The following is a 70,836-nucleotide window of genomic DNA, read 5'->3' on the forward strand; positions in this document are numbered from 1 at the left end:
ACTTTCAGGGAATAGAAGGGTTGTCCATGTGGCTGGGAGGGCGTGAGGATGGAAGAGGTAAGGAGATGAGAATGGAGACAGAGCCGGCAGATCCCATTAGGACCTTGGGCTGGGCCGGGCAGACTGGACTTCATTTTAAGGGCTACTGGATACTGCTGGTGGGTTTTAAGTGAGTTGAGATGTGAAGTGGGTCCTCTGGTCACTTGTGGAGAACAACTCAGGGGTAGGAGGTGGGGTTTGAGCGAGCAGTGTGTTCCCAGCTAGGAGGCTCCTGTATGGTCCAGGCGAGAGGACAAGGTGGGCCCTGGCCAGGCCGGGGATAAGAAGCTTGAGGGACAGCCTGGAGGCAGTGCTGACAACTTGCTGATGGAGGAGCTGGGGCCTCGGGGGAAGCTGACTCCCAGCCTCTGGCTTCAGGAACTGGCTTGGTTTGCATATCAGGGAGGGGAAAGGGACAGAAAGAAGAAATGTAAGCTCTGAGCTGCCTGCGAGGCATCTGGGGAGTGCGGAGGTGTGGCTGGGCCCATAGACCCAGGGGGAGAGCTTTCCCGAGGGAGTTTCAGTGGCATCTTTCAGAGCATCAGGTTCTAACGCCCCGCCGGGAGGAAGCGCCCTGCAGACGCAGCCTGGATGGCTTTGCAGAAGCCACAGGCCCCGGAGGAAGTGAGCCGCTTGCCCCTGCCTCCCGGGCGGCCCCTGCCGACCTAGGGCACCGGAACTGGCTTTGCTTTGAAACCCGGGGACCACTCGCGCTTGAGCTCCGTGGCCTTCATTTCCCTGCATGGAGGAAGCAGCCAGGTGAGTCCTCGGTTCTGAGCCTGAGCTCAAACACACAGAGAGGGAGGCTCTGGGAGGCCTTGTGGAAACGAGGCCAGGAGAACCCGGTCTTAGCCGAGGTCCCACAGGGACGATGCCGGGCGAAGCACACCCTGCGCCCAGCTGGACCCCCTGCCTCCCAGGCTTGCAGGCTGCCGCTCCCCCAGCCCAGAGGCCTGGGCAGACAGAAGGGCGCCCTCCCAGCTCTCGTGTAGCCAGGGAAAGTTTCCTTCTCCAGCCTGTCATCTCCCCTAACTTTCAGCCAAGGAGACCAGCCACCCCAAGTCTTCCGATGAAGAAAGAGAGGCCCAGGTCTGGGAAGGGACAGCCCCTGGGGCTGCTGATGGCTGGAGGCAGCTCCCAGCTCTGTGGACACTTGCTGCCTTTGGCGCCCATCAGGTTCAGCCCCTCCCGGTAAAGAAGCGTCAGGAACAGAGAGGGGAGGTTGTTTGCCCCAAGTCACATGGGAGGAGGAGCCCACCTGGAACCCAATCTCCTAACCTCCCCCCCTCCCCCAGGCCTAGTTCCCGCCTCTCCTCTGGCCCTGTCCTTTGAACAGAACCCCCTCCAAAAGGAGGCTTGGGAATACGGGGGGATGGAGTCAGCCCAGTGACTTGCCCTCCACACCCCCAAGATTTAGGGCAGGACGGAGCCGCAGACAGTGCCCCGGAGTCCCCATGCTGGCTGCCTGTGTCACAGCGTGACTACCGTCTTGTGAGTGCCTCCATCTCACGGCAGCTCTGGGCCCTGCTACTCCAGCCAGGCCTCCCCGGGCCAGAGCTGACCGCCAGCTTCTGTTGCAGGAGGCCCCCCCGCCCCAAATGTCTTGTTTGGGGCTGAAAGCGCTGCAGGAGGCCCAGGGGCCAGAGCGGAAGTTGGGGGGGCAGGGCCACACCAGGCAGGAGAGGAAGTGAGTCCAGGGGAGCAGGAAGGAGGCTCTGACTCTGCCGGGCACCCTCCCCTGCAGCGAGGATGAGGAGGGCCAGCTCTGAAAACTCTGGCCCTTCCCGCTGAGCGGAGCGACCCCTGAGCTCCCTCGACAGGCCAGGATGATAAGCCCCACTGTGGAAAAGCTCGCTTAGAACTTGAGCCAGGCAGGACCAGCCCACACCCCTGAGAGCCCAGCCTGCACCCCAGTCCCACGTCCACTCACTCAGAGGCTGGGGGGCTGCTCTGTGCCCCCTGGCTCAGGCTCAGGGCCCAGAGAGGACAGGCCTGTCCCCCACCCCTGCCCCGGTAGGAGCTCCTGGTCTGCAGACATCACCCATCAACGTGATCACCGCCACACTGCTGCCCCGCCCCTCCAGCAGATTTGCCCCCTGAGGTCAGCCAGAGGGTTTTCTGGATCCAAGAAGCTCTGAGCAGTGGGTTACCCCCTTGGCGCTACTGCCTGGGGTGGGGGTAGGTGGGTGGAGATTCCTGTGTGTTGTCGGAGGGGCCGTGGGCTGGCCGCTCCGCACCTGACCGAGGAGGACCCCAGCTCCCCACCAAGCATGTGCACAGGCTCTGGCCTCAGCCGCCGCCTGTCTCTGCAGGGCGTCCGGCAAGCACTCGCTCCTAGCGGCCCTCTCAGCAGGCACCCTTTCCCCTTGCCCAGGCAGCCCGGTGACTTGTCCACCCGCCCAGCCAGCTCCCACCCTCTCCCCGTGCCTCCTGGTGTCTAGAGGAAATAGCAGACCTCGAGTCTAGAGTGACTCGGAGGGTGATGTCCTTGGTTCCCTGCCTCCCCAGGGCCGGCAAGGCAGCGATGGAACCGGAGTCCCTCTACAACTTGCTGCAACTCCCTGGGAAGGTGGACCCACCGGCCGAGGAAGAACTCTTACAAGGTGCCGGCCGGGTGGGGCGGAGGGGCAGGGCTGGCATCCTGAGAACCCCCCGGGCCAATTCAGGCCCTGCCTTGGCTGCCAGGTGGTCCGCTGAACACCCAGTTCTGTCCAGCCCCTGCCTCTGCCTTCTGCTATTTATACTTGACTCCCCTGCTTCTGGAACCTTCCACCGAGTTATCCCCAGGTCCCGCATAACCGCACTTCTCCAGGTTAGCGGGGACAGTGGTGAGGATGCTGACTGCTCTGTGGTCCCGTCTGTGCGGGGGCTGAGCTGAGCTCGTCTTAAATGCAGCATCTCACCTGTTACTCTGAAGAGTGATAGTCACGGGCGCTCTCACCTCCTTATTTACGGACGAGGAAGCAAGCACAGGGGGTGACATGGCAGAGCCGCAAGCCCGGTGCCGCGGGGCTGACTTCAGTAACTGTCTGGTGTTCTCGGTTTATAAGTGGTTTCAGGTTGTGAAGCATCAGGAGGAAAATTGCTGTTAGGGTGGCAGGGCTTCGTGATTTGGAAAAGTGTTTATTTTTGGTTTTATAGTTGGTCTGGAGATACAATTCTGGCAGGCAGAGCTGGAACATGGTGAGATTCAGAGTGGCAGGAAGGACGCTCCAGGAAGGGGCCACGGCCATTCAGGCACCGCCACCCCCGCCCCACCCCTGCCACCAGGCATTTGCCCGGAGGCTGTCCTCCTGTGAGGATCACACGGGCCGGGTGGGACTCAGAGCCCTTCAGCGTGTCTGGAAGACTCCAGCCGGGCTACGTGAACACAGAGGCAATGCGTCTTGTGGATATGGGCGGAGCCAGCCCCGGGGTGACTGAGTTTCTCCCACATCCACTGGAACTTGATGATCTCCGGGGTCCGCCTGGGCCCTGCCATCTGTGGGTTCTGTGGTTCTTCAGCTTAGGGGAGATGCTGACCCAGGTCTTGGGGCTCAGTGGACAAGCCAGGTGCCCTCAATGCCCTGCCCACACCGGGGAGCCTGGCAGTCATGGTTGAACGCTGCCTCGGCCCCTAGGAACCCGGGGACCTGGGCTTAACTGGTCTGTGACCCCTTCTTATGTACGTGGAAAGAGGGTCAGATAAAATGCAGGATGTCCAGTTAAATGTGAATTTCAGATAGACAAGAAATAGTTTTCGAGTTTACGTACGTTCTCCAAATTTGAATATTGTGGTGTCTGAAGATGGGCTGGTGTTCACGAGAGAAGTGAGGGGAAGAGTGTTCTGGGGGAGGCAGGAACCACTTGGTTGAAGGAAGGGGGTGCAGAGGACGAGGCATGTCTGGGAAACCCAGGTGTCTGGGGATGTTTGGTGGTCAGGGCGTGTGTGTGTGTGTGTGTGATGGCATGTGTACATATGTGTGACTATCTACGTGCGTGTGTGAATGCACTTGTGTGTCTGTGTGTCTGAGTGCCCTATGCACATGTGTGTGCCTGTGCGTGTGTGTGTGTGTGTGAAGTGGCAGGACCAGTCTCCCCTCTTGGTCAAGACGCTGGCTCCAGGGCTGACCTGCAGGCCCCCATCCATGTGTCATGCTCCCCTATTTCCAGGAGAGAAGAGGAAGTACCTTCCCCCCACTTCCCGGAATAACCCCAAATTTGAAGAATTGCAAAAGGTGCGGCAACCTTCTCTGACCATCTTTGTCTGGAGGAGTCTTTTTACCTTCCTGGGGTGGGGACCATGGGCCACCCCCTCCCCAACCTCAAGCTGGTGGGTGGTGACCCGCAGGCTCCCGGGAGACCTGCTGAGTGGCTGCATGAAGGGATCCTTGTTGAGCACCGACGGTGTGCCTTTCTGTGCGTGATGCCAGCAAGGCTCCTGGTGGTTGAGAGGGAGCTCACCTGTGTCCCAGGGAGCGGAGCCTCAGAGGAGTGACCTGACCCGTGGGGGACACGCGGTGGCCAGTGACGACGGAGCCGGGGTTGGACCCAGGCCACAGACCCCAGCTCTCGCGCTCCTTCTCTGGCTCAGCTGTCTGGGGGAGTGGACAGCTGACCAAGCGGGTGGGAACACACAGGCACCACCCAGTTCTTCTTGGCTGTAAGCTGCGCACAGAGAAGGGGCTTCCCTTTTCCTCTGTGGTATTTCTCTAGCCTCCGTGGGGTGTTTCTGTTACCTCCTCCAGGGAGACCTCCTGACCTGCACCACCTCTGACCGCCCCCCAGAGGATTTCAAAACCCCTGTATTATCAAAACCTTATGCAGGACAAAAAAAAACCCCGAAGTGCTCAGGTCCACCGGAGCCCAGAGCAGGCCCCTAACAGCCGGGGAGATCAGAGCAGGCTTCCCAGAAGAGGTGATGTTTGACCTGGCCTTGAGGGACGAGTAGGAGTTGACTGGTGGGAGGAGGGCAGAGCTGAGCCTGAGAGGCCGAGTGGGGAGTGGCCCCCTATCAGCTGTCCCTCGGGGCTGCAGGTGCTGATGGACTGGATCAACGCCGAGCTCCTCCCGGAGCACATCGTGGTGCGCAGCCTGGAGGAGGACATTTTCGACGGGCTCATCCTGCACCACCTTTTCCGTAAGTCTCTGCTTTCAGCCCCAGGAAGTCCTAGGAGGCAGAGTGGGCCAGCCTGGGGCTCGCTTGGTGCCCTCCACAGAGCCCTTGGCAGACGGCTGCAGGACAGGCCTGTTGGCCACAGCTCCCTGAGGTCTTGTGTTAACCCTCAACACAGCTGTTCTGTGGTCATCCCCACTTTACAGATGAGGAAACTGAGCTCCAAAAGGCCTGGTAGCTTGTCCAAGGTCTCACCATGAAGAGAGCACTGTGGGGGGCGGGGGGAGGAGCCAGGGGTCTTGGCTTTAACCACTAGACCACACTGCCCTGAAGGGAGGAGGACTGCGGGTCACTGTGTGGGAGGCTCAGGGGGTGGGGCACAGGGTCTTGGTCAAGTTGGAGTGGGCCGGGGGCGTCTCCAGAGAGCGGGGTTTGCCCAGCCACGCAACGCGCATGCCCCGTGACTGCCTGGAGGAAGTAGACTGGCTGTGGGTCCCCTGGCAGGAGCCCCATCTGTCTGCCCTCCCCCAGCCTTTCCCACCCTTTCCCTCCATTCCACCCCTCTCTCTCTGGTCCTCAGAGAAGCTGAGCGGACTCAAGCTGGACGTGGAGGAGATCGCCTTGACCGTGGCCAGCCAGAGGCGCAAGCTCACAGCCGTCCTGGAGTCTGTGGACCAAAGCCTGCAGGTGGAAGAGCCACAGGCCAAGTGGAGCATGGAGAGTGCGTGGGGCTGGTGTGGAGGGTGCTGCGAGCGGGCAGGCAAGGAGGCAGAATTACAGCACCCTTACCCGGGCAGGGGCGGGGCTGCCTCGAAGCCCAGCGCGAGGATGATAAAGGCAGCCTTCTCCATAAGGCTGCTGTGGCTGCCCAACCCCCAAGCACCACACACGCGTTCAACTGCCTTGTTGGATGGGTGCTAACTGCCTGCTTCGTTAGCTTATCTAACTTACATCTGCAGTGCCTGCTTGTAAGAAACGAGTGTGCAAAGTCCCACCCAGTTAGCCACTTGGTAGGATTTCCTGCCATTCCAGCCCCTACATCCTGCCCGTTTTCCAGATGAGAAACTGAGGCTGGAAGGAGTTGAAATAGCCTCTTCAAGGTTGGGTGGTGAGGTGGTCAGTTCAGTTCAGTCACTCAGTCGTGTCCGACTCTTTGTGACCCCGTGGACTGTAGCACGCCAGGCCACCCTGTCCATCACCAACTCCCGGAATTCACTCAAACCCATGTCCATCGAGTCGGTGATGCCATGCAACCATCTCATCCTCTGTCGTCCCCTTCTCCTCCTGCCTTTAATCTTTGCATCAGGGTCTTTTCAAATGAGTCAGTTCTTTGCATCAGGTGGTCAACGTATTAAAGTTTCAGCTTCAGCATGAGTCCTTCCAATAAATATTCAGGACTGATTTTCTTTAGGATGGACTGGTTGGATCTCCTTGTTCAAGGGACTCTCAAGAGTCTTCTCCGACACCACAGCTCAAAAGCTTCAATTCTTCAGTGCTCAGTTTCCTTATGGTCCAACTCGCACATCCATACATGACTACTGGAAAAACCATAGCCTTGACTAGATGGCCTGTTGTTGGCAAAGTAATGTCTCTGCTTTTGAATAGGCTGTCTAGGTTGGTCATAACTTTTCTTCCAAGAAGCAAGCATCTTTTAATTTCATGACTGAAGTCACCATCTGCAGTGATTTTGGAGCCCCCCAAAATAAAGTCAGCCACTGTTTCCACTGTTTCCCCATCTATTTGCCATGAAGTGATGGGACCAGATGCCATGATCTTAGTTTTCTGAATGTTGAGTTTTAAGCCAACTTTTTCACTCTCCTCTTTCACTTTCATCAAGAAGCTCTTTAGTTCTTCACTTTCTGCCATAAGGGTGGTGTCATCTGCATATCTGAGGTTATTGATATTTCTCCCAGCAATCTTGATTCCAGCTTGTGCTTCATCCAGCCCAGCGCTTCTCATGGTGTACTCTGCATATAAGTTAAATAAGCAGGGAGACAATATACAGCCGTGACGTACTCCTTTCCCGATTTGGAGCCAGTCTGTTGTTCCATGTCCGGTTCTAACTGTTGCTTCCTGACCTGCATATAGGTTTCTCAAGAGGCAGGTCAGGTGGTCTGGGATTCCCATCTCTTTCAGAACTTCCCACAGCTTGTTGTGATCCACACAGTCAGAGGCTTTGGCAGAGTCAGTAAAGCAGAAGTAGGTGTATGAGACAGTATGGAAAGGTGAGGAGGTAACAGTTTTCAAACCCCCTTTTTTTCCTTTTTTTTGGTTTATAACATTGTGTTAATTTCTGCTGTACAGAAAAGTAACTCAGTTATACATATATATATATATATATATATATTCTTTTTAAATGTTCTTTTCCATCATGGTTTATCACAGGACGTTGAATATAGTTCTGTGTCAGACAGTATTTGTTAGGCCCCCGTCACTATTCTCTCCACTGCGTTTCAAGTCTCACATTCAATAACTGATGCTTGTAATGTTGGCCCTGAATCAGGTCATCAGGCCCACCAGGCCCCTCTGCTCATGGGATTCTCCAGGCAAGAATACTGAAGTGAGTTGCCATTCCCTTCTCCAGGGGATCTTCCTGACTCAGGGATCGAACCCAAGTGTCCTGCATGCCAGCTGGATTCTGTACTGTCTTAGTTGCCAGGAAACCCCCTAAACCAGGTCACGTTCCGCCAGGGCCCAGCCGTAGGACATTTAGCTGTTTAAGCAGCGCTGCGGTGAACATCTGTGTGTGAAAGTTCCCTCCACACATGGCTCGTGCCTTTGGGCTATATTTGCAGAAAGGATGACTGGAGCAAAGTGAGACTATTTTTAGGTTCTGAATGTAGATTTCCAGACCTCTGCTCCCCTGACGCCTGGACGCCAAGCTCCTCGGGCTGCAGAGAGTGGTTGTGACAATAAGGAGTCCACTGCGTGGCCCCAGTTTCGGGTGTCCCGGGAGCCCTGACTTTGTGCCCCGCTCTTCTCCCAGGTATCTTCCGCAAGGACCTGCTGGCCACCCTGCATCTCCTCGTGGCCCTGGCCAAGCACTTCCAGCCCGACCTGCCCCTCCCAACCAACGTGCAGGTGGAGGTGATCACCATGGAGGTAAGGGGCAGGCCCCGGAGGACGCCTGCCTGCAGGTCGAGCATCTCGGGGCTGCATCACCACATCTGGACCAGGGGGTGGATGCCGCAGAGGGCGGGGGCTGAACCCAGGTGAGTTCCAGGGAGCCGGGAGAAATACCAGATCCCACGAGGACCGTAGGGGAAGCTGGGCCGGAGCTGTGGGCAGGAGATGCAGAGTCCAGGGCGGGCCACAACCAGGTCTGTGGACTGGCCAGCCCCACTTACTCAGCAGATGACACCTGCCTGGGGTGTCCTGAAGGTCCTGGCTGATGACTACCACATGGGCCGTAAGTGACCATCTGTTCACGGCCCTCTGGAGCGTTCACACCCTGGGCCACCACCACTGCCCTCCCACTGTGACGGCCTCGTCTCCCAATGCATGGGTGTGAGAGGGGCCCCAGGGACCTTTTTGGTTCCAGCATCTACTGAGTGCTCCCTCTCCAGCACGTGTGGACTTATGCTGTAGCTGATGGCCCAGGAGTCTGTGCCTGCCTTCTCTCTCGGACAGACCCTGAGTACCACCAACAGGGCCCCCCGCGCCTGCTCCCTGCTCTCCCCTCCCCCACCTCCTGGGCACCTGGGGAGCAGCCAGCTTCCCTTATCCCAGAAGGCAGAATACACTGAGTCCAGCCAATCTCAGGAGGATTCATTCTGACTTTTCCAAAACCGCTGACGAATTCTATGGCTATATGTAAATTGGAGGTGACTTCATTCCTTCATGCATTCACCTATTCATTCATTCACCCACCCACTCATCCATTCATTCACCCACCCACTCATTCATTAACCTTTCCACTCATCCATTCATTCACCCACTCATCCATTCATTTATCCACTCACCCACCCACTCACTCATCCATTCATTTACCCACCTACTCATCCATTCATTTATCCACTCATCCACCCACCTGCTCATCTATTCATTCATCCACCTACTCATCCATTCATTTATCCACTCACCCACCCACTCATCCATCCACCCTCTCATCCATTCATCATCCACTCACCCATCCACTCATTCATTAACCTTCCCATTCACCCATTAATTCATCCATCCACCCACTCATTTATTCACCCACCCAGTCACTTATTTGTTATCAGGTAAACACATGTCCATTGACGCCCTGTGAGCCAGACACTGAGTGGACTCTGGGGATACCTGGGCACCAAGGCAGACACGGCCCCCCTCTTTGTAGGGCTCAGGGCCCGTGGGAAGGACAGTTAAGCTGGTCCCATAAGGGCTGCCCAGGAGGGAGGCCGCCTTGAGGAGCAGATGCAGCAGGGTGAGCTGGGTCCCTCGGGGCAGCTTTGGGCCCTCCAGTCGCCTCTGGCGGCAGTCATGGGCCCTAGAATTTTCTGTGGCTACTCCATTCCGTCCCCGTTCTCTCTCCTAGCGCACCAAGAGTGGCCTGAAGTCGGAGAAATCGGTGGAGCAGCTCACTGAGGGCGGGTGAGGCGGGGTGGGGGCGCTGGGCTTTCTTGGGGGTGGGCAGCGGGCAGCGGGCCCCGGGGCAGGGGCAGGCCTGCCTGACCTTCCGGGCGGGGCCCTCACTCTGCCAGCCCTACTAAGTGCCGCCTGCCCCTGGAGTCCTGGCCGGCAGGGCCGCCTACACCCACCTGCCCTGCACACGCTCCATGGCAGGGTTGGAAACAGCAGGGTCAGGGCCGTGCACGTGGGCTCTGCAACAAGGCAACCGCGGGGTCCGGGGGTCCGGGGAGAAGGGGGGCTGCTGTTCGGCGCCTCTGAACTGCAGGCCGGGTGAGGCTTTGGAGGGGTCTCAGTGGCGCGGGGCCAGCCGGCCTGTGGCCAGAACTCCCAGCAGCCTGGGTGGTAAAGGAAGCCATGCGTGGACCCTGTGCCTCTCCCGCCAAGCCCTCCAGCACCCCTAGCTGCGTCTCTCTCCAGGGAGACCTGGCCATTTTGCATTCCTGGACTCCCCTGTGGTGGAGATTGTAACTGACCTCAGCCAAGGGTCCCCCTGCCACCCACGGGCTCACACTTTGGGACACCTGCCCAGGTTCCAGGGATAGGAAGGATGGGGGGCTGGCCCTGCAGCAGGCCCCTGGGTTTGGGCTGCAGGTTCCACTCCGTGAATTGTAGAATCTTCACCTGATCCAGGCAGAATGTCTGTCATCCTTGCAAAGCCGCCAGAGCTGCACAGGGGCCCCGCTCCGCCTGCAGGCCCGCATTTCCCCAGACCCTGCCACAGGCCGCTGCCTGGCTTCCCCTTTTCGCCACCCACCCCATCTGGTCCAAAGGTCTTTCTGGGTTGGCCTGAGAGTGGGTTTCTTAACAGGAAATCTGTGGATTCTCCTTTCCTGTCTAACCCTTCCTGCAGGCCTACTGTGTGCAGGGCACTGGGCTGTTTCAGCTCCCTTGACCCATTTAACTCTCAGAGGCCCAGCTGGGCAAGTTCAGTTCTCTTCCACTCGCAGACTGGGCAGCCAGCCCTGCCTGGGCTGAGATCCCAGCTCAGCCTGGTATGAGCCGTGCGTCCTCGTGTGAGTCACTGCCTCTCTCTGAGCTTCTTCATGCCTTTGATAAAGGGGGACCCCCCTTTCCTACTTGTTGGGGCTGTCGTGAGGGTTATAGATGATGCAAGTAAAGGAACCTTCCCCTCTTTTGTGCCCCCAGCCTTGAGGTCCTTTCGGGTCTACGGCTCCTGGGTGTCCACTGGGGCCAGGCTAGGGGGATGGGCTAGCTGATGGCACATAATGTCTGTGGCGGAGGTGTGTGGGCCGGGCATGGCCAGGGTGGAGGGAGCAGACGTCTGTTGGCCCCTCCTGCCAGTGGGGCCTAGCACGCCTGCCTTCCCAGTGACACCCCAGGAAGAAGGCCGGTTCCCCTCCCACTCGGTGAAGCTAGATGCCCTCCCCACCATCCGTCTTGACCCGTCTATGCCGAAGCTTTAGGGTCTGAGAACGAGTTCGGGGAACTTAAGAGAGAGGGTGCAGTTAGCGGTGGTCATGGTGGCCACACCCCTCCTCCCTTCGCAGCCCTAAAGCCACCCTTCTCAGCCTCTGCTGAGCTCGGACGCTTCACTGAGAGCCCACCCCTGGCCCTGGGCTTGTGTCCCAGGCGGCACAGGGCTGTGTGCCCCTCCTGGCAGCTGCCTCCGTGCGGAGCCCTGGGCCTTCGTCTCAGGCTGCTTCCCCCATCCCTCTCGGCCCAGCTTCCTGCCAGGGTCACGGTCGGTTGGAGGGACCACCTGGCTCTCCCGGGAGAGCCCAACCTTCCCCGGGCATGGGGGGGTGGTGTTGGGGGGTGGTGAGGCGGGCAGAATCGAGCTTTCAGGGTGTCGGTGGGGAGGGTGTGGGGCACTTCACAACAAAGTCCAGGTGAAACCGCTCCATGACAATGGAGAGGTGGCGAAAGAAGCCAGACGAGGCGGGCGCACGGCTTCACTGCAAACACAAGCAGCCCGAACGGAAACACAGCCAGGCCTCTGAGTGGCAGCGACCTTTGTGGGATGTGATGGGGCGGGGACCAGCTGGGGGTGCTGGAAGGTTCTGACACACAGGGGTGTGGGCAAACATGCGCCGGCTCTCTAGTGAGGATTCGGGCGTTTTCATTGTGTCGTGTAATGCCCCCCCACCGCAACTGAAACAGCCTCCCAGGTGGTGCTAAGAACCTGCCTGCGAGTGCAGGAGACACAGGTTCGATCCCAGGGTCGGGAAGCTCCCCTGGAGGAGGGTGTGGCAACCCACTCCAGTTTTCTTGCCTGGAGAATCCCATGGACAGAGGAGCCTGGGGGGCTACAGTCCATGGGGCCGCAAACAGTCAGACACGACTGAAGCGACTTAGCAAGCATAGCACAGCTAAAACAGCAACCGCAAAAACAACACAGTCCAGGCGTTTCCAGGTGTGGGAGCCTCAGGGGGAGGTTTGGACCTCTGCCATTTGCTTCCCACGAGGGCCCTGCCTGCTTTCGGAGCTGCCAGGAAAAGGGATCGCTGCTAGGCCTCGTCACACGAAGACACTACGTCTCTGAAGTTGTTTTTGTTTTTTAACCATGTGTTTGCTCTCTCCCCACCCCCACCCCCTACATTTTTCTCTTTAGCCCAGACAACGACCAGCCATCAAGTGAGTACCTTCCTAATTTAGGGAAATTTTTTTCTGTTGGGTGTGTGCTGAGACAGACATGGCGTTATGGCTGATGATTGGGTGTGCTCGCAGTTCCTTCATGGTCCGCGACATAAGAGACGCAGGTTCGATCTCTGGGTCGGGAAGATCCCCTGGAGGAGGGCATGGCAACCGACTCCAGTATTCAGCTTGAAGAATCCCATGGACAGAGGAGCCCGGCAGGCTACAGTCCATCGGGTTGCAAAGAGTTGGTCACGACTGAAGCAACGTAGCACGCGTGCACATGTATCTCCAGCCCTCTTGTCTTTTTGTCCTCCCTTCTGTCTGTCTGCCCGTGGATTTGGCTGTTCCTTCTCGTGATGCTGCTCATATGGGTAGAGAGATTTTTAATTCCCATCGGTAGTGGCAGCTGTGGAGTTGTTCATCATGTGGGCTCTGGGGCCAGGCAACCTGGGTTCAAACACCAATTCCCCCATTTATTAGCCATGTGAACTTTGGTGAGTGACTGAACTTGTCTGTGCCTCAGGGTCCTCATCTATAAAATGGAGTTAATAATGGTACCCACCTCTTGGCTGGTGGCAGGGGTTAAAAAGTACTTTGTGAACGTGCTTAGCGCAGAGAAAGTGCTTAATAATGGGTGTTCACTACTTAGGCTGCTATTTTTGTGACAGAGCTCTTCACCAATTGACTGATTGACTCAGCTATTCCTTCTTTCATTCATTTATTCCTTAGTCAGTCCGCCTGGCCAGCTGGCGGCTGGTTATCCATCTATTCACCCATCCATTCATCTATCCACCAACCCATCCATTCATCATCCATCCATCCATCTTAATATGATTTTTCCTCCCCGAACCTTCCCCGCTTGGAACAGAGCGGTATAAACAAGGGGTTCTCACCTGCAGAGGAGGCAATATGACCTGTGAGGGGCTTCTGAAAGCAAGGACTGAGAAAGGTTGAGCGGGAGAAGGGAGGTACCAGGAAGGCCGGTCCGGTGAGATGTCTGTGTGTGGGCAGGTGGAGGGGCAGCCCAAGGACCTGGGGTTTCCCAGGGAGCAGTGTTTGCATGAGGCTGGGTCACACAATGAGGGGCAGGGACATGGAGCAGGGCTTCCTAACACCGTGTCTAGAGTGTCCCTTGTGTTCTGGCCTGGGTCATTGGAGTGGCTCCTTCAGGGACACAATTTCACTGACCATAGGCCAAGAGGTCTGGGAGGGCTCAGTGGTATTTCTACCATGTTTGTCGGTTTATGGGGCATTTTAACCTGCATAGTGCGGTCCCCCCCTTCACTAATGAGGGAACTGGGGCATGGAGAGGTGAAGTGACTTGTTCAGAGTCACACGGTGGCTGGCTGCAGAATCAAGAGGTAAATTCTACCCAGTTTGGGTATTCAGTGCCTTGAGGACCGGTCTCCCCAGGGGAGGCGTGTTAGCTGCACATGGCAGGAACGCAGTTGGTGGGAAAAGGACGTTAGTCTGAGGCGTTGGCGCCTCTGAGTCTGGACCAGGGGCCTAAGCTGCTAAGAAGCTCCCGTAGGCCTGACTCAGCTGCTGAGGGTGCTGGCCTTCTGTGCACCATGGGGATTTCAGCCTCTCTGCAAGGGCTGGATGCCCTTATTCTGCCACTCCACAGACGCTGGGGAGGAGACCTCTGGGCCAGGAGTCAGTCTGGGGCTGGCCCCTTTTCAGCCACCCATGGCAGCTCCGTGGACTGCTGGGTGGAGCAGGGAACTACAGGGAGGCGGGGCGAGTTCCCAGGGGATGGGGTGGTGTCCACGCTAGAAACGATGACTGTTTATTTAAGACCTATTGTGTGCCCATCTGGGCTTTCCAAGTGGCGCTAGTGGTAAAGAACCTGCCTGCCAATGCAGAAGACATGAGACATGGGTTTGATCCCTGGATTGGAAGATTTCCTGGAGGAGGGCATGGCCACTCACTCCAGTATTCTTGCCTGGAAAATCCCCATGGACAGAGGAGCCTGGTGGGCTACAGTCCATGGGGTCACAGAGTCGGACACGACTGAGCAACTAACACTTACTTATTTACTTGGGATAAAACTACATCTCTCTCTGGACTGTTTCTTCTGAGAAACTTTGGTGGAAAAGAATTCTCTGTTTGGCACAAAGATAATAGCATCGTAATGAGGTGTTTATTGGATCTGTCTGCAGAGGACGTCTTTGATGAGTTATTTAAGCTGGCTCCAGAGAAGGTGAACGCTGTCAAAGAGGTAGAGAGATCCAACCTCCAAGAGTGCCTCCTGCCGCCTGCCCACCCGCTGCCCGCCTGACCTGGGTCTGGGGGACAGGGTGGGCAAAAGGGGAGGAATCTGGCCTTCACTCTGCAGCTGCTGTGCCGGGTGCCACGCGGTGGGGGGCAGAAGCTTTCTCTGACCCTGAGTGGGAAGGTCGGGAACCTGAGCTGGGGGCCTGGGGCCTCGGTTCTTCCCTGGACAGGCCATCGTGAAGTTTGTCAACCAGGAGCTGGACCGCCTGGGCCTGTCGGTGCAGAATCTAGACACTCAGGTAGGGATGCGGCGGTGGGTTCCGGGGTCGGGAAGGGCCACAGGGTGAGGGTTTGGCAGGGCCCACTGGGAGCCTGGCCTACCCTGTGTGACCCGGGGTGTCACCTCTCAGAAACCTGGGGCCCTCCTCTCCAGTGGGGGTGTTGCATGGAAGCAGCATCGCCAGTCAGGGACAGGACAATGGTCCTGTGAAGTGAGGACCTCAGGGTTTGTCTGTGCTGTTAATCACTTTCATTGCGAAACAACTGCCTTACAGCTCGTTTTTCCCCAAAACTAATCTTGGACCATCCGATACGGTGACTCAAAACACAGGAGGGTTCCCTGTCTAATTGCATTGACTTCCCTGGTGGCGCTACTGGTTAAGAACCTGCCTGCAAGTGCAGGATGTATAAGAGATCTGGGTTCCACCCCTGGGTTGGGAAGATCCCCTGCAGGAGAGTATGGTAGCCCACTCCAGTATTCTTGCCTGGAGAATTCCATGGACAGAGGAGCCTGGAATCGCAGTCGGGCATGACAGGAGAGACTTAGCACGCACACACGTATGCCTGGTGGGGTTGTAGGTGTTGACACAGCCCCGTGTCCGAGGGCTCCCGCGTCTCCTGGTCCACGGTGCTGACGACGCTGAACATTCCCGGGGCAGGAATAGAATCTTGAGCTGTCAGCCTCCTGTGGTGGACTGTGGCCTCCCACCAGAATGCTATGCCCCTGAATTCCCTTAACACAGTGAGGGGCAGAGAAGTCGATGGCCAGCCCAAGCCCTTCAGGGCAGCAGTGGAGCCTGCTGGACCCCGGGGGCATTGACTGGACATGGTGGTGCAGGATTCAGTCCACCTGGCTTCTGTTTACACAACATGGTCTGGGGGGACTGGTGGTGAGGTCACCAAATGGCTAATGGTGAGCTTAGCTGGAGCTGCTGATGTCTCAGACACAGCCGGTCATTAGCCAGTGGGGAACAGGGTTGATAGAGCCCTGTGCCTGGAACTAAATCCGATGAAGCCCTACCCTGCGCCCAGCTCTGAGCAGAGCCCTTCACATCAGCTCATTGACTCCTCCCAATGACCTCCTTAGGTGGGAATGGCTACTATCCCATTTTACAGATAAGCACATTAAGCACAGAGAGGTTAATGAACTTATCCAAGGTCACACAGAGATTAAGTGGTGCTTGTCACTCAGTCGTGTCTGACTCTATGTAACCCCATGGACTGTAGCTCACCAGGCTCCTTGGTCCACAGGATTCTCCAGGCAAGAATACTAGAGTGGGTTGCCATCCCCTTCTCCAACGGATCTTCCCAACCAGGGATCTTCCCAAGCAGGGATCGAACCCGTCTCTTATGTCTCCTGTGTTGGCAGGCGAGTTCTTTACCACTGGCGCCACCTGGGAAGCCCGACTAAATGGTCGACCTGGGACTTGAACCCTGGCTGCTGAGGCCAGAGTTTGTGTGCCATCAGCACCTTGCACGGTGGCCACATGAGAAGCCCGTGTGTGACGTGGTCTGGTGACACAGCAGGGTAGAGGTGGCAGAAGCCAGGTGGGCCCACGTTACCCCTGGGCTTGAGGACGCCTCCTTCACCTTAGCTGTGTGAACTTGGACCTGGATTTCTCTTCTTTTAAAATGGGTACAAGGATCCCACTCTCACAGAACTGTGAGTGATAAGTGAGATGGTGAACATCAGGCGTTTTGTGGATTACCTGGCATTTGGTAAAGAATCCGCCTGCAATGCAGGAGACCTGGGTTCCACCCCTGGGTTGGGAAGATCCCCTGAAGAAGGGATAGGCTCCCCACTCCAGTATTATGGCCTGGAGAATTCCATGGACTGTACAGTCCATGGGGTCACAAAGAGTCGGACGCAACTGAGCGACTTTCACTTCACTGACACACTGTGGACACACAATAAAAATTGTGGTTTTATTGTGTTTTATGCGGGTATGAACAGATGATGTCTTGGGTTTACATTCCACCTGTTTCATCTTTATGTCTCACTTGGTAAAATAAAGGTGTTTGAAGAATAAATGGCACATGTGAGAATATTGCATAAAGGGGGATATTAAAGTCCCTGGTATTTCAGTGGTACATTAGCAGGCAAGATTTGGGGCCAAAATAACAGCATGGAAACAGACCTATTACGAGGCAATTCCATTAAGGACTTCTAGCGGTGACTTACTTCCAATATTCAATCTTGTGTTTTGTGTCTTTGAAGAGATTGAAGAGGATTATATTAGCATATGATGCGCTGATGCCGGGGTGATGGATTTACCTCTGAACGTACAGACAGAACAGACACATACGAACGTAGCAGCCAGCAAAATGAGCCCGGTGTGATGTTCTCTGCCTTTTCCTGATGGAATAGGTTTACACTTAACTCTGTTTTCTCCTGAGCCTCTGTAGCTCATGGAACAGTATGCGGTTTAAAAAATGATTTGAGGCTATTTCACAGAAAATGTAAAAATGGCTCGTCTTATCAAGCATGTGCTGTGTGCTAGGCAGCCAATAACTGCTTTATACCTGCTGCTGTTTACAACAACACCACAAGGTCAAGGATGTCATCCCTATTTCTCAAAAAGGAACCCGAGGCTCAGAGAGGCTGTGTGACCTCTATCGTCACACAGCCTGTAACAGGCAGAGTGGGATCCTCCAGCCGACCCGTCTTCAGTCCCCTCCTTTGCAGTTTGCAGATGGCGTCATCTTACTCTTGCTGATTGGACAGCTGGAAGGCTTCTTCCTGCACTTGAAGGAATTCTATCTCACTCCCAGCTCTCCTGCGGAGATGGTAAGTTTTTGCAAAGATTTTCCTTTCCACCTCTACCTCTGAGTGCTCAGCTCTAGGAAACTGGCATGATCAGTCTGCATTCACTCACTTACAGGTGAAGTAAAGGGTGGAGGAAACTTTGGTTGTCCGGATGTCTGCCCATCCACCCGCCGACCTCACCTGCAGACTCTTACACCTAGCCATTGACTTGCTGGTCCACTCAGCCACCCAGTTCATCTACCCATTTATCCATCCGTGCATTCATCTACCTATCTGTCCATCCACCCACCCAGCCATCCATCCACCTACCCATTCATCTATCATCCATCCGTACATCATCCACCCACCCACCCACCCATCCATCCATCCATCCATCCATCCACTCATCCATCCACCATCCATTCATCTATCATCCATCCATACATTATCCACCCACCCATCCATCCATCCATCTATCTACTCATCCATCCACCATCCATTTATCCATCCACCCATCCATCCATCATCCATCCACCCACCCACTCATCCATCCACCTACCCATTCATCTATCATCCATCCATACATCATCCACCCACCCAACCATCCATCCATCCATCCATCCACTCATCCATCCACCATCCATTCATCCATCCATCATCCGTCCACACATCATCCTTCCACCCAGCCAGCCAGCCAGCCACTCATCCATCCACCTACCCATTCATTTATCATCCATCCGTACATCATCCACCCACCCACCCATCCATCCATCTATCTACTCATCCATCCACCATCCATTTATCCATCCACCCATCCATCCATCATCCATCCACCCACCCACCCACTCATCCATCCATCCATCCATCATCCATCCACCCACCCACTCATCCATCCATCCATCCATCCACCCATCCATCCATCATCCATCCACCCACCCACTCATCCATCCATCCATCCATCCACCCATCCATCCATCATCCATCCACCCACCCACTCATCCATCCATCCATCCATCCACCCATCCATCCATCATCCATCCACCCACCCATTCATCTATCCATCCTTCCATCCAGCCATCATCCACCCATCCATCATCCATCCCCCCATCCATCCATCCATCCACTCATCCATCCATCTACCATCATCCATCCACCCATCCATCTGTCATCCATCCACACGTCATCCATCCATCCATCTATTCATTCATTCATCCATCAATCATCCATACATCCACACATCATCCATCCATCCATCCACTCATCCATCCATCCAGCATCCATTCGTCTACCTGTCCACCCACCCATTCACCCATGCACCTGACCCCTCATTTTCTGAGGTCTTGCTTGGTGTCAGGCCCTATGGCCATAAAGACGATCCAACACAGCTCCTGCTTTCAAGGACCCCTCAGTCTGTAAACACTGTGCTCTCGGTGATATGTGGTCTTCCAGGCTGCAGTGAAATGCATTGGCTCATGGTGGGTGGGCTGGTGGGGAACCTGAATGCAAGAAAATGCGGTTAGTGCGATCTGCAGGAATCGGGAGAGGCCTTGCGAGAGAGATGGCCCCTGAAGTTGGCTGAAGGGCTTGGCTTGCAGAGGTAAACTAGGGAGGGAACCCCCCAGGGGAGGGAATAGCATCCTCAAAGAGTCAGAGGCGGCAGGGGTTCTGGCCTCGTGGCCTTCAGGAGTTCCCACGTGGACCCTGGAGTCTGGGGGAGCTGGTTGGGAGAGAGCTGCATTAGTCCAGGTGGGGATGGGAGGGGGTATATATGCCTGAGGTGGGGAAGGACAATGGCGAGATTGGTGCTGGTGGAAGGGACAGGGCATCGGCCTGACTGCTCCCAGCTTCTGGACCCTCGTGGGGCTCCTCCCTCCCCCAACCCCCAGGCCTGTCATGTGGAGCCTCTGCAGTTCTTCAGCTCCTCAAGCTCTCCCACCTCTGGGCTTTTTCACAGTCTGTTCCCCTGGTGGGAATGTCCTTTCCATGCGGGGACACCTCCCGGTGAAGGGAAGGGATGCTCACAAGTCTCCACAGGAGGAAACCGAGGCCCCTGGGAGCAGGGTTCACTCCAGTCCTGGGCTCTGTGTCCTGGCGGACTTGGCAGAGGGAGACAAAGCCTCTGCTCTGGCCCTCAATCCACCACCAGCTCACAGCTGGCATCTCAGGCTTCTTGGCTAAAATGGGCTCACAGTCCCTGCCCTGCTGGCCTTTGTGCCCAGTCGCTCAAAGTGTCTGACTCTTTGCAACCCCATGGACAACAACAGCCAGCCAGGCTCCTCTGTCCATGGAATTCTCCAGGCAGGAACGCTGGGGTGGGTTGCTGCCCCTCAGACCACACAAATAACAGAAAAGTGTTTGGAGCATCAGGAAGGTGGAAGCATCCAGGGGCCTGTGGTCCCTTGTCCCCTCATCCCGCCCAGGACCCAGGTGGCCCTCTCTGAACTCCGTCCACAGCAGGGTCCCTCTGGCTGGATCAGCGGCAGGCACCCCAGGGCAGGAGGGCAAGAGGGCACCCCATCCTCCCTCTGTAGACAGGGGACAGCAGGCAGGGCTGGGTGCCAGTTCCCAGTGCCAGCCTCGGGGCATTGCTGGGAAAAGGAATGATTTCCGTCCCTTTTGATGTACCTGTGGCCCTGAGATGGCTCAGATCTCAAGGCCTTCCCTGGGGGGTTTGGGGTGGTGGTGGGAGGGGGCCCTGGGCCCTGGGCCCTGACCCAGTTGCCCTGACCTAGTTCCAAGCTTGGTTTCTGCCTGGCTCCCATGTATCAGCAACCCTGTCTGTCCCTGTTTCTGGCTGCAAGCCTGACCCCCTCCCCCGACCAGGGTCCCTGTCGAATGTTGCAGGCCTGCCTCCCGGCCACAGCCTCCCTGCCCGCCTGTGGTCCGCACGCCACCTGGGCCTCTGCCATCTCCAGGTCTTTGCCAGGGTGCCCCCAGCCCTGCCTTCCTCCTGCTTTGCTCTGGCTCCCTTAGCTGGGTGTTGGCTCCGACCACCTTCTCATCCCCTCTGAGCTCCTGGGCACCCTCTAGGCCCCTGAACCACAGCTCTTCTCATGTTCGCAGGGAGTTCTTACCCGAGTCTGGCCTCACCAGGCCCCTTACCCCCGTTTCTCTCTCACTTCATGTTCCTGGGGGGTGGAGTGCAGGGCAGGGTTGTATTTCCATTTTATAGAAGGGAAAACTGAGGCCCTGGAGGCTGTGGGACATGCCCAGGGCTGCCCAGCTGGAACTGGGGCTGACCTCTTGACCCTCAGCCCACGTTCTTCTTTTGGCCATCTTTGTGGGTGTCGTCTCCATCCTCTCAGGAGGCAGGGGTGCTCTTGACTGGAAGAGTGATTTGGGGCTCAGATTCCCCAGAGCTGGGATATTGGCTGAAGAGCAAACAGGCTGGAGCAGTGCAGTGTTTGACGCTGCAGTAGAAACAGTGATCAGCACTTACTGGATTCTCACCCTTCACTGGGCACTGTATTAGTCAGCTACTGCTGTGAAAATGCTGTGTAACAAACAACCCAAATACCCAGTGGCTTAAAACTGCAAACCTTCCTTCTTGTGGGTCTGCAGATTGTCTGGGTTTAGCCACTCTAGGCGTGGCCAGGCTCCACCGCTCACCTGGGATGGGCTGGGTGTCAGGCCATCTAGGCGGGGGTCACAGGGGCAGTTCAGCCCTGAGCCTCCTCCTGGGACCAGCAGTGAGCATGGCATGGTTTTCTCATGGCAGTGGCAGGGGACCCAGAGATGGAGCAGGACACGTAAGGCGCAGGCTCAGAGCTGGGCTGCTGTCACTTCCTTCTCACCCTCTTGGCCAGAGAAGGCCCTGTGGCCTCGGTGCAGAGGCCCTTGCTGTGTGCGCGGCCGAGAGGACACGTGCCTGGGGCCAGGGATGTGCTTGCCCATGGGCAGCAGGAATGACTCACCAATTCCTTTCTGCGTCGGGCCTCTGAACAGGAACCATTCCCATTCCTGTTTCTCTCCAAGGAAACTGGCTTCAGACAGGGCAAGCAAGCCAGTTGGTGTTGAGGTTAGGATGACAACCAGGCTCGTCGTCTACGAAGTGGGAACTACAGCCTCAAGTCCTTCCTGGGGAGCCAGGGTGAGCCCCGGGGGACACGGACTCAGGGTGAGACCAAGAGCGAGGTTCACCCAGAGTTGCAGGGTCAGAGCAAGGCTGAGACTGTGGTGCTGACTTTTATCCAGAAATCAGGGCGCCCATGTGTGATCAGTAAGGGAAGGTTAAGAGGATGGAGCCGGTGGGGTGGGTCACATGCAGCTCCCCATGGAATCAGGGGCTCAGAATTGGGACCCAAAAGAGCACAGGGGTCCCCTGTTTGTCACTCAGAGGTCGGGGCTTCACCAGATGGCAAGGCTGGCAGCCAGTATTTTGCTCACCTCCTAATCCCCAGTTACTTGCTGGGGACAAATGTCCCACCTTCCAAGGCCTCCACGTGCAGCCAGCCTGCTGACTCTACTGATTTCACGTTTTGAAGATGAGCCACATTCTTCAGAGGGAAAAGAAGCAGCCTCTCAGCTCAGGCCCCAAGAATGCACTTTTATGGGCTATATTGTAAGAAGCCTCAGCTGCAGAAATGGGTAACAAAAATGCTGACGAGGTCATTAACTGGAAAGGGTGGAACAACGGCCTTTTCCGGAGGTGGGACACCCGAGGAATTGTTATCTCAGTCTTGTGGCTTCTGGAAATTGAATTTCTCGTTATCAGACCTTCGCTGCCAGCGGTGTCGATGTGAGGTTGCCGTTCGTTGCTGGAAGCGGAGTAGGGTTGGAGGAGCGAGGCAATTGTTGGCTCTGCAGAAATGAAAACACCAGGGCCGGGAACCTTCGGCTTCTTCCGACGTGCAATTACTTGCTCTCTCGAACGATTTGAATGCTCCCTTCTGGGTTGTGACCTTCTCTCAGCTCCGCGGAACATGGTCATTTTCCTTTCATCATCTCAAACTGTGCATGCAAGAAAACTAATGCTTTGGGTAGACCTGGTGGGGTGGAGCTGGAGCCTGGGGCAGCTACTCCTGGTCGGACTGAGTGTCGTCGAGGAGTGTGACCCGTAGAAGCTTGAGTGATCGTTGTCCTAGGGTCGACAGCGGTGATACTCACCACAAATTCTACAAGGGCAGGCAGCGGATCTGGGTTTTGCCCCAGTTGTGTGGCCAGCGCATAGCAGATGATCGGTAAATATTTTTTAGGGACTTCCCTGGAAGATCGGTGGCTCCCAGTGCAGAGGTCCTGGGTTTGATTCCTGGTCAGGGAACTAAGATCTCACATGCTGCAACTAAGAATTTGCCTGCCACAACTAAAGGTCGTACAGGCTGCAACTGAAAGAACCCGCGTGCCGCAACGAAGATCTAAGATCCTGCGTGCCGCAACGAAGACAAATAAATAACGATAAATATTTAAAGTAAGTGAATGAAGTGTTTCTGAGAAACTGGCCCCGTGAGCTGCTCCGTGACAAATGGATCCCCTGGTGAAATCGCTTGGGGAAACATGCATAGTCCCAAAAGCTCAGGATACATTGTAACACATTCAAGGCACTGAGAAGTCCTGCAGCGGAGGGTTTCCAGAGGACTTTATGGGAGCCAACGTTTCCTAAAGCCACTTGGTCCCAGACCCCTTTTCCCTTCTGTCCCCTGGGCCATGCTGTGAGGATGCAGGCTTGGAGGTGAGCGCAAAGGCTGGGCTGAGAGGCGAGAGAGCACAGCCCAGTGTCCTGTCTTCACTGTGATATTTTCCTTCTGTGCATCTTGTGAATGGTGCTCCTGATGAGAATGAAAACAATAGCGACAGTAACAACCCACGTTTTCCAGAATTCTGCAGTCTGGGGGAAGACCTGGGGATAGGGGGACAGGACGGCAGCGGAGGGCTGATTCACTCACTCCGAGGTTTGCTTCCCCCGGTCTGCACCTCCCCGGAGGTGTGACCTGCCTGTTGGGGAACGCTGGCACCTGCGCCAGCCTTGGTCTTCTTCCTGATGGGCTCTAGAGGGGCAGCCCTGCTGGGCTGGCGGCCCAGCTGCCACCACCCTCTCCCTGGCATTTTGGATCCAGCTCTGCTACTCTGTCCATTTTTAAAGAATAATTTATTTGCGTAGGCTGACAGGTCTCAGCGGCAGCATGCAGAATCTTCAGCTGTGTCATGCCCTCTCAGTTGCGGCATGCGGGGTCTAGCTCCCCGATCAGGGATCCACCCCCTGCCCCCTGCATTGAAAGCACGGATTCTTAGCCACTGGGCCACCAGGGAAGCCCCTGCTCTGTCCATCTGATGCTCCTTCAACTCTCCTCCATGGAGAAGGACCCTGCTCACTGGATCCCTGTGGTCCCCACACGGCCTCCGGGGAGCCAGCTGTCGTGGAGGACTCCGCCTCTTGCCTGGGATGCGGCCGGAGTCCTTGGGGTGGGCTGAAGATGCTCCCCCCGCCCCTGTCCTCTATCCTTGGACCAGGACTGTGGCCTGCCCCTCTCCCGCTCTGAGAGAGTCTTTCTCAGGGGCTCCTGGCCTCCCACACAGCCCACTTCTCAGCCCTCGTAGGAGCCGGGGCGGCGGAAACTTGCAGGGAGGCCTCGGCTCTGCCTTCGTTATTCCACCTTCATGTCTGGCCTCATGGTTCCAGTTCTGGGTCCACCATCACATTGGTCCACACGGCAGCTTGGAGAGGCCGCTGGGAGGTGCGCTATTCCCCTGTACGGAGGAGGGGACAAGGCCCAGGCAGGACACGTGCCTTGTCTGACCTGTGACTTGTGACCTGTTGGGAGCTGGTGCACAGATGTCCAACCCAGATCTGCCCAGACCCACCAGGAGGGGACTGGGAGCAGGCTAGGCACCCTCGGATGGGCTTTGCTTACCTGCCGCTCTGCCAGCCGGGCCTCTGGGCCCCTGGCTAGGTTGCCATGGGAACTGCCTGGCCTGGTTGAAGCGGGCTTTGGGACTGGGATGGGCTCCTCAGCCCCAGCTGCTTTGCAGGTGTCAGAGGGAGACAGACCTGACTCCAGCACTTTCTACTGTGAGTTCAGACAGGCCCGTGGCAGCTCTGAGCCTGTCTCCTCATCTACACTTTACCCTCGGAGCTCAGCCGTTTATGAGGGAGTCTCTATTGCGCACAGGTTCCGGGGCTGCATCAGGAAAGACAGGATGCTTCCTTCTCTGGCTAAAGTCCCCTCACGTGGCAGGACTCACTCCCAGGTGTCACCTCCACCAGGAAGCCTTCCCTGATGCCTGGGCTGGGTGCCTTCCTTGGGGACTGCCTTTCCCCCTAGAAGTGGCCTCCTGGCTGCATGATAAATCATCTCGCCAACATCTGATGGGGTCTTGTCATTGTAGCTGCACAATGTCACCCTGGCCCTGGAGCTGCTGAAGGAAGGAGGCCTCCTCAGCTACCCTGTCAACCCTGAAGGTGAGTGCAGGGCTCTCGTGGGCAGGCAGCCTCGTGCCAGGGCCCCTGAGCGGGGCGATGTGTGGGTGCAGCCTCTTGCCTGGTGTTGGCTGAGTTTTCCTATGAGGGGGCCCCGTGCCCACGGCTCCCACCCACCCTAGTGGGGGACGGTCCTAGGGGGAGAAGATGGGGGACCAAGGTCCCTGGGGATGGACTGTCCAGAGAGCTGAGGTCTGGAGGAGGTGCTGCACTGGGGGCCCCCCGAGAGGGTGCCTGGGAGGAGGCAGTGGCAGTGCCCTGTGACGGGTCCTGGGACCCAGGGCTCGCTTGACCAACTGTCCTGGTTTGCCAGGAGTTCTGCCAGGCTTAGCCCTGAGAGTTGGTGTCCCAGGAAACCCCTCGGTCCGGGGCAGGCCTGGACAGATCTGACCTGATCTTTGCCTCCTGGATCTGACTACTGCCCTGCTCTCTCCCGACCCACAGACATCGTGAACAAAGACGCCAAGAGCACGCTGCGAGTCCTCTACAGCCTGTTTCGCAAGCACAAGCTGAAAGAGAGCATGGACGGGGTGCCCCAGAGGTCCCCAAATTAATCCTCACAGCCCCCAGAGCTCCTCGTCACGGCCTGCCTGCCAGGCGCCGCTGGAGGGCCAGGGCCGCGGAGGGTCTCCTCGCGGTGCAGCCAGCCCTGGGCCTCCCACTCTTGCTCTGCGTGTCTGTGGCATGCCCGCCCCTCCCCCGTCTCCTGTTTCCGTCTGTCTGAATATCTTTGAACCCAATTAGGCGTGGTTTCTTTCTGAGCCAACCTCTGATCTCGCCTGGTTTATTTTAACAAATGGATCTCTGGGAGGGGTGTGGGGAGCCTGCCGCTGTCCTGGGAAGGTCCCCCTTAAATATGCACGGATATGAGCTGAGCCCCAATGCAGGCTCCCTCCGCACAGGGCAGGCGAGGGAGGGGTTCAGGAGCTTGTCTGCAGGGCCACCGCCAGGCAGCTGTGAGGGGCCCGGTGGCGCTGACCTTCAGGGGGGCTGAGGGGCTGACCTGGAGTAGGAGGGCCCTCAAGTGTCAGCGCTGACCCGACAGCGAGACCCGCCTGCCACACTCAGCTACTGGTGTCGACCTGCCTCTCACAAGGGGGTGACAGGCCCAGGATCACCCTCCAGAGGCAGGAGCCCCATGTGGCTCCAAAACCAGGCCCGTGCCCCTCGGGAAAGTCAGTTCAGTTACTTACCAGAGGAGCCGAGGCCCAGGCCCACCCCACAGCCACGATGGTGAGTTTCACCTGGAAGTCACAGAGATGTCCTCTTGGCTGGTTAGCAGGTTGAACTGACTCCCTGTCTGTCCCCAGGGAGCTGCCGCGTTGCCCTCTCCAGGGATACTGGGCACTTGCTATCTCTGTTTCTCGAAGCAAAAGTCCCTGTAACAGGATGGAACAGGGGTTCCTGGAGCTGATAGCTGATGGGAACAAACCTGGAGGAGGCTCTGTGAGCAAGAGTGAGGGTCGGTGGGCGAGGTCAGAGGGGCTGGATCCGGCTGGCCCTGGGCCCCTCCCCTGCCCTCCCAGCTCCGAGTCTCTGTAAGGACAGAGCCCACTAGGTCTGAAGTTGTCACTGTTTGATAGCTTTGAATCTGGGGAGGGGCTGGTGGCTCAGACGGTAAAGTGTCCGCCTACAATGTGGGAGACCTGGGTTTGATTCCTGGGTCAGCAAGATCCCCTGGAGAAGGAAATGGCAACCCACTCCAGTACTCTTGCCTGGAACATCCCATGATGGAGGAGCCTGGTAGGCTACAGTCCATGGGGTTGCAAAGAGTCGGACATGACTGAGTGCCTTCACTTTCTTTCTTTGGCTTTGGGGCAGGGGGCCGGCATGGGCCAGGCCCTCTTTGCCCGACCAGTGAGTGGAGCTCGGAGGATGTATGGAGCTCTGTCTGACACCAAGAACACTTGGACCAGGTGTCTGAGTGTGAGATAGTCTCAGGGTAGTCTTACTCTACCCCACCCCATCCATCTGCTCCCCTCCAACTCACAGGTAATTAGGATGAGGCTGGGGCCCCGTGATGGGATTAGTATCCTTAGAAGACAAAGAGAGATCAGACCGGTCTCTGCCGTATGAGGACATAGCAAGAAGGTGGCCGTCTGCAGACTGGGAAGAGGGGCCCTCTCCAGGTACCAAATCACCAGGGACCTCCATCTTGAACTTCCCAGGTGTCGGAACTGTGATAAATAAAAAGTCTGCTTTTTGGTTGTTTTCTTTTTTAATAATTTTTTTTGTTTGGTTAGTTACTTTTGGCTCTTCTGGGTCTTTGTTGCCGTGTGTGGGCTTGCTCTTGCTGTAGTGAGCAGGGGCCACTCTCTCCTTGTGACGTGCAGGCTTCTTGACGCACTGGCATCTCTCATTGTGGAGCACGGGCTCCAGGACATACAGGCTTCAGGAGTAGGTGCATGTGGGCTCGGCAGCTGTGGTTCCTGGGCACAGAAGTTGTGGTTCGGTGCACGGGGCTCGTTGCTCCACGGCATGCGGGATTCTCCCGAGCCAGGGACTGAACCCACGTCTCCTGCGCTGGCAGACAGATTCTTATCCCCTGCACCACCAGGGAAGTCCTAACTGTCTGTTTTTAAAAGCTGCCCAGTCTATGATATTTTATTATAGCACCCAGAGCTGACTAACAGATTCTCAGTACCATTACCCGTCAGAGAAATAAAATTAAAACCACAACGAGATTCCACTACACGCCGCACTGAAAACACTGACAATAGCAAGTGTTGACAAGGATGTAGCGCAATTAGAGTTCTCATATGTTGCTGGTGGGATGCAAAGTGGTACGTTTACTTGAGAGAACAGTTTGGCAGTTTCTTATAAAGTAACACATACACTCACCATACGACCTAGCCATTTCACTGCTAGGTATTTATCCAAGAAAAATGAGAACATATGTCTACACAAAGACTTAGACATGAATAGCAATACTATTCATAAAAACCAAAGACTGGGAAGAACCCGAATGTCCATCGCCAGCAAAAGCATAAAGGAATTAGAGTGTCTCCATATAATGGGCTTCTTCTTAGAGACAGAGAGAGAAGGGTGTTGATACAAAAACAGCCTGGATGCCGTCAACAGCGCTAGGCTAAGGGAATGAAATGGGACGCAAGAGGCTACACATTTATAAGAAATTCTAGAAAAGGCGCAGCCCTGGCGATAGAATGCAGATCAGTGCTTTCCAGGCTGGCAGGAGAGGAATTTGGGGTGATGGGAATGCTCTATGGGGTTGTTGTGCTCACGTGACTGTCCACCTTTTTTCAAACTCATCATGTCGCACACTTAAAATTGGGAAAAGTTCCTTTTTGTACGTTGTTGCTGCTGTTCGGTTGCTAAGTCGTGTCTGACTCTCTGTGACCCCATGGACTGCAGCTCGCCAGGCTTCCCTGTCCTTCACCATCTCCCGGATTTGGCTCAAACTCATGTCCATTGTGTGGACAGTATTCCTCAAAAAACCTACAAAAATAAAATTTTTTTCTAACTTGTTTTCAAGCTGAAAAAGAGTGAGGATGGAGGACGCGGCGGGGAGGCCTGCGGAAGGGAGGGAGCAAAGACCCTGAGGATTTGCGGCAGGAGGGGGGTGGATTTCATGCTTTCTCTCCTTGGAGCCTGGTGAGAAACCAGCTGGTAACCTGGGGCCTCGAGGCATGTGTCTGCTTATGAGTGGGGAAGCCTGAGCCTGCCTAAATGAACCTGTGTGAATGCCCGCGGGAAGGCTCTGGATGAGAAAAGATTAAACGTGAGAGGGAGCCTCTTATAGGAGGGAGGCACCTGGGCAGGTGGGCAGGAGCTGGGTTCCAGGTACAAGGAGGGGTGCCTGGGATAGGAGGCTGGTGGGAAGGTGGGTATGGGAACAGAGAGAGAGACCACCCAGTGCCAACCCGCCTGCTGCTCTTCGGCGATTGTCACAGCCTTTTGATGATCTCTTAATCCCTTATAATATCTCTCTTGCTCTGAAATCCACTTTGATTCTAATGCAGCTCCTTATAAGCTTTCTTTCAGTGTTAGCAGGGAATCTTTTCTCTTCTTTTCCTTGTAAAGGATCTGTGTCTTTATGTAAGAGAGTTTTTAAGGAAAATGTTTCTGCCCACACTGAGAGGCATCTTAGCTCCCTGACCAGGGGTCAAACCCACACCCTCTGCTTTGGACGCATGGAGGTTCAACCACCGGACCGCCAGGGAAGTCCCCTCAAGAGGCTTTCCTATAGACCCAAATAGTTATGTCTTTTTATCTGATCTGAATGTCTCTGCATTTTAATTGGAAGGTTGCATCCATTAAAATTCTTTTATTGTGGTAAAATACACATAATGAAATTTTCCATTTTAGGCATTGTAACATGTGCGGTTCAGGGGCATTAAGTACCCTGCGTGGAACCATCACCCCCATCTCCAGAACTCTTTTCATTTCGCAAAACTGAAACTCAATACCTGTTAGGCTGTAACTCTTCATCCCCACCTCTCCAGCCCCTGGCAACCACCAGGCTCCTGCCTGACCAGACCCACATTTTGAACTGCCCAGGGCACAGGGCCCCTTGGGGTTCCCACCCCAAACTCATCAGATTGAAGTCAGAACTTGCCCCTTCTGCTGTCCTGCCTCCTGACTCCCCAGCCCTTTTTCCAGCCTCAGTGGTGAAGAATCCGCCTGCAGTGCAGGAGACACAGGAGACGTGGGTTTGATCTCTGGGTCAGGAAGATCCCCTGGAGGAGAGCATGGCCACCCACTCCAGTATTCTTGCCTGGGAAGTCCCACGGACAGAAGAGCCTGGCGAGCTATAGTCCATGGGGTCACAAAGAGTCGGACATGACTGAGGTGACTGAGCACGCACACCAGCCTCTGGGTTCCCAAGCCTGAGACCTGTGGCTCAGTCTGGACGCCGCCCCCGCCTGCCGCCCTCCCCCGCCTGTCCCTAACCCTGTCACCGTGTCCTTTCTGCCTTTTCCCCACCTCTCAGACCCAGGCCCTCCTCCCCTCCCTTCTGCCCCTGGAAGTCTAGGCGCTCGCCATCCACGGAGCTCGGTACAGTGACTCCCCAGGTGGGGTCTCTGCCTCTCTCCCCTCTGACCCCAGTTCCGTAGCCGAGGCTGGCGTTTTCCTGTCCGGGAGCCCGAGCCCGTTACTGTCCTGCTGTAAAGCTCCCTGCTCCCTGACGCTCTGGGTCCTCCGGAAGCTGCTGGCTTTGTGTCTACTCACTGGCTATGTCCTATCTCCTAGCCACCCCATCCTTTCCAAGCTGTCTTCAGGCCCTTCCCTGAGGGGCCCAAGATCTTCCCAGGCCCCTTGGATGGTGTCATTCCCTGCTGAGACCCCCACCTCGGGACCAGAGGGGTGGGGGCATCTCTGGGGAGAGACTGGAGAAGGGATTAGCGATGCGACAGGGCAGACACCTTGGGCTGGCGGGGCTCGAGGCGAGTGGAGGGGGTGATTCCTACCAAGGAGTCCGAGAAGGGGGGCTGCGGAGCCCACAGCCCTCGCCTCCCTCTCTCCTCCATTCCCAAGAAATCTGACCCCGGTTGGCGTTGTTGCAGCCAGAGCTGGAAGCAGGACAATTCCCGTGGGCTGAACTGGAACCCATCCAGGGCTGGGGAAGGAGCTGGCAGTCTCGGGCTGGTGTGCAAACAGCTCTGGAGTGACGGGAAATGCCTCGAAGGCCGGGCGCCTCGGCGCTGAGAGGCTTCCCAAAATAACCCAGGGGGCAGCTGTCTCAGATTCTGAAACTGGGTCTGGCTGCCCTAGCCACAGGGAGCCCCAGGCCCCATACCAGCCTCGCTCTGGGAGCAGATGGCGCTGGGAATTTTTTCTTTCTTTCTTTCACCAAAGTCAGCTGTTAAGCGAACAGCTTGTCTGCAGGAAAGCATCCCTCCCTCTCTCTTTCTGTGACAGATCGAGCTGCCACCTCCCCTCCCCCAGCCCCTGCCCACCCCTCCTCCCCAACCCTTCTTCCTTTAGAGACAGGAGGCAGCTGAGTCCAAGGGTCATCACAGGTCCTTGCCCACTGGCTCAGGGAGCAGCCAGGATCCCTGGGTCTCTGGGGGCCTGGACGGGGCTGGGACAACAGATTCTGGGTGGCCCGACTGATTGTAAAGCAGACCATAGGATGTCCCAGAAATGGTGCTTTCAGAAGAGTCAGCCCAGGGACCTGTGTTGGCCAACGAACGTATGCTTTTATTCATGAATCTACGATCGTTTCAAATCCGTTGATACACTTATTGCCTGTAAAGGGAATGTGTCAGTGTGCAGGGCGGGGTTTTGCATCTGCAAAGGTCATTGTGCACAGGCCACACTAAGAGGCCTTCCTGAGCACCAGCCATGTGCAGCCCCCAGTCTCGGAGCCGGGGATACAGGGAGAGCTCAGAGAGCGGCTCTATCCTGGAGGTGCTCCCAGCCTGGGGTGGACAAGGCAGTGTGGTGCAGCGGTTAGAGCACAAAGCTTGAGTCAGACTCCGAGGCGTGACTATCAGGCCCGTCAGCTGCTTGCTCTGTGATGCTGAGTGAATCACTTTACTTCCCTGAGATGCCGTTTCCTTCTCTGTCAAATCAAAGCAATCAGGAATCTACTCTCTGAAGGGTTATTATCCAAGTGAAAGCAGAGGATCCATCTAAAGAGCCTGAAACATTGCAAGACGCATAGCACTCAGTAACGGGTGACATCACCGTCACCATCATTATCACCACCACCACCATTGTCACCACCAGGCTCCTCTCTCCAGGGGATTCTCCAGGCAAGACTACTGGAATGGGTTGCCTGTAACGATTCCAGGGGATCTTCCCAACCCAGGGATCGAACCCATGTCTCCTGCTTGGCAGGTGGATTCTTTACCATTGAGCCATCTGGGAAGCTGTCCTTTCTGCTTAATCACTGGTAGTGCTTCGAGGCTTACATTGAAAACGGGAACCTCAGGAGATAATTCACGTCTGCTTCAGCAGGATTCCGAGGGTCACGCTGAGCTGCCTTCCATTAAATTGAAGTCTTCGTCGGGGATCTGTGGTCCGCAGGGCCGGTGTAAAGCCTGCACTGGGCCTGGCTGGTGGTTACGGCTTCCGGGAGATTCTTTTTTCCCCAGTGCCAAGCTTGATGTAGACTACTGTCCTTGTTTCTTCGGCCTTTTTCCTAGTAACTTATTCCAGCAGTGAAAGCATGGCCCTTGGGAGAGCCCAGCTGTCCGTGAGGTTCCCTGTCTAACTCACGCTGGGCGGCCTGGGCGTTCCTCCGCCCCAGAGCCAAGTGTGGTCACGGAAAAGGATGATCAGGTGTCTGACCTTGGCAAATGTCCCTGGGGCAGAGCCAGCCTCAGCAACTGCTCACCTCTGGGGACTTCCAGTCTCACTCCTAGTTCTCTGGCCTGGCAGGCTGCTCCTTGTTCTTGCTTGTCCGGTGTGATGCATTTTAATACATGCATATATGCACGCCTATAAGAGCATGTTCATATACGTAGACCCATATATTATTTTCATTGCTTTGCTGTTGGACTATTGATCAGCGATTAGTCTTCCACACTGTGGAAAATGCAGGCCGCTCTCTGCTTGCACAGTGTAGATTTTTAATAAGCAGCGAAGTATCTTTAAAATTCCCTCTCCATCTCTGCCCTCCCCAAGTCCCCACGTGGAGGTAGGTCTCTGCTCCCCCACCCATTCTCTTCCATTTCCTCCTTCTTTCCATGACCCTTCCCCCACCCCAGTCTCACCTCCCCACCTGCATCCTGAAGCAGCCAGATGAGGGGGGACAATCAGCGTTCACCCATAGATAAATTTCCCAATCATATAAGCCTATGCCGCCAACCAAAGGCTTCTCAAGGGCAAAATCAGTGTGGGGTGTGCAGGGGGGATGAATCTTCTTGAATGGCCAGCCATGGCTGTTCTGGGGGACAGGACCTGCCGGGGTGTCCAAGGGGGCCCAGGCGGAAGTTCTGGGGGTAGGGCTTAGCCTGAGGTTTCAGGCTGGAGGAGGTAAGAAGGATGTGCAGAGGAACCAACGGCCTCAGGTGGGGATAGGGCCCCACACGCTCATCTGAAGTGGGGCAGGGACCCCCAGGTGTCGTGGCCAGAGCCCAGGAAGCAGGTTCGGTATCGGTATCAGGCAGAGCTCTCGAAAGGCAAGGCTGTGCAACAGCTGCCTAAGGGATGCATGAGCAGAGGGGGGCACCCACCTGCTGGGGGTCTGCACAGGGTTCCAGCACCCCGGGGGCGAGGCGGGAATTTGTTGTTTAGTCACTCAGTCGTGTCCGACTCTTGCGACCCCATGGTCTGTAGCCCACCAGGCTCCTCTATCCATGGGTTTCCCAGGCAAGACTACTGGAGTGGATTGCCATTTCCTTCTCCAGGGGATCTTCCTGACCCAGGGATTGAACCCACATCTCCTGCTTCTCCTAAATTGGCAGGCGAATTTTTTTACTGCTGAGCCACTAGGGAAGCTCCAAGGAGGGAAGGGGGTATGCTTAGTGGGCTGAGGGCAGCACCCTGGTCATGATGCCCTGCTCAGACCCAGAGCCCAGTGCCCTGCCTTGCCTGCCCTGGACGTAACAATCTGAGAAGTGGTGGTCAAGCAGGGGGCACCAGCTGACATCCATCCACCACTCAGGGACCCTGGGCACAGGTGGAGCATCATGCGTAAGCGACTGCAATAGGAACCAGAGCCTCTGGGTTGCCTATTACACACCAGCACATTGTTCCAGACAGTGTTTTAAAAAGCAGGGACATTACTGTGCCGACAAAGGTCTGTCTAGTCAAAGTTATTGTTTTCCAGTAATCATGTACGGATGTGAGAGTTGGACTGTAAAGAAAGCTGAGCACTGAAGAATTGATGCTTTTGAACTGTGGTGTTGGAGAAGACTCTTGAGAGTCCCTTGGACAGCAAGGAGATCCAGCCAGTCCATCCTAAAGGAAATCAGCCCTGAATATTCACTGGAAGCACTGATGCTGAGGCTGAACCTTCAATACTTTGGCCACCTGATGTGAAGAACTGACTCATTGGAAAAGACCCTGATGCTGGGAAAGATTGAGGGCAGGAGGAGAAGGGGACGACAGAGGATGAGATGGTTGGATGGCATCACTGACTCAATGGACATGAGTTTGAGCAAGCTCCGGGAGCTGGTGATGGACAGGGAGGCCTGGAGTGTTGCAGTCCATGGGGTCACAGATTCGGACATGACTGAGCGACTGAACTGAACTAACACTGTTCTTTCTGTTTGAAACTTATGTGCACATTACTCATTTGGGTGTCAGAGCAGACTTTGTACTGCTGATAAGCTCCAGGTGATCCCCTTGGACTCGCCTGGCCCAGGACCCCGTGTAGACATTCGGAATCCCTGTTCCAGGCGCAGTGTAGACACTGGGAAGTCTAGAGCCTGCCCAGGTGATTATAAGATGCAGCCAGGTTTCAGAACAGTGGCTCTAGACCGCAAAGAAAAGGGGCTTCCCTGGTGGCTCAGACAGTAAATAATCTGCCTACAGTGTGGGAGACCTGGGATCGATCCCTGGGTTGGGAGGGTCCCCTGGAGGAAGGCATGGCCACCCATTCCAGTATTCTTGCCGGGAGAATCCCATGGACAGAGGAACCTGGCGGGCTACGGTCCATGGGGTCGCAAAGTCGGACACGACTGAGCGACTGAGCACAGCACAGGCCACAGAGAGGTGGGAACTCATCGTCCTCCTCGTCCATCCTCCGTTTCCATACAGAGATGGGTTTCAGGAAACATCCATCTTCTCTTTAAAAAACAAACATGCACACGTGGTACTAGGCAGTGACTGGCCGGCCTGGGAGGCCGGGAGGAGGCTGGCGAGATGTGGGTCACAAAAGGGACCGTTGGACCGTGGACGGCCGCTGCCGGGCAGGATGGGAAGAAGGGGACAGCCTCATTTCCGGCCAGATTCACTTCCTCATTGCACACTCCAGGCTCCCCCGATTCCTCCCTCTTCCTGATCTCTGGGTCATGGCCTTAACTTCTTGTTGCAGCCTTGACCTCACGCTGAACGTGACCTCTGGGCTTTGACCCCCTCTGTTGCAGCCCAAGTCCCCGCTCTGTGAGCCCCGCCTACACAGATGGGTCTCCCTCCAGCACAGGTGGGGGAAGGAAAGGGCCAGTGAGCCAGCAAGTAACAGGGACCCTGCAGAACAGGTCACAGTGGGGGCATGCCGGTCACCTTGATCCTTGATCACCACGGCTGTTATAGTTAACTGAGGGAAACGAGTGTGTTTCTGAGCGTGGATAGGTGTGCCCACATGCTCACCTGGTCCTATGTCTCTGTACACAGGTTGCAAGAGGGAAATATTTTTGTGTTCCTTTTGTTGACTGTCCACAGGCTTTGTCCTCAAGTTTTGGGCCCCGTGACAGCAGGATGCAGTGCTGCCAAGATGGGGCTACCCTGGACCAGCTGATCCTTGGGACCCCCTCCCGCGCCCAACCCCTACCTAGGCTTAGAACACTGGCAACTTCCCCTCAGTGGGGTCCAGTGACCCCCTTTTCTGCTCAGGCCCCTTTCCTGCCTTCCCGTCGCCTGGGGGATCCCACCCAAAACTGCCCTCTAACAAAGCAGGAAGCGGACACACAAACCCTGCCCTCTATTTGCCCATGGCCTTGGGGGAGGGACCGGAGCTTGCTGAGTCAGTGTTTCCTCTTGTAACAGGGGATCTGATTAACAACAAATTCCTCCCTTCCAGTTTCTGCGGCTGCCTGGGTAACCTCCCCATTTCTTTCACTCCTGGCCTCTGCGGGTGAGGAATTTGGCTCAGTTCTGCTCCCAGTGTTGAGATCTCAGAGAAAGGCTTGGGAGGTGTCATGCAGAGGTGTCTCACTCACCCATCTGGTCCAGGCTTGGCTGGGGCTGCTGATGGACTGAATCCCGGGGCTGCTCTGTGCGCCTCGGGCTTTACTCCTCTGGCAGGAGAGCAGGGCTCTCAGCGTCCCAGGAGGAAGCTGGTGGCCTTTGGTGACCTGGACTGCAGGTTGCATGCAAGGCTCGGTGGCTGACACAGTCACACGCTGCTTGTGAAGTCAGCCACTCAGAGTCTGAGATGCGTGTGAAGCAGGTGTTTATTCAAGATCAGAGCTGGGACCTCTGAGGAGGTGTTGACTCAAATAGAGCACGTGGGGCCATAGGGAGGTTCTGGCTCAAGATGAACCTAGTCAGTGAGCCTGGCAGGGGTAGGTGCCTCAGGCAGGACCTGTGGGCAGCTGGGCTGTGGCAGACTGCTTCCTGGCGGGTGGACAACCCAGATCCTCTCTTGGGTGAAGATACAAAGTGTTCTAAACACATCTTTCCTCCAGGGCACGGCTTCTCCCAGGCCAGCTTGGCACGTGCAGGGATGCTGGGAGGACGCTGGCTTGGAGGCCTCTGAGCTATTCATCCTCCAGACGCAGACAGACAGCCCCAGTCGTGGCAAGCGTGCAGGGGCAGGGCATGGGGCTGGGTCCTGCTGGACTTGATGCCAGTGACTTGTCACGCCAGCCCCACGGCGGGGTGTGTGGTCTGACAAAGGATATTCCCCTTGATTTGTGGATGCATCTTTAGGAAAAATCTTCAACAAGCGTAAAATCCTTTAAACACACTTAACTATGCATTCTGCAGGCTGCCTCTGTCGATAAGAATGAAATTACATATAAGAAGCATCAGCTTAGGGCAGAAATACCCTCCGATGGGCACATGTCATCTTGGTTACTTGCTGTTGAGACTGCAGATGCATCGGAAGGTTTGTGCTTAGTGGCTGCTCCCTGAGCACCTACTGTGTGCCAGCTCCTAGGTGCATGACTTGCAAGCATTGTTTTGAATCTTCACGACAACCTGAAGTGGGAGCTGGAACGCACTCATTTGGCAGCAGCCTAGAAAGGGTGATAACTTGCTCAGGGCCATACAGCTGCCACATGACTGAGCCAGGAGACGCAGCTGTGACACCCCTGGCTGGCCCGGGGTGGGGCTCCGGGGCGGGGACCTCTCTCTCTCGCTGCTCCGGAGCCCCTGCATTGGTCACTAGCTCGCATCAGCCCATATTCTCTGTGTTGCTCAGCACTAGCTGGTGCCTCCTCCCTGCCTTCCTTTTGCTGTCTGTGAGGGTTCCTGTTTATCTCTCCACTGAGGGCAGGCACTCTGTGGGTCTTATTTATACAACATGTGTCTAGAACTCAGCATGTTATAGGAATTCAAAAGAGAAGTCTTAATTACAAGGGAAAAATCTAACATTCTGTACCGTCAACCAGTGGAACAAACCGCTTTGTGGTAGTGAGCTCCCCGCCACTGGTGGTATTCAAGTGGTAGTTGACGAGTACCTGTCAGGGCGTGTTAGACAAAAGCAGGAGGTGAAGCTCACACTTAAGGCAGTCATAGCTTCTGTCTGGGGGGTGGGGGGCGGGCTCTGGCCTTCCAGGGCTTCCCTCCCTGTCCCGCTACCATCTTGCTGCAAGATGCTGGTGGACATCCTTCCCACCTCTGGCCCTAGTCTCTTCACAGTACCAGAAAACCAGGGTGGCAGCATCTATTTGGTTGAACCACCCAGATGGAAAAGGATGCAGAAGGAAAGACCAATATTTATTCATTATCATATCCAGAAATTAGACCGGGAGCCACAAATAGGCGTTTCTAACGAGCACCCGTCTGGCCCTGCCTCTTGGGCCCCTGCTGCAGATCTCTCTTCATGTCACGTCTTGCCTCCCGCACTGGGGTTTGCCAGCCGCTGGGTTATTTTCTGAAGCGATTAACGGGAAGCCAGGGTCATCGGACAGCCAGCAGGATGGTCTTCTAAAAGGATACATGCCGTTCCCAACAAGAACCCATCTGAGTGTGGTTCAGAAGCTCTCGGAGTGGGTGGGCGGGGTGGGCAAGAGCTAGGGCGGGCACAGTGAGGGTGGGATGCCATCCAGCTGGAAAGACCCATCAAAGCTGAGAGTCTGCATGGGACGGTCCGCGTCTGATTCAGTCCCGTCGTGCACTTGGCCCTGGTCCACAGTGCCGCTGGGCTCAGGAACCGTGCTCAGCCAGAGCTTCCCCATCAGCTCTTAGCCTCAGCATCCACACCCAGCTATTTCTCCCATCTTCCAAAAAGCCTTTCTCTCCCACTTCTTCTAGCCTCCTCTGCTGCCCCCTTCCTTCCTCCTCTCGATAGCAGAGCTTCTTGAAAGAGCAAAACTCCTCCCCGTCTTTCTGCAAACCGCCCCCCAACCTTCTCTAAGCAGGCTTTTCCTGCCATGGATTCCCTGAAACCTCTCCAAATGATGAAGTCAGCAGTGCCCACCCGACCCCACCCCACCCCATCCCACCACCATCCTGAAAACGGAAAACCGGTGTCAGCGGTCAGACCCTGGCTCCCTGAGCCGGCAGCTGCCTCTGATCGCTGGTCGGTCCCTTCCTTCCCCCAGATGCCCTCTCATCGCCTGGCTCCCAGGACCCATATGCCCCCTTGCCGGGGCCTCCTCACTCTGCAGCAGCCACTTCTCGCTGTCTCCTTGACCTTGAATATGTTCAGGGTTCAGCCCTTGGACCTTGTCTCCTTTCATTAACCGTTTGCTGCCTCAGGGATCCTGTCTGGGGGCTTGAAAACAGTCGAGATGACAATGCCTTCCACATTACACCTCCAGCCTCCTCTGATCTCTAACAGCTCTTCCAACCGCCTCCATGACGGTTCCAGTTGGGCATCAAAGCCACCTCTTCGCAAACCCAACACGACCGCCGCTGATTGCCTCCTTGTTGGCTGGCGGTGGCCCTGTCCTTCAGTTGCTCAGGCCAAGAGCCTCACATTCATCCATGGTGCCCCCACTTTCTCTCACACCCCACATCCAATCTGTCAGGAAATTATATTGGCTGTACCTCCAAATGCATCCAGAACCTGACCACTTCTCACCACCCCCACGGATTCCATCCTGGCACAAGCCACTTGCATCCTTGGCCCCCTGCGGTCTGTTCTCAGCACAGCAATCAGGAGAGTCCTTTAGAAACATGAAGCCAGAGCAACGCTCAAAATTTGCAAAGGCTCCCAGTTCAGTTCAGTTGTTCAGTTGCTCAGTTTTGTCCGACTCTCTGCGACCCCATGTATTGCAGCACACCAGGCCTCCCTGTCCATCACCATCTCCTGGAGTTCACTCAGACTCACGTCCATCAAGTCCGTGATGCCATCCAGCCATCTCATCCTCGGTCGTCCCCTTCTCCTCCTGCCCCCTATGCCTCCCAGCAGCAGAGTCTTTTCCAATGAGTCAACTCTTCGCATGAGGTAGCCAAAGTACTGGAGCTTCAGCTTTAGCATCATTCCTTCCAAAGAAATCCCAGGGCTGATCTCCTTCAGAATGGACTGGTTGCATCTCCTTGCAGTCCAAGGGACTCTCAAGAGTCTTCTCCAACACCACAGTTCTAAAGCATCCATTCTTCGGCACTCAGCTTTCTTCACAGTCCAACTCTCACATCCATACATGACCACAGGAAAAACCATAGCCTTGACTAGATGGACCTTAGTCGGCAAAGTAATGTCTCTGCTTTTGAATATACTGTCTAGGTTGGTCATAACTTTTCTTCCAAGGAGTAAGCGTCTCTTAATTTCATGGCTGCAGTCACCATCTGTAGTGATTTTGGAGCCCCCCAAAATAAAGTCTGACATTGTTTCCACTGTTTCCCCATCCATTTCCCAGGAAGTGATGGGACCAGATGCCATGATCTTCGTTTTCTGAATGTTGAGCTTCAAGCCAACTTTTTCACTCTCCTCTTTCACTTTCATCAAGAGGCTTTTTAGCTCCTCTTCACTTTCTGCCATAAGGGTGGTGTCATCTGCATATCTGAGGTGATTGATATTTCTCCCAGCAATCTTGATTCCAGCTTGTGTTTCTTCCAGTCCAGCGTTTCTCATGATGTACTCTGCATAGAAGCTAAATAAGCAGGGTGACAATATACAGCCTTGACGTACTCCTTTTCCTATTTGGAACCAGTCTGTTGTTCCATGTCCAGTTCTAACTGTTGCTTCCTGACCTGCATACAGATTTCTCAAGAGGCAGGTCAGGTGGTCTGGTATTCCCATCTCTTTCAGAATTTTCCACAGTTTATTGTGATCCACACAGTCAAAGGCTTTGGCATAGTCAATAAACCAGAAATAAATGTTTTTCTGGAACTCTCTTGCTTTTTCCATGATCCAGTGGATGTTGGCACTTTGATCTCTGGTTCCTCTGCTTTTTCTAAAACCAGCTTGAACATCAGGGAGTTCACAGTTCACGTATTGCTGAAGCCTGGCTTGGAGAATTTTGAGCATTACTTTACTAGCATGTGAGATGAGTGCAATTGTGCGGTAGTTTGAGCATTCTTTGGCATTGCCTTTCTTTGGGATTGGAATGAAAACTGACCTTTTCCAGTCCTGTGGCCACTGTTGAGTTTTCCAAATTTGCTGGCATATTGAGTGCAGCACTTTCACAGCATCATCTTTCAGAATTTGAAACAGCTCAACTGGAATTCCATCACCTCCACTAGCTTTGTTCGTAGTGATGCTTTCTAAGGCCCACTTGACTTCAGATTCCAAGATGCCTGGCTCTAGATGAATGATCACATCATCACGATTATCTGGGTCATGAAGATCTTTTTTGTACAGTTCTTCCATGTATTGTTTCCACCTCTTCTTAATATCTTCTGCTTCTGTTAGGTCCAGACCATTTCTGTCCTTTATCGAGCCCATCTTTGCGTGAAATGCTCCCTTGGTATCTCTAATTTTCTTGAAGAGATCTCTAGTCTTTCCCATTCTGTTGTTTTCCTCTATTTCTTTGCATTGATCGCTGAAGAAGGCTTTCTTATCTCTTCTTGCTATTCTTTGGAACTCTGCATTCAGATGCTTATATCTTTCCTTTTCTCCTTTGCTTTTCACCTCTCTTCTTTTCACAGCTATTTGTAAGGCCTCCTCAGACAGCCATTTTGCTTTTTTGCATTTCTTTTCCTTGGGGATGGTCTTGATCCCTGTCTCCTGTACAATGTCCCGAACCTCATTCCATAGTTCATCAGGCACTCTATCTATCAGATCTAGCAAAGGCTCCCATGTACACCTAAAACACTGGGTGGGCCGCAAAGTTCGTTTGGGCTTTCCATGCAATAGTATGGAAAGAACCCAAATGGGCATTTGGGGCCAACTCGATACAAACCCAAACCCAATACCAACCAGATCCCTCACAGGGATCTACCAGGTCTGGTGTAATTTGACCTCCTACACCTTTCCCTGGGCTTCTCCATCGGCTCAGCAGATAAAGAATCCCCCTGCAAAGTGCAGGAGAGGCAGGAGACACAGGGTCGATCCCGGGGTCAGGAAGATCCGCTGGAGGAGGAAGACGCAACCCACGCCAGGATTCTTGCCTTAAAAAATCCCACGGACAGAGGAGCCTGATGAGCTACGGTCCTGTGGGGTCGCAAAGAGTCAGACACAACTGATCAAACGAGCGTGCACATCCATCCATCCCTTCTTTACTATCACCTCCTCTGCTCACTGACTCACTCCTTAGCACCCTGTCACCACACTGTGAGGAAGCCCAAGCAGCCGTGTGGAGGGGTCCACGTAGAGGAGATCGGAAGTCCATGCCTGGTATAACCAACTGAGCTGCCACCCTGGAGCCAGCGTCACCTGCCAGCTGCACCAGCCATGCCAGCATGCCAGCCAGGCCATGTTGAACCTCCAGCCATCCTAATGCCCCAAGCCAACCCCTCCCAAAACAGGAGACCCACACGCTCCACCCACAGAATTGGTGTAGTAAACGATTATCGGCGTTTCAAGTTACTACCTTTTGGGGTGGTTTGTTAAACAGCAATAAACAATCTAAACAACTGTCTATCGGAGAACTAGATTTAAAAACATATTTTCATGACGTGAGCACATACATGCGTGCGTTACCCACAGATGCAGAAACGTGTTAGCATATGCACGGTTTCTTTCCTGGCGCGCTTTGTGTTCTTTTTGCCTATTTTGCTTGGCTCCCATCTCTGCTTCCCACACTTCCCACCCGATGTCCCCAAATCCTGTTGCCTGGTTCTCCATAAACAGTCATGCAATCATTTATTAGTCTGTGCAGACACCTCTGGAGAGGTTTCTCTGATGGGCAGAGGGCCTTCTGTTACCCAAACGTGATATCATTTGCCTATATTTTGCTTTTCTTCTTGGAGAGTTCTTTGTAAAAACCTCTCCAAAACCCTTGTGGAAGTCCAGTTCATTCTTTTAAGGAGTTGCATAAAATTCTCCCATCCTGTGGCCATTGCACACCAGTCAGCCATCCCGGAGGTGTGAGCTGGAGCCAGCTCATCCTGGCTGGTGAAAGCCTGTCGTTAACGCTTCAGGAGTTTTGTGAGCCAGTTATTAAAATGTTCAGTTCAGTTCAGTCACTCAGTCATGTCCGACTCTTTGCGACCCCGTGGACTGCAGCACGCCAGGCCTCCCTGTCCATCACCAACTCCCGGAGTTTGCTCAAACTCATGTCCATGAAGTCAGTGATGCCATCCAACCATCTCATCCTCTGTCGTCCCCTTCTCCTCCTGCCTTCAATCTTTCCTAGCATCAGGGTCTTTTCCAATGAGTCAGCTCTTTGAATCAGGTGGCCAAATTATTGGAGTTTCAGCTTCAGCATCAGTCCTTCCCATGAATATTCAGGACTGATTTCCTTTAGGATGGATTGGTTGGATCTCTTGCAGTCCAAGGGACTCTCAAGAGTCTTCTCCAACACCACAGTTCAAAAGCATCAATTCTTCAGCACTCAGCTTTCTTTACAGTCCAACTCTCACATCCGTACATGACTACTGGAAAAACCATAGCCTTGACTAGACGGACCTTTGTTGGCAAAGTAATGTCTCTGCTTTTTAATATGGTTGGTCATAACTTTTCTTCCAAGGAGCAAGCATCTTTTAATTTCATGGCTGTAGTCACCATCTGCCGTGATTTTGGAGCCCCCCCAAAATAGTCTCTCATCGTTTCCATTGTTTCCCCATCTATTTGCCGTTAAGTGATGGGACAGGATGAGATGATCTTAGTTTTCTGAATGCTGAGAATTGACTGCATTAAAATGTAGCCAATAAAAAAATTAAATTCTATACATGTGTAATTAAATGCATACATTATACTAGAAACTAAGGTAATACTGCAAACGAATCACTTTCTGATTATCTTACTATTCCTGAGGCTCCAGGCTACTTACATCGACTATAAAGCACAACACAAGGGCGTGCTCCGGGCGCCTCTTCGTAAGTCTGCCATCAGATGTGTCCCGTAGCTGGTTTAAAGCTGGCCACGGCGAGAGCACGCACACCACAGGAAGTGGCGCGCGTTGCGAGCCAGGGCTTGGTGGACTGTTTTCTTGGTTGTCTAGACTTAAGAAATAGGTGATATGAATAATGCAGATTCGTGTCTGCAGCTGTTACACTGCGACTCGCAGGGAAAATGTGAGGAACTGTTCTCCCAGGATTTGGAAACTGTTATTCAAGTCAATAAAGATGGTGAACAAGTGACGTTTCAACACGTGTCTTGTTTGCTTCCCTGACATCTTGCTCTCTTTTATTAAAAATATTTATTTATTTGGCCACGCCCTGTCTTTGTAGCGGTTCTTCAGTTGCAGCGTGTGGGATCTAGTTCCCTGAACAGATCCCGTGCTTCCTGCATTGGGAACGCCCAGTCTTAGCCTCTGGACCACCAGGAAGTCTCTGCTGCTGCTGCTGATGCTGCTGCTACTAAGTCACTTAAGTCGTGTCCGACTCTGCGACCCCATAGACGGCGGCCCACCAGGCTCCCCCATCCCTGGGATTCTCCAGGCAAGAATACTGGAATGGGTTGCCATTTCCTTCTCCAATGCATGAGAATGAAAAGTGAAAGTGAAGTCGCTCAGTCATGTCTGACTCTTTGCGACCCCATGGACTGCAGCCCACAAGGCTCCTCTGCCCATGGGATTTTCCAGGCAAGAGTACTGGAGTGGGTTGCCATTGCCTTCTCCGAGGAAGTCCCCATCATCTTCCTATTTGACAAAAATGCGCATTCATATTGAACCAATATTTATTCCTGGGTTCCAGCTATAGGTTGTCTCCACGTACAAGAGTTTGGCAAAGATCAACAGAAACATTCTGTGAAGATCAATTGACTACATCAAGTTTATAACAAAAGGTGTTGTATATTTTATTATTATTCGTAAATGTTATGCCACACATCCTTTCCATTAACACATTTTATAATAAATATAGCTATGTACACAGATGTCTGCACCTTTTTTCCTGAAGGGTGGGTTTTTTCTTGGGCTTTCTAGGTGGTGCTAGTGGTAAAGAACCTTCCTGTGAATTCAGGAGACACAAGCCACATAGCTTTAATCCCTGGGTCTGGAAAATCTCCTGGAGAAGGGCATGGCAACCCACTCCAGTATTCTTGCCTGGATAATTCCATGGACAGAGGAGGCTGGTGGGCTACAATCCATGGAGACACAAGAGATGAACACAACTGAAGCAACCTAGCACGCACACACGGGTTGTTTTTCTTTTGGCAGCACGTTACTGATTCTGTTCCCTTGCCAATAAGCATCATTTGGCTTCCATTCCAACAAGTTCCCTTCCACCCATGCTCGGTTAAAGGGTGTATATAGTGTTCATAGATATTTTAAGGTTTCTTTCAACAACTGATATAATTAATCTCATTTCTAGCATCAGAGCATGACAGCCTTTTTCCAATCCAGCTGCTAACCATGGATTTATATTTGCCAGTCTGATGTAAAGTGGTACCGTTATCTCACTTTGCTCCCCTCTCTCATACTGGTGAATATGAAGGTTTTTTCATAGGCTTGTTGCCATTTGGATTCATTTTGTGAATTGCTTCTTGGTGTCCCGCTTTTTTTTTTTTTTTTCCCTATTGGGTTGTTCATTTCTTTCTACCAATTTCTGCATGGTCTCCATAAATCAGATGTAAGCCTTATATGTGTTCTCTGTGTTTAAATCACTTGTCCGCATATTGACTTTGTATTATCTTTTGTCATGGAAAAAATAATTTTTGGGTCACTGTTTATTATTCCTTCTATAGCTACTGGGTATCTGGTCTTGGTGATGTTCACACAGCTCTTTAGCATTTCTGCCTGCCTTTTTATTGTCTTTAATATGAAGTTTATTTTTACATATGGCTAAAATAGGAGTCCAATTTTATTTTTTTTCTGATGGGTAGCTAGTCATGCTAGTATCATTTGGAAATATTTGTGATTTAGTGAAACAATCGTAATAGATATATATTAATTAATGATTCCCCATTGTATTGAAATATTACTTTTGTTATCAAATACGGGGCTTCCCTGGTGGCTCAGTCAGTAAAGAATCTGCCTGCAATGCAGGAGATGTGGGTTCAATTCCTGGGTTGGGAAGATCCCCTGGAGAAGGGAATGGCTACCCACTCCAGTATTCACGCCTGGGAAATCCCATGGACAGAGGAGCCTGGAGGGCTATAGTCCACGGGGTCGCAAATGTACTCACATATATTTCTGTATTCTAATCCATCTATTCTCAAGTCAACAGCATATTGATTTGACCCTAGAGTCTTTATAGTCTTTGGGAGATTTTAGGAAGACAACATATACAAGTTTCTGGGATGAGGTCTTTAGGAGCACCTCTTCGTCTTGCTACGTCCCTTTCAGTGCATTCACCACCGGGCCACTGTGTTGAACTCGTGGAGACTCAAGATGAGGGTTTCTCTGCAGTGTTGCCTGTTTGCATCGTCTTTGCCTGAGGGATAAATAGCCCTTTGTTTTGAACTCAGCACTGCCTATCCTACTGGACCAATAATTAATGTTGCTGCATGTGAAAGCTAAATGCACAGCACTGGCTTAGTGGCTGGTGGTCAGTGCCAAGGACATTGACGCTGGAGGCTGGCAATCCAGGTTGTGAATGCCAACACGTTTACTTCAATCAGCTTGCACCGATTTATAGGCAATTGAGAAAAGTGAAAAGTGATAATCGCTCAGTCGTGTCCGACTCTTTGTGACCCTGTAGCCCGCCAGGCTCCTCTGTCCATGGAATTCTCCAGGCAAGAATACTAGAGTGGGTTGCCATGCCCTTCTCCAGGGGATCTTCCTGACTCAGGGATCGAACCCTGGTCTCCTGCATTGCAGGCAGGTTCCTTACCATCTGAGTGACCAGGGAAGAAATTGAACACTAAAACAAGAGGTAAGAAAGCAGGATATTATAAGTGAAAGGTCAGGGCGAGGCCAGGATGAAAGGTCAGGGCGAGGTCAGGATGAAAGGTCAGGGCGAGGTCAGGACGAAAGGTCAGGAAAAGGTCAGGCGTGCTGAGGCATGCCCGGGCGTGTCGGGACATGCCCCGGCAGAGGGCGCTGCAGACACACCCCGGAGACGGGCAGGCAACCAAGCCAACCAATCAGGAGCCGACACGAAGCCCTTGCCGTCCAATCAGGAACCGACACAGAGCCGCTGAACACCAATCACCGCTGAGCCCGCGTTTTCTTCCTTATATGGGAGCCCTGGCCCGGGCTATAAAACCCCTTCCCCACCCCTCACACCTCGCAGACTCCACAGACTCCCTTTACCCTGCAGACTCCCTAGACTCCCTTTACCCCGCAGACTCCCTTTGCTTCGCAGACCCCCTTTGCTTTGCAGACCCCCCCCCCTGCTTACCCGCCCCTGGGAGTTCTGCCCGAGAGCGACCGCGCAATAAAAGGCCCTGTTCAACGGTCCATAGGGGTGGTTCCTTCTTCCCGGCGTTTCTTACAATAAGTGTGTCTTGGCTGTTGACTACCCTCAGATAGATTTTTTGTGTGTGTGAATTTAGGAAGGAAGTGGTTAGTTTGTGATCAGAAATAAAGAGAACAGAGAAATTCCAGAAATTAGGGGCTTAGCAAACTTGGAAAGCCAAAAATAACTTGGTACAGGATGGAGAAAGACTGAACAACAAAGGCTCAAACTACCTCAGGGCAAAAAGCAGGTTGAAAAAGAGGTCCCAGGAGACTCAAGGTAGCTGCTGTTAAATGGTGAGCGGGTGAGACTTGGGGCGAAAAGGAAGATAAGCAGAACTGAGATCAGTATCGCAAACAGAGCGTTTGGGTGGAGGTGTGGAGCATGGAACTAACTGGAAACAAATAAAGTCAAAGCTTATTAGGTTTTTAAGGAAATCGTGTTGTGAAAGGAACCCAAGACTTGGATTAAAATAAGGGTTTGATTGTTCTTGCCTTAAAACAAGCCTTGGGAGCAACATCGTGCCATTTGCAGAGACGTGTATAGATCTAGAGACTGTGACAGAGTGATGTAAGTCAGAAAGAGAAAAACGCATATTGCACATTAATGCATGTATGTGGAATTTAAGAAAACAGTGCCGATGACCCTATTTGCAAAGCAGAAATAGAGATGCAGACACAGAGAGCCGACATATGGGCACCAAAGGGGGAAAGGGGTGGGCGGGATGAATGGGGAGGTTGTGATTGTCATACATACACTACTATTTATAAACCAGATGACTAATAAGGACCTACTGTAGAGAACACAGAACTCTACTCAATGCTCTGCAGTGACCTAGATGGGAAGGAAGTCCAAAAAAGAGGGGATGTATGTCTGATTCATTTTGCTGTATAGCAGATACTAAAACATCATTGTAAAGCAACTATATGCCAATAGAAATTTTAAAAAACTCCCAAAACCAAAAAAAAAAAAAAAAAAAGCCTTGGGTTCCCAGTCGTCCATGGGCAGACAGCATCACAGCCCCCAAGGATGGCCTGGCCTCCTATGTCCGCTGTAGCTGTGTCCAGAGAAGGTGTTGGGGAGCACAGTACAGGACCGAGGAGAATAACCAACAAGGGGCTTCTTCCCAGAGGAGCCTGATCGAGGAATCCTGGCAATGTCCACCCACAGGGTTTCTGAATTGTGATAGAACCATGACCCTACCTCCATCCTTCCCATTTCCACGTGCAAGTTGTCCTGACCTGCCCCATCAGTGGGCCTTGGGTCTGTGTAGGAGGCAGATAATGTCTCTTTCAGTTTGTAGATTGTCAACTGGAAAAAAAAAAAAAAGCACAACCTAATAGTTTAGAATTATGTTTTATTCAGCAGACATTCGAAGGACTTTAAGCCTGGGGCACAGCATCTCAGATAATGCTGAGAAATTGTTCCGAAGAGGCAAGTGGGGGGCTAGGATATATAGGGTTGCAACAAAAGACCAGGCAGTTGGAATAGCGAAGGATTACTGTTAATAAAAGAGAACTAGATATCTCAAGTTAAGGAATTTAGTGCTTTTCTGTGTATGGGAAGGTGCAAGAGTCTGGGCTCACTGGAATCATTTCTTTTTTTTGAGAAACATTTTGAATTCAATTTTTACTGAAGTATAGTTGATTTACAATGTTATGTTACTTTCGGGTACTCAGTGTAGATTCAGTTATACATATATCCGTTCTTTTTCAGATTCTTTTCCCATATAGGTTATTACAGGATACGGAGTTCCTTGCGTAATACCGTAAGTCCTTGTTGATCATCTATTTTATATATAGTAATGTGTATATGCTAATCCCAAACTCCTAGTTTGTCCCCCCACAGCCCCGCCTTGCCCTGTTCCCTCTTTGGTAACTGTAAATTTGTTTCTGAAGTCTGTGAGTCCATTTCTGTTTGTAAATAAGTTCGGTTGTGTCCTTTTTTTTTTTTAGATTTTGCGTATAAACAATATCATATTTGTCTTTGACTTACTTCACTTAGTTTGATCATCTCTAGGTCCATTCACGTTTCTGCAAAAAGCATCATTTCACTCTTTTTTTATGGCTGGGTAATATTCCTTTGTATATTTGTACCGGATCTTCTTTGGAACCATTCCTTTGGTATGCACCTCAGCTACCGGAGCCAGCGTCCTGTGCTTTCTCACGCTGAGTCCCCTCGGGGCTCACTATCAGGGCAGCTGTAATGTGATGGTTTGATGGCTGCAGCAGGTTTGCTGATGTGGCAGGTGGCATTTTAGTTCACAAGATTCCCACATCAAGAAGGAATGGGTACAGAGGCCCTGGGGAGCACTGTGCAGGCCACTCACTCAGAGATCCAAGATTTCAACCTAGATTCAGAGACCCTGGCAGTTGGAGAAGGTGTGGTGTGACCTGACTATTTGGGGCCCACGGAGGATCTTACTTGTCAGTTCCCAGGTAGTTAGGTGGGGCCATGTGACTGGCTCCAATCAATGGAATGTGAGTGGAAATTATGTGTTACATCAGAACCGAAGCACGGAAGGACTGATGAACTTCACTTACTTTCCATCTGTCCTTGCCATGGCAACCCTGGGGACCATGAGATGAGATGCTGGTAGACAAGAGGGTGCCTAGATCCCTGAGCGGTGTATGGCAAAGTAAGTCTGGTGCTGCTGCTGCTAAGTCACTTCAGTTGTGTCCAACTCTGTGCGACCCCATAGACGGCAGCCCACCAGGCTCCCCCGTCCCTGGGATTCTCCAGGCAAGAGCATTGGAGTGGGTTGCCATTTCCTTCTCCAATGCATGAAAGTGAAAAGTGAAAGTGAAGTCGCTCAGTCGTATCCAACTCTTTGCAACCCCATGGACTGCAGCCTACCAGGCTCCTCCATCCATGGGATTTTCCAGGCAAGAGTACTGGAGTGGGGTGCCATTGCCTTCTCCGAAAGTAAGTCTAATCAACCCATATTAGATTTTGCTTGAATAAGATATGCATCTTTTATGTTTGTGTGTGTGTGCTGAGTCATGTCTGATGTTTTTAACCCTGTGGACTATAGCCCGCCAGGCTCCTCTGTCTGTGGGATTTTCCAGGAAAGAATACTGGAGTGGGTTGCCATTCCCTTCTCCAGGGATCTTCCTGACCCAGGGATTAAACCAGCTTCTCTTGCATTGGCAGGCAGGTTCTTTACCACTGAGCCACCTGGGAAGTTTTATCTTTAGCCCCTGGATCTAATTTAAATTAGATTATTCTGATTATACCTGTGCAATCATATCATATTGCAAGCCAACACTTTCATCTCCTCCTTTCCCATCTTTCCACCTTTTATTCCTTTGCCGTACATGCTACCAGGGTTTCATAGTCAACAGTGGATTGAGATGATGATAGCAGGTATTGTGGACTTGTTCCTGATCTGAGAGGAAAGCTTTCAATATTTACAGCATTATGACCTGTAAGATGTTTTCTGTAAGTTTTCCATGAGTGTCTGTTGTCTGTGTAAAGAAAGCTCCCTTGTACTCCCAGCTTGTTTAGCATTTTCAAACAGGTGTTGAATGTTATACTTTTTCTGTGTCTATGGAAGTGATCATATATTTTCTCTTCTGCTATCCTAATGCATAATAAATACAGTGTGGATTGTTTTCATTGCTTTTGGACGTTAAGCCCACCTGAGACCCCTGGATACCCCTGATTAAGTAGCGCTGCCTTTCCTTTGCCATCGCTTGATTCAGATCTTGCATCTCTGTTGATGACTGAGGTTCGCTTGCTCAGGTTTTGGTATCAGGGTAAATCCAGCTTCATAAAATGAGTTGAGGCCATTTTATACTCTTTTATATTCATTTTATATATATTTTTCTATTCTCTAGGAAAGATCTTGTAAGAGTCTATTCTCTAGAGAAGACCTAGCATTATTTCTTCTTCAAATGTTTGGTTGAATTTGCAGGGCCTGGGTTTTTCTTACTGGAGAAGGGAATGGCAAACCACTTCAGTATTCTTGCCTTGTGGTTTTTCTTAGTGGGAAAGATTTAATTTATTTAATAATTATAGGGTTCTACAGTGTTCTATTTCTCTAGTAACAGTTTTGGGAAATTATAATTTTCAAAATAAAATCATTCATTTCTTTTCAATCTTCAGATATTTTGGATGCAAATGTTGTAACAGTCTCTTATCTTTTTTATGTTTTCCTGATGTATTGTGGTATCTTGTTTTTAGTAATAACTCCTGAAGTTTGGAATTTCTGTCTTCTTTTTTATTGATGAGGTTTGCTAAGAAGTTATCAGTTTTATTAATTTTTTCAAGGAGCTAGCACTTGACCTTGATGATTCTGTTATGTTTATTTTCTTTTTCATTAGTTCCATATTTATCTTCATTGTTCTTTTCCTCTTCCTTTGGCTTGTTTGGCTATACCATTTTTGATTTGTGAGAAGTGTGGCTAAATCATTAGTTTTCAGGCAGTTAGTTAAACTTCTATATTAAAAAGCAAAGACATCACTTTGCCAACAAAGATCCGTATTGCCAAAACCATGGTTTTTCCAGTAGTCATGTATGGATGTGACAGTTGAACCATAAAGAAAGCTGAGTGCTGAAGAATGGATGCTTTTCAACTGTGGTGTTAGAGAAGACTCTTGAGAGTCCCTTGGTCTATTCATTGGAAGGACTGATGGTGAAGCTGAAGCTCCAATACTTTGGTCACCTGATGTGAAGAGCCAACTCATTGGAAAAGACTCCAATGCTGGGAAAGATTGAGGGCAAGAGGAGAAGAGGGTGACAGAGGAGGAGATGGTTAGATAGCATCACCAACTCAATGGACATGAATCTGAGCAAACTCCAGGAGATAGTGAAGGACAGGGAAGCCTGGCCTGCTTCAGTCCATGGGGTGGCAAAAAGTCAGACATGACTTAGTGACTGAACAGCAAAGCTCGTCAATAAATTTGGGGAGAACGTCATCCAATCCATGAACACATTATATCTCTTCATTTACTTAGAACGCCTTTGAATTTTTTTATTTTTACCAATATATGCTCTTTAGCTTAAATTTCCCTTTAAGGACTAATTTAACTGTACCTTACAAGTTTTAAAGGGCTTCCCTGGTAGCTCAGCTGGTAAAGAATCTACCTGCAAGGCAGGAGACCTGGATTCAATCCCTGGGTTGGGAAGATCCCTGGAGAAGGGAAAAGCTACCCACTCCATTATTCTGGCCTGGAGAATTCCATGGACTGTATAGTCCAGGGGGTCACAAAGAGTCCGGCACAACTAAGTGGCTTTCACTCACAAGTTTTAATATGTATCATTTCTTTCATGCTCAAATATTTCTAATTTCAGTTATGATTTCTTCTTTGACCTTAGGCTATTTGTTTTCCAAACAAGTAGGAATTCTCTAGTTATTACTTTTCTTCTTAGAGTCTTATCTTAATGGCATCGTGGTCAAAAAATGCCCTTTGAGGTCGGTTGACACTTGCTGAATTATGTGATATATGGTAACTCTTAACTTTAATATATCAGTTTTGGAAGAACTGGCATCTCTACCACCTTGGGTCTTCCAATGCTTCAACAAGGTGCATTTTCTCATTTATTCAGATCTTTGATCAGCAGCATTTTATAGGTTTAGTATAAAAGTCCTGTACGTGTTTCCTTAGATTTACGCTGTAATTATCGAGGGCTTTTTATAGTTGTGGATCTTTATTTGTTTATTTGGCCATGTCAGGCCCCGGGTGCCATTGTGGTGCACGGATTCTCTAGTTGTGTGTGGGCTGTGGTAGTTGTGACACAAAGGCTCTCTGGTTGTGGCCTGTGGACTCCGGAGCATGCTGGCTCAGTAGTTGCAGAACTTAGACTTAGCTGCCCTGACATCACATCGGATTTTCATTCTCCAACCAGGGATCGAACCCACGTCCCCTGCATTGCAAGGTGGATTCTTAACCACTGGACCAGCAGGAAAGTCCCTAAAGCCTTTGTTGAATTTGTTACAATATTGCTTCTGTTTTATGTTTTGGTTTCTCGATCAGGAGGCCTGTGGGATCCTAGCTCCCTGACCAGGGATCGAACCCACACGCCCTGCCCTGAAAGGCGAAATCTTAACCACCGATCCACCAGCAAAGTCCCCACACTTAAATTTTTTAAAGAAGTTGTAATTTTTTTATGACCAGCCTAGATAGCATATTAAAAAGCAGAGACATCACTTTGCTAACAAAGGTCTGTCTAGTCAAGGCTATGGTTTTTCCAGTGGTCATGTATGGATGTGAGAGTTGGACTGTGAAGAAAGCTGAGTGCTGAAGAATTGATGCTTTTGAACTGTGGTGTTGGAGAAGACTCTTGAGAGTCCCTTGGACTGCAAGGAGATCCAACCAGTCCATTCTAAAGGAGATCAGTCCTGCGTGTTCTTTGAAAGGACTGATGCTAAAGCTGAAACTCCAGTACTTTGGCCGCCTCATGCGAAGAGTTGACTCATTGGAAAAGACTCTGCTGCTGGGAGGGATTGGGGGCAGGAGCAGAAGGGGACAACAGAGGATGAGATGGCTGGATGGCATCATGGACTCGATGGACGTGAGTCTGAGTGAACTCCAGGAGTTGGTGATGCACAGGGAGGCCTGGCGTGCTGCGATTCATGGGGTCACAAAGAGTCGGACACGACTGAGCGACTGAACTGAACTGGACTGAACTGAACTGGACTGGACTGAACTGAACTGGAATGAACTGAACTGGAATGAACTGAACTGAACTGAACTGAACTGGACTGAAGTGGTATTGTAACAATTTTATGACTCATATGGTCTTTGCAAGTACCTAGACATACAATTGGTTTTTGTGTGTTCATCTGTGATCTTATAAACTCACTTATTGCTTCTAGAAGTTCCTTTTGTAGCTTCCTTGGCTTTTTTTTTTTTTTTTTTGACAGTCACATCTCTACAAATAGAGACAGTTCTAACCCTTCCGTTTTCATCTGCATGCCTTTTATTTCCGTTTCTTGCCTTTGTTGCACTGATTGGAACTTTGGGCTCTATCCTGACAAAAGTGGTGAGAGCAGACATTCTTGCCTTGTTTGTCTTTAAACCCATTTTGTCGTTGTTCAGTCGCTCAGGCGTGTCTGACTCTTTGTGACCCCATGGACTGCAGCACGCCAGGCCTCCCTGTTCTTCACCATCTCCCAGAGCTTACTCAAACTCATGTCCATCGAGTCGGTGATGCCATCCAACCATCTCGTCCTCTGTTGCCCCCTTCTCCTCCTGCCTTCAATCTTTCCCAGCATCAGGCAGGGTCTTTCCCAATGAGTTGGCTCTTCTCATCAGGTGGCCAAAGTACTGAAGCTTCAGTAAATTAAACCCATTTACTGAGATCTTAATTTGGGTAATTATACTTTTACTTCTACAATTTCTAATCGGCTCTTTTAAAAACTTCCTATATAATATTTTTATAATATAGTTATATGATACAAAATATTTACATATTTTACACATTTGGTTTTCAATTTTTAGACATAATTTTATGGGGTTTGAGTATTTTTTGTTGTTGTTTAGCCACTGAGTCATATCCAACTCTTTGCAACCTTGTGGACTAGCCCACCAGGCTCCTCTGTCCACGGGATTCTCCAGGCCAGGATACTGCAGAGGGCTGTCATCTGGAGCTTATTAGGTGCGGTTGTTTTGGAGCCTCTGCGGGCCTCTCCTGTGACCTGTTTCTGCTGTTTCTTATGCACACTGCTGCACCCTGTGCCTGGCTACCTCTGAGGGTGCAGAGACTTGGTAAATGGTTTGCAGAAATGTGCTGAAGCCTGGGATGATGAGATCCCTCTGGGGGGAGATCAGTGTTTGCTGCTATCAGTTACGTGGGTGTGCTAGCAATCTGGGGTCCCCTTAAAGCGATTTCAGGATCTGGGTGTCTCTGGGCCCCCAAGGGAAGCAGAACTGAGCTGCAGCCTTTGGGGCAGCCTTTGGGGTCCCCATCAGTAACGGGGCCTGCACAACGCTCCCTCCGGAGTTCCTGGACTCCCACGCCTCCCTCCAGCCTGGCTCATCCTCTCAGCCCTTCTTGCAGAGTCAGTAAGTCCCCAGGCAAAAATCAGCCCTAGCCACTTCCTCTTTCTGTGCTTGTTTTCTTCCAGGCCTCAAAGTCCAAATTCTCTGCTACCTTGTCGGCTCTCTAGTGCCCTCAGGTAGTTTAAAAAAATGCATGTGGCCTAAGGCTTCCAGCTGCTCTCATGGGCGGGCAGGGGGTCGGGGCACAGTCTGATCTCTGGAGGTGTGTGGTGGGGTGTGCCTTTCAGACGGCTGAAACGAAGGCCTATTTGAACGCTAGCGGTACTGACCCAGCAGAGAGGGAAACCTGTGATACGAGATTGAAGGGGGGGTTGTCATAGGCAACGGGGGGATGGAATCTTGAGATAGGACTCAGCGTGGCCGAAGCCTGGCTGCTTCGTTTTGTGGTAGCTCGGGGCCGGGGTGGCTTGAGGACAGTCATCCCGGGAGGACCCCTTGGCCCTCTCCCAGCATGGAGGCAGGGACCCTACTTCCTGCAGACATTTCTCTCGGGGAGGAAGTAGTGTCTGTCCAGTATGGACCACGGGCTGTGCTTCCTCGCTAAGGAAGCGCTGGTTGGCTGTGCCCAATGGCTCAGGGGCCGAGCAGGAGAGGAAGGGGGTACAGAGAAGCAGGGTGACAGCCAGCACTGCTCAGCTTCACTGTCGTCGCTGATAGCCTCCAGCCTACGAAGTCCTGCCAGAGAGCATCCTTTCCAGGCCCAGACCCTGCTGTCCCCTAGGACAGATTGATCTTGTCTCTCCTGTGCTCTTGGCCTGACCATGGCTCCCCGCTGCCTGTTGGATCAAGTCTGAGACATTCGACTGGGCACCTGAGATCCTGAAGCCTCTGGAGCCCCACTGTCCTTTCTCATGTTGGCACCCCTGTCGGCAGTTGGAGCCGGAGCTAACCGTGATGGGGGGAAGGGACCACTGGGAGACAGAAGGCAGCTTTCCAGCGGAATCTTTATTCAAAAGGTTTTTCTGTCCCCCTCCCAGCACCAAGGCAGGGAGGTGTGTGTGTGTGTGTGTGTTGTGTGTGTGAGTGTGCACGTGTGTGGGCATGAGACCGCATCCTAGCTGGGCCCTCCTTGCCTAAAAACAGGGGCATGAAAGACCCTCCCCACAGCCTCTCCAAAGATCCTCAACGCACCCCAAGGACGTGCCTGCAGCAGCAAAACAGTGACGTCAACCCTGTCCATCCCCCAACATTTTCCTGGTCCTTTTCTCTGCACCAGCCAGGAGGCTGGGTGGGGTGTGGGGGTGGGGTAGGTTTGGGGAGGAGGAGGGTGTGTGCTGACAGTCTGGACCTTGGGGTGGAGCTCAAGTCTGATGGGCTGGCGGGAGGGTTTGACTAGCATCTGAGCCGGAAACTCCCAAGCTGAGCTGGACCCGGCCAGAGGGCTGTCACTGCTCTGGGCCAGTTGGGAATGATGGGGTTGAAGACTGGGGGAAAGAGGCTCCAGCATGGCCCCCCTTAGATTGGAGGCACAGAACCCTATTTGCCCAGTAAGCGTGTCTGTCCCTGCTGGAGCGTGGAGGTTGGTCCTCCGCCATGGACCCGCCAGCCTGAGGACGGCCCCACTGTTGGGGGGCTGTCTTCTGAGTGGGGCCTGGAAACCCGCCGACCAGCAGAGCCGCCCTCTGTCTGCATCGTCCACGGGCACGGGCGGGGACAGTGCTGAGTCCCCAGCAACTGTCACTGACCCGCCCGCCACCCGCCAGTGCCCCCCTGGGTGGCCCTGTCCACTTTCCCACCTGCTTCTTGCCCTCTGCAAGGTGGTCATTATCTGCCCTCTCGATCTGCCCTTGGCTCTGGACCCTCTGAAGGTTTCTGAAGGGACTTTGCGTGACCGGCTACCCCTAACGCCACCCCAGGCAGCTCCTCAGCTGAGACCCCCCCCCAGGCCCTGGGGGTCCACCCTCCCTGGTGGAGCAACAAGAGATGTGAGTGCAGCTGCCCCCCGGGGACACGGTGAAACATGAAAACAAATTTCAGGACAGGGAAGAGTTGCTGTGACACTCCTTTATTAAAACCTAGGACATCTTTATAAAAACTACTGTATATAAAGACAAAAGCAGTGCAACCGCGGTCCGTGTAAAACACATTATTGTTATTACATTATATTAGTATTATTATTAGGAATATTATTGGTTTTTGGTTTTCCCGGTTATCAGCTCTCAGAGAGACCCCATGCCTGCGCACGTGAAATGGGGGTTAACAGGAGAGAGACCAGTCTGTCTGTGCCCTTGTCTGGTTGGGGGCAAGGGAGTCCCACCTGGTCAGGGGGACTGGGCCCCTCACCCTTGCCATCCCCTCTTAGTTACTGCCCATCACCTAGACTCTGACTGGTTAGCTGACCGTGACATAGCCCACTAGCTTTACCCCAGAAGACGGGGAAGAGACAAGAAGGACCCAAGGTGAGAACCCGAGGTGAGGTTCCAAGAAGAGACTCTCTCAGGGTCCCCAGTTTGGGTCCAGTTGTGGCCACGCCGGATGCCCGCAGAGGCCACGCCTCTGCAACTTTTGGTCATGTGCGTGGTGACCCTCCCGGGGGGTTTGCTGGGATCCTGCACATTTCAGGATCACTTTAGGGCAATTCACAGGGCAGCTCACTGCACCGACCCAGGGGTGGCTGTTCACAGCGCCGTCTATAGAAATGGCGCCCCCTGCAGGCGGGCACTGCAGCAGCCCTGAATTTCAGTCCTTCAGGGGCACCTGGGTCAGGGCTTTGATGGGAAGATAGGAGTTTTAGGTACAATGTAACCGATAGTCAAAGCTGCTGACTCACCAAGCATCTATCTAGCACCAACTGTCTGGCAGCATCTTGGACTGGAAGCTTGGGGGCGGCGGGGGAACAATGTCACCTCCAAGGTCACTTATTCTCCCTGTGGATTTGAGCATTCCTAACCATCAGGCACAGCAAGTCATTTTGCAGGGGGTCCTGGCCTCTCCCTCGGACATGGCCGGTTCCCCCGACTTCTCCATCTGCAGCAGGAGCTGTTCCCAGAGGGGTGCTGGGTAAATTTTTGTTGAACAGATGAGTGAATGCATGTATGAACAAAATGGATTTTCTAGAATCTTCTATCTCACCTGACTGCTCAACTCAACTTTTGAGTTTTCAGGCCGCGGGCCCCAAAGCTGCATGTGATCACTTGAGTACCGTCTGGCACTGCATGTATGCCCTCAGGAGGAGCTGGGGAGCTCGGAGTCGCTCACACGGTCACACGGTGTGAAGTGTGGATTTTCCAGAGGGGACAAGACATCACCCCAGCCTGGTGGTGAGTTCTGGGGCTGCAGGTGTCAGTGACCAGAGTGTCATCCAGTCACTGGGTGGGCGGCTGCCCCGCTGACCTTTCAGAAGGCCATTGAGAACAGGCAGACACTATCTGATGCTCACTAATGAGCAGTAAGATAAGAATCCCCCAAAGTTGCTGCAGAGAGGGGGGCCCACCTAGACATCTGTGTAATGACGCGGCTGCCCCTCAACACTGGCAAGCAATGCCGCCAGCATCTCTGCTTGAGGCTGTCAGGTCAACTGGGGTCACTGCCGAATTTGCAAATTCACCTCTCAGGACCACCTAGGCCAAGACTCCTCCTACTGGTGGGGGCCAATCAGCCAAACTGAAGAAATGAAAATAAACCAATAAACAATTTTTAAAAGCCTGAGACTCTGGGAAACTTGTCTTCTTTCAGGGCATGACATCTAGCAGACACACTAAATGGGGTGTCAGAGGAGCCAGGAGACAGGGCTTGAGCGGGGATTGTGGTCTGGAGAGATAGCCAAGGGGTGAGACCCCCGCCTGGTGTGGGCAGGGGTCTGGGCATCTGCTGGCTACATGGGAGATGGTGCCAGGTCCAGCCACACCCATAATCTTGGTGGAATGGCCTCAGGGGAGCCAGGAAGCTTCTCTTAAGAAGACTGCCAACCCCACTCCTGGTCGTGTGTTCCCTGATTCCCCCAAGTCTTTTCCAGCCCAGGGGCTGAACTTGCCTGAAGGTGTTGGATGAAGAAGGGAAATGCCACCACCCCAGGAACACTAGCTGCCTACCTGCTATTTCGCTATAAAGCATCAGGGAGATGGGCTCTACCTGCAGGTTCATGTGTGTGCACGTGTGTGCACGCGCACGGGTGTGTGTATGTGTTTTCAGTTAAGGCCTGTTTCCTATAGGTCCCGGTCAGCATCAGATGTCGGGCTGGCATCTGGCGGTCCCAGGCCCTCCTGTTATAGCAGGCTGCTCCTTGAGCTGCAGGGGGATCTCCGAGGTTCGGGCGAGGGCAGAGAGACCCATGGGTGCTACCAGGGGTTAGTTCTGCGTAGAGATTCCAAAACGCACAATTACACTAAACACAGATGAGAAGGAAAGCATAAAACTGCTCGTGATAACACACAGTTCCCAGTGGGAAAAAGTCCTTACGAATACAAGGGGTTGACAGATTCCTCAGCGGATATATTGCCATCTTCTTTCTCTTCTTTTTTGTTTTTCTTCCCATAGTATTATTGTTGTTGTTGTTATTTTTGCAAAGGACGTGGTAATAGCCAGAAGCTCACAGTAAAAAGTAAAAGTAGGCAGCTTGGAAAAACAGGTTTGGGAGTCACTAAAAAACACTAAGTCTGTAGGTCTCTACTTGAACCTGTCGCTGCCCTGAGCATCTTCTTCTCAGGGGCACTCTACTCACTGGCACGTCTATCTGCCATGGTAGAATGGGGCAGGTTTCTGCCAGGGTGGCCCATCTTCCGGGGGCTTTGAGGACCTCTGGACGCCTTTCAGATGGGCATTCACACCACCCACACGGCCCCCACCGCTCGATCACTCCAGCTGCGGCCCCCACCCCACACACTGGACAGGCGAACCTCAGAGAGGTGAGGCGACTTGCCCAAGACCACCCAGTGGGGAAGGGGCAGGGCTGTTGGTCCCCATACTCTGTCCCCTGCATCCCAGGCTGCCCCGCTGCTTTGCTGTCTGTGATGGGCACTGAGCTACACGCTGAGGGGCCACCTTTTTACAACAGAGTGCTCTGATCCCTTAGCAGCTGCGACCGTAAACACCCAAGGGGTCATCAGTCCCTCCTGGAGAGACCTCTGTGGGGCCAAGAGCAGCGTCCTGCAAGTTCTCAAGCTGACTGGCACGAATCTGGGGACCGCAGCCCTGGCTGGTCTCTGTGACAGTGAGCCTGGGCCCAGTGCTTGTGGCGGGGAGGCCGGGCCACCAGCTCCCTCTTGGCAGAGGAAGGGTCTCCGTGTGAACAGCTGCATGAGCTCCACCCGGAACCTCAGGAAGCTGGAGATGCAAGCCCCTTAAACACCTGGTCCAACCCCTTCCTTTTAGAGATGGGGCAACGGACAGTAGAGAAGGCACAGGACTTGCCTGAGGCCACCCTGATCTTCCTACAGAGCTGATGTCAGTCTGGGCCTGTGCCCAATCCCCTCCCCCCGACTGGGGTTTCTCTGACTCCCAAGGTTCTGTGCATGGGATGCAGGTGTGGGCTGATCCAGCTGTGCTGAATGGCTGCTGAGCAACCCTCCATGGCGACAGCTGCTCCACTTGGACAAGTTCCCGGGGCAGGTCCGGGGATGACTCAGCATCCAGGGTGAAGGAAGCAGCGCTGATCCCTAAGCAAGACCCCAGGCAGAGATTCTCCAGCTTGGCCTCCACCAAACTCTACCCATGGGTTCTGGCAGCACTGTCTGGGGGAGACGAGACTCAAGCTATAGGTCCGAGTCTTCCTCAGCTTGCCCTTGTGACCTTGGGCAAGTCACCTGACTCATCTGAGTCTCAGTATCCTAGTCCATGAAATGGGAGGAGTCCCTTCTCTATGGGGTTGATGAGCCAGGCTGGATGCGGAATGCTTGATGCCCTTGAAATGTCCTTCTGCTTTATCAGAGGGTGGGTGTTATGTCTGTCCCGCTTCAGGTGTTTCTCAGTGAACCACAGTGTCTGGGCTGTCACCTGTCTCTCTTCCTATATGTCTTCTGTATCCATGCCAGCCCGACTTTCTCTTGGTTCCTTGAGATCACCAAGCCGGTTGCTGCCTCGGGGTCTTTGCACTAGCTGTTCCCTCTGCCTGGAAATCTCTTCTATCTTCAATGTCCACGGTGGCTCTTGCTTACCATTCAGGTCTGGGCTTAACTTGCTCAGAAAGGCCTTCTCAGACTAGCCAAACCTAACCCTTAGAACCCCGTTCTGATTGAATTCTTGGCTTAGGGCTCACTGCTGTCACTACCTGCCTCCTCACTGCTTATTTCTTCCCGGTCCTCTCCCCCAGCTGGCCGGTACCACGAGTCTGCCTGCTCTCTGCCACGTGTGAGGGATGGAGGGTCCGTTGGAGACACTGGGTCTAGCTGAGTAAAGGTACTTGAGCAGAGGAGCAGGGACCCACCCAGCTGGGTGCTGGGGGAGATTCTGGCATCACTAACACCAGCGGAATGAGGGTGTCTACACTGCCAGTTCGGCCTTCAGGGATTTATGTGATCATTTCCCAGATCATGCCCTTCCACGTGTGCGCCCTGGGGCAGCGGGGTGGATGGCGGTGGTGGTGAGCTCAGTGGAGAGATATTATGAACATCCAGGTTTGCATGGAAGTCTCGCCTTAAATGGGAAGGGCTTCTAGAACCTTCCCTTCTGGGTTTCCATAGTGCTCATCACTCTGCCCAGCAAAGATCTGTGTGTCTGTTTCTTCCCTCTGGGGGCAGGGAAGAGGCCTGTCTGACTCAGCTCCTTTCCAGATCACTGCCCAGCAAGCCTGATATACAGTAGGTGCTTAAACGGAATATGCTGTAAGAGGGTCCCGGGGCAGCAGTGGTGGAAAGCTTGGGACAATGGCCCATCCACTGAGAGCCACTGGGGAGATGCTCCGGGGACTATACTGGGGGTACCCTGGGCTGGGGAGCTTTGACTTTGGGTTCTTAGACCTCTGAGGTCAAGCCGAGAACTGGTCTCCTCCTGGCTGTGAGACCCAGGCCATTTCTGCAGGGAGTTCATCCTACTCACTTCCCAAGGGATGAGAGTGGGTGTGTGTGAAGACAGTCAGTCTACTGCCCGCCCCGTAGATGGCCTGAGATGTGTCTCTCATCACTGTCATTATAGGAAAAGAAATTCCATAAAAACGCATCCCCACTGGCATTTCCGCATCCCAAGCACCCCTGGAGGCACAGTGGGGCTGTACCCCACACTTGCCAACTCCATCTGGCTCACAGCTTCCAGCAAGAGCTGGCCGGGACCCCCACCACAAGCGGACCCAGGCCCATCAGAGAACTTGGGGGACCCCAATAAAACCAATCAAACAAAAAGACACCCCCAATCATACACACGCACGCACACTCACACACACTCACATCCAAAATTCTGACACGGATAGGCCCACGGGCCACTACTGAAGGGAGCAAGGGCAAGGGAACCATGGATAGGATGCACAGGCCTGAATCCTTCTGCTTGACTTGGCCTGAGCAGCCGTGTCGGTCATCCTGAGTCCACAGTGGTGCCACCTCTCAGAAGCCACCAGCCCAAAGTGGGACTATTGCTCGCAGACGGGTGGCTCAGAAGCCCCTTCCTGCACCCTGGCCTCCCACCACACCGCTGTTTGCTTCTAGTCTTAGAAGTCCGAGGAAGGGGGTTCGGGCACAGGTAGCATTCTCTCCTCCACCACCGCCACGGCCGTCTTGGCTCTCCCTGGCGTCTTGAAGTTGTTCTTGGAGGCTGAGCCAGGAGGTCTCACCTCCCCCATCCTGAGGCACGGCAAAAGGGTTTTCTAGGAAAGCAGAAGGGAACAAAATATCACATGGTGTCTCCTCCATGGGGACTTTTCTGTCTGGCCTCAGTGACAGGAGAAGCCAGGCTTTTCTCTGAACATGTGCCATCTTTGTCTCCTAGACACTGAGAGTTGTTTGACTTTAAGGCTGGAAGCAAGAAAAGCAGGTCTGCCATCACTATGTTCCCATACAGCACTGCTGCCTCGGAGGGAGTGAAGTTGCTCAGTCGCGTCCGACTCTTTGCGACCCCATGCACTGTAGCCTGCCAGGCTCCTCCACCCATGGAGTTTTCCTGGCAAGGATACTGGAGTAGGTTGCCATTTCCTTCTCCAGGGCATCTTCCCCATCCAGTAGTTGAACCCTGGTCTCCCACACTTCAGGCAGACTCTTCACCATCTGAGTCACCAGGGAAGCCTCCGGCCCAAGCAGTAAGATAAGAAAAAGGCATAAAGAGTTGGGAACGAAACAGAAAAACCCTAATTACCATTATTGGCAGATCGTGTACATAGAAAACCCAAGAGAATCAACAAGCTAATTCTTAGAACACAGGGTGTAGATATAAAGATGCAACTTTCAATCTGTAAGACATCAGATCAACTTACAAAAATCAACAGTCTTTTTCTTCCTCAGTGATTACCAGGGTCATTATAATGTCTTGGCTTAAGACAGTCCCAGGTAATACTTGTAATTTTCAATACTGTTCCCCTTTTACCCTCAAAAGTACTCTACTTTGGATATTAAACCATATGGCCACCCTTGTTATAACAAATAGAAGATATTAAGAACAGATGCCGATAACACCCATAATAAAAATAAAAGAAAACATTGTGAGTCTTGGAGCTACACCACTGAATATGACCGTATCATACAAAGCCATGGAGAGGAAGCCAGAATAATGCTGGCGCATGGAGGGGTCAACAGATCGCTGGGAGAAGATCAGGAATGTAAACATCAGCCACGGGGGCACTTACAGCTTTGATTGGCAGAGCTGAGTTGCCATTGTCCTTTCTCTCCTGGAGATCACCTCCAAATAAGGATAACGAGGAAAAGAAACACAAACTCCATCTGTGGCAGACACAGTAAACCCCTAGTCCTATATCCATTTATGGGAGCAATGACCCAGTCACAAATATTCAGCTTCCCATACTCCCTTGCAGACAAGGGTGAACACATGACCCACCCTGGCCAATGCCGTGTAAGCTGAAGTCTACTGGGAAGGGAACATGGATCCAGAGAAAGAGCACGAGAATGAAAGGCCTTCACTAATGAGGGCGGAGTGGGAAGGGAGCAGGCAGAGACCCGGTTCTGGTGACGGCCCCAGACCGTCTGCCTCCACACCACTGTAGCTGGGTGTCTGCTATGTGCATCTGGTTGGACAGCAAGGAGATCAAAACAGTCATTCCTAAAGGAAATCAACCCTGAATATTCATTGGAAGGACTGATACTGCAGCTGAAGCTCTATTACTTTGGCCACTTAATGCAAAGAGCTGCCTCACTGGAAAAGACCCCAATGCTGGGGAAGATTGAGAGCAGGTGGAGAAGAGGGTGACAGAGGATGAGATGCTTAGATAGCATCACCAACTCAATAGACATGAGTTTGAGCAAAATCCAGGAGATACTGAAGGACAGGGAAGCCTGGCGAGCTGCAGGTCATGGGGTCACAAAGTGTCAGATATGACCTAGCAACAGAAAACCAATTTCAGTCAAGCTCTAGTGTGTGTTCCAGGGTCAAGGGTGTGGAGTTGATGGAAGGCCTCTGACTGAGCCAGTAAAGCCCATGTTTCTAGAGTGAGAGATGCTCTGAAGGGCAGAGCCAACACCTCAGTATGCATTACTGGGCTCTGGGCAAGAAAGTCTGTGGAGCTGTCTCCTCTGCTTCACAGAACTGAGCCAGGCCCCCCATCTCCTGCTTTATCTTTCTCCCTAGACTTATCTCAGTCCAGCACACCAAATATTTTACTCACTGGCCTAGCTTATCATTTGTCTCTCCCAACTAGATAATAAGCTACATGAGGGTCATGGCATTGGTGTGTTGTGTTCATTTTTGTATTTATCAGGGTCTGGAACAGTAACTGGCACAGACTGTTGTTGAATGAATGAATGAAGAAAGAATTTAAGGCCCAGATGAATCAGATTTTAAATATAAAGTCAGCAGAAAAATGTTTAAAACACATTTTTTAAATTGTAGCTCGCATAAGCCCTTCTTGCATAAATTAATAGAGGAGACTCAAAGGATTTCACATGCTGGCAAGGTAATGCTCAAAATCCTGCAAGTTGGCTTTGATAGTATGTGACCCAAGAACTTCCAGATGTACAAGCTGTGTTTAGAAAAGGCAGAAGAACCAAAGAACAAATTACCAACATCCGTTGGATCATAGAAAAGGCAAGGGAATTACAGAAAACCATCTACTTCTGCTTCATTGACTATGCCATAGCTTTGATTATTGCCAGGAGCCAGCATGGGGAATCCCGCCCGTGGCAAAGGTCATGAGGAAAGGGGCCTGACAAAATGCAAAGGCAGGATCAGGCCTCAGGGGTCCCCCTGGGTTTTCTTGAGCATCTACCCCCAAAACCAGAGTCTGCCTGCTTTACTGTGTTATGCTTTCCACCCACTCTTCTAACAATACAGGGGGGCTGTCCCCGACCACCTTTCTCTAAAGAAAATTAACTTAGAGCTCTAGTTAATAAGTCTCCTGGGTATAAAAGGAATGTCTCAGCTCAAACCCCTCTGATAGCTTTCTAGCCTGCCTGACAGGTTTATCCGGACTCTTACAGCTGTGCATGTGATTGTTTACAGCCTCCCGACCACCGCTGAAGCTTAAAACATCCTAGGAATGTAGGGGCTTCTGAGGAGTCAAAATCATTAGAATAGGACTGATTAAGGGTTTCATTGTTGAGCCAATACTTGCTGCCAAGTTTTCATATCTTTTATTTGTAGATATAGTTGGTATGTAGAAAAAACAGGTAGCAACCCTGGTATTAGCAACATTAGATCTCTGAGTTAAGTACTTTCTTTGTTATAACCCACTGCACCTTTGTTCTACAGGAATGTAACTTTATTTAATACTCTGAGGGTGATGCAGATTAAAGAAAAAACACTTCAAGGGAAAATGAGTTTTCCGGTTGATAGAAATTTATCTAGGAAAAGAGCCATAAAAATGTTAACAGGCCTCCTGACCAGAAGATGATGTAAAACCACCTAAGACCTTTTGTATACGGGAGGGTATGCAAAAAGAAAGCCTGGCCTCAATAAGGATCAGGACTGCTGCCCCTGCATAACTCTGCATATTCCGTTATTTCTTTATGTACAACTTGGGGAATATAAGCTGCTTTTGAAAATAAAGTTGTGGGTCTGGCACCGATGCTCGGCTCCCCCATGTCATTCTTTTCTCCCTTTTCAGGCTGAATTCCAGTCTGGAGCACAGAGGCTCTCCGTGTCTACTTATTTGCCCTGGCTTCTAAGAACCACACGAGAGGGAGCCCAAGGTGGGGCACCCTCCGCTATTCAAGCGGGCGCCGGTGGCCTATGTAGACAGTGCAAGCCCCTTGTCTCGGAGCTTTATTGGTCTCCTGTGTAAACCAAGGAATACAGCCTCTTTTCTCCTCTATTTTCTCCACTACACTATTCTTTCCTAATCTCTCTTTGTATCTCTAAATAAACAAATCTCTCCTCGCTAACTTCGTCCCTGCTTCGAATTACCCTGGATCCACCGGGGCTGGACCCTGGCAGATTATGTGGATCACAACAATCTGTGGAAAATTCTTAAAAATACGGGAATACCAGACCACCTTACTTGCCTTCTGAGAAACCTGTATGTGGGTCAAGAGGCAACAGTTAGAACAGAACATGGAACGACAGACTGGTTCAAAATTGGAAAGGGAGTACGTTAAGGCTGTATATTGTCACCCTGCTTATGTAACTTCAATGCAGAGTACATCATGCAAAATGATGGGCTGGATGGAGCTCAAACTGGAATCAAGATTGCCAGGAAAAATATCATTAACTTCAAATATGCAGATGACACCACCCTAATGACGGAAAGTAAAGAGAAGCTAAAGAGCCTCTTGATAAAGGTGAAAGAGGAGAGTGAAAAAGCTGGCTTAAAACTCAACATTCAAAAAATTAAGATCATGGCATCTTGTCCCATCACTTTATGGCAAATAGATGGGGAAACAATGGCAACAGTGACAGACTTTATTTTCTTGGGCTTCAAAATCATTGTGGACGGTGACAGCAGCCACAAAATTAAAAGTTGCCTGCTCCTTGCAGGAAAAGCTATGACAAACATAGACAGCATGTTAAAAAGCAGAGACATCATTTTGCCGACAAAGGTCCATATAGTCAAAGCTATGGTTTTTCCAGTAGTCATGTAAGGATGTGAGAAAGCAAGTGAAGTCGCTCAGTCATGTCCGACTCTTTTTGACCCCATGGACTGTAACCTACCAGGCTCCTCTGTCCATGGGATTTTCCAAGCAAGAGTACTGGAGTAGGTTGTCATTTCCTTCTCCAGGGGATCTTCCTGACCCAAGGATCGAACCCGAGTCTCCCACATTGCAGGTAGATGCTTTACCATCTGCGCCACCAGGGAAGCCTGATGTGAGAGCTGGACCATAAAGAAGGCTGAGCACTGAAGAATCAATGCTTTTGAGCTGTGGTGTTGGAGAAGACTCTTGAGAGTCCCTTGGACTGCAAGGAGATCCAACCAGTCCATCCTAAAGGAAATCAGCACCAAATATTCACTGGAAGGACTGATGCTGAAACTGAAGCTCCAATACTTTGGCCACCAGATGCAAAGAGCCCCTGACGCTGGGAAAGATTGAGGGGAGGAGGAGGAGGGAGCGACAGAGGATGAGATGGTTGGATGGTATCACCGACTCGATGGACGTGAGTTTGAGCGAGCTCCGGGAGATAACGAAAGACTGGGAAGCCTTGTGTGATGCTGTCCATGGGGTTGAAGAGAGCTGGACATGACTGAGCGACTGAACAACAACGCTTAGGATAACCAAGAGTAAGTAGAGTAACTCTGGCAAGGGTACTGGCAAGGACAATCTATTTAGCTGTAGGACCATGTCTGAAACTAATGTATTGTGACTGTTATATAAAAAGAACAAAAGAGATAACACAGAACTGATATAAACTACAGGAGGGAGGGTGGAGGTCAGAGGAGGGAGGTAATATATATAAACTGTCTTCTGTGTTTATAGCTAGAAGTCCCGAAAATCGTTTAGAGATGGAAATAATATTAGAGGTACAAAGGCAAATGGAAAAACTAATATAATCAGCTAAAATCATTTGATGGACGAGGGAGGAGGAGAGCGGAAAGTAGGAATATTCTAATTTGGGCGTCACTCATAGTAGGGAGAAAATAAACATTGTCTAAAGAAACAGAGGATTACGGGTATCATATGACAGTATAATTATGAAGATAACTATGGGATGAAAAACACAGCCTTCCAAATTGTCAGAAGACATATACACAAAAAATAAAACAAAGGAAACAGGGAGCATATGGTGAAAATTGACAACCCCCACAAAAGCTATAAAAGCAGAAAGCATATCATAAACTATGATGGCAGAAATAAGACTAAATGTAGCTGCCATATTAGTAAATGTCCATGAGCCACACACACTTGCTAAGAAAGAAAGACGGAGACTGGATTACAAACGAAGTTCCCTGCAGGTAGAATGACTCGGAAAGGCTTCCTATAATAGGATGGGTAGGTGATGAAAAAGCTTTGGAGATGGATGGTTGTGATGCTTGTACAACAGTGTAAATGTGCTCAACACCTGTGAAAAGCACAGTGGTTACAATGGTAGATTTTGTTATGTGTTTTGCCATAATGACACAAAAAAGAATGGGTAGAAATAAATGCAAACCAAGAATGACACTGGATTCCCAGAGCGTCTTTGGCCCCTCCTGCTCTCTCACGTCCACCACCAGTGCATCAGTAAAGCCTGCAGGCATGGCCATCGACCCCGCCCTTCCTGCTCCCCCATCGCTCCTGCTGCGGCCTCCTCATAGCCCAGCCCTTCTGTCTTCCCTCCATACAGCAGCCGGAGGGATCCTGTGAAAATCTACGGCGTGTCGTGTCATGTCACGCCTCTGCTCAAAACCCTCACCGGCTCCCATCTCACTCGGAGTAGAAGCCAAAGGCTTTCCCCTCCATCCTCTCTGGCCCAGCCCTCCTCTCTCTCTTCTGTTCACTCTGCTGCAGTCTCGATGGCTCATTCTACATCTCAGCCTGACTGTGCCATGGGGGCTGTTGCTGTTGCTCAGTTGCTATTTGGGATCCCATGGACTGCAACAAGTCAGGCTTCCCTACCCTTCACTATCTCCCAGAGCTTGCTCAAATTCATGTCCACTGAGTTGGTGATGCCATCCAACCAACTCATCCTCTGTCGCCCCCTTCTCCTCCGGCCCTCAATCTTTGCCAGCATCAGGGTCTTTTCCAATGAGTTGGCTCTTCTCATCACGTGGCCAAAGTATTAGAGCTTCAGTTTCAGAATCAGTCCTTCCAGTGAATTTTCAGGGTTGATTTGCTTTAGGATTGACTGGCTTGAACTCCTTGCTGTCCACCGGACTCGCAAGAGTCTTCTCTAGCACCACAGTTCGAAAGTATCAGTTCTTCAGTGTTCAGCCTTCTTTATGGTCCAACTCTCACATCCATATAAGTGAGAAAAACCATATGGAAAACCATACTGGAAAAACCATAGCTTTGACTGGGCCATCCCATCACTTCATGGCAAATAGATGGGGAAACAGTGGAAACAGTGGCTGACTTTATTTTCTGGAGGGTTCCAAAGTCACTGCAGATGGTGACTGCAGCCATGAAATTAAAAGACGCTTACTCCTTGGAAGGAAAGTTATGACCAACCTAGATGGCATATTAAAAAGCAGAGACATTACTTTGTCAACAAAGTTCCATCTTATCAAGGCTATGGTTTTTCCAGTAGTCATGTATGGATGTGAGAGTTGGACTATAGAGAAACCTGAGCGCTGAAGAACTGATGCTTAACTGTGATGTTGGAGAAGACTCTTGAGAGTCCCTTGGACTACAAGGAGGTCCAACCAGTCCATCCTAAAGGAGACCAGTCCTGAATATTCATTGGAAGGACTGATGCTGAAGCTGAAACTTAAATACTTTGGCCAACTGATGCAAAGAACTGACTCACTGGAAAAGACCCTGATGCTGGGAAAGATTAAAGGCAAGAGGAGAAGGGGACGACAGAGGATGAGATGGCTGGATGACATCACTGACTCAATGGACATGAGTTTGGATGAACTCCGGGAGTTGGTGATGGACAGGGAGGCCTGGCGTGCTGTGGTTCATGGGGTTGCAAAGAGTCGGACACAACTGAACGATGGAACTGAACTGAACTGACTGGGCCATGGGGGTGGTGCCCAGATATTTGATCAAACACGGTTCTGTGTGTGTCTGTGAAGGTGTTTCTGGATGAACTTCCCCTTTGAGCTCGTAGACTGAGCCAAGTGCATCGCCCTCCCCAAGGCAGGTAAGCCTCTTCCAATCCACTGAAGGTCAGGGAACAGCCAGGGGAAGGGAGGGTTCCCTTTCTGCCTGCTCATTTTTGAGCTGGTCATCAGTCTTTCCCTGCCATCAGACTTGGGACTGGGGTCTGCACCACTGGCTCTTGTGGTTCTCAGGCCTTGCAGACTTGGGCCACACCGGGCCATCAGCTCTGCTGGGTCTCCAGCTTGCCACCTACAGATCTTGGAACTTCTGCCTCTCCAAATCTGCAGAAGCCAATTCCTTAGAGTAAATCTCTTTATATATAGCTCGATGTAGACCTTATACATTTTATCCATATTACAGAGATATCTGTTTATGTAGCGATATCTATCTATATCTAGATTTATACATAGAAACCGACATCTGCATCTCCACTCTCTCTATATCTTTCCTGTTGGTTGCGTTTCTCCAAGAACTTAGACCAATATAGCACCTGCACCAGCACACTGCCATCTCTTCTCCCAGATAAATACATGGCTATTGATACTTCTCCAAACTGTGGTGTTGGAAGAGACTCTTGAGAGTCCCTTGAACAGCAAGGAGATCAAACCAGTCAGTCATAAGGGATATCAATCCTGAAGATTCATTGGAAGGACTGTTGCTGAAGCTGAAGCTCCAGTACTTTGGCTACCTGATGCTAAGAACCGACTCATTGGAAAAGACTCTGATGCTGGGAAAGATGGAAAGCAAAAGGAGAAGGGGTCAGCAGAGGATGAGATGGCTGGATGGCATCACTGACTCCATGGACCTGAGTTTCAGTAAACTCTGGGAGTTGGTAATGGACAGGGAGGCCTGGCGTGCTGCAGTCCATGGGGTCACAAAGAGCTGAATTCAGCTTAGAGACTGAACAGCAATATTCCCTGATGTCCTTCAAGTCACCCATTATTGAGACCCTCTCTGACCACCCCATCAAAAGCTGGACTCCACGATCAACTCTCTCC

The 70,836-nt window shown here is 52.2% G+C and overlaps 1 protein-coding gene across 2 annotated transcripts; it reads left to right on the forward strand.

The window, feature by feature from the left end:
• Positions 1-491: 491 nt before the first annotated feature.
• Positions 492-26,202, forward strand: PARVG (parvin gamma). Of its 2 annotated transcripts, none has more exons than XM_068971026.1 (13): positions 492-798; positions 2,548-2,642; positions 4,192-4,256; positions 5,056-5,158; positions 5,715-5,855; positions 8,121-8,236; positions 9,651-9,706; positions 12,318-12,340; positions 14,506-14,564; positions 14,791-14,859; positions 17,526-17,627; positions 24,909-24,981; positions 25,444-26,202. In XM_068971026.1, exons 1-13 carry the CDS (start codon positions 782-784, stop codon positions 25,551-25,553), a joined length of 1,029 nt encoding a protein of 342 aa, XP_068827127.1. In that variant the 5' UTR covers positions 492-781; the 3' UTR covers positions 25,554-26,202. The 2 variants fall into 2 exon arrangements, with proteins under 2 accessions (XP_068827127.1, XP_068827128.1); XM_068971027.1 differs by lacking the exon at positions 492-798 and adding an exon at positions 1,179-1,230.
• Positions 26,203-70,836: the final 44,634 nt, after the last annotated feature.

This window comes from Capricornis sumatraensis, chromosome 4 (assembly GCF_032405125.1).
Source record: "Capricornis sumatraensis isolate serow.1 chromosome 4, serow.2, whole genome shotgun sequence".
Taxonomy (NCBI): Eukaryota; Metazoa; Chordata; class Mammalia; order Artiodactyla; family Bovidae; genus Capricornis; species Capricornis sumatraensis.

Excerpts from the sequence above, each read along its gene's own strand:
- PARVG (XM_068971026.1), top strand. Across the intron at positions 9,707-12,317 it reads GAGCAGCTCACTGAGGGCGG|CCCAGACAACGACCAGCCAT; the intron begins GTGAGGCGGGGT and ends TTTTCTCTTTAG. Across the intron at positions 24,982-25,443 it reads CTACCCTGTCAACCCTGAAG|ACATCGTGAACAAAGACGCC; the intron begins GTGAGTGCAGGG and ends CCCGACCCACAG.